This window comes from Lathyrus oleraceus, chromosome 6 (assembly GCF_024323335.1).
Source record: "Lathyrus oleraceus cultivar Zhongwan6 chromosome 6, CAAS_Psat_ZW6_1.0, whole genome shotgun sequence".
In the NCBI taxonomy this organism is placed as follows: domain Eukaryota; kingdom Viridiplantae; phylum Streptophyta; class Magnoliopsida; order Fabales; family Fabaceae; genus Lathyrus; species Lathyrus oleraceus.
In genome coordinates, this window is record NC_066584.1 from 136,936,242 (window position 1) to 137,008,330 (window position 72,089).

A 72,089-nucleotide genomic window follows, 5' to 3' on the forward strand; every position below is an offset into this window, starting at 1 on the left:
CGGGCAAAGGTAATAAAATTTGAAGGTATGATTAACTTTCAACATACCTTTAATATTAGAAAATATCTTGGATTTCCTTTGCTTTCTAGTAGCGTAACATATGCAAATTTCTCCTTTATCATTGATAAAATTAATTCTCATTTAGCTAGATGAAAATGTAGACTTCTTAGTAGGACAGGGACGGCGGTTCTTACTAAATATATGCTTAGTTCTATGCCTATTTATACCATGCATAATTTGTGGCTTTCAGAAGGCATTTGCAGGAAGATTGATTATTGTATAAGACAATTCATTTAGTGAGACAAATCTAGTCATTGGGTTAAATGGGATACCATAACTCAACCTTCTACTAGAGGTGGTCTTGACATTAAAAGAACTAAACATATTAATGTTGCCATGCTGGTAAATATGTTTGGGAGCTTCTTCACAATCTTGACAAGTTGTGTGTTCAGTTATTATAAGCTAGATATAATTTGTAGCCCACATCCTAGAGGCGAATAATTATCATAGAGCATAGTAAACATGACATTCTATTGCTAAAGCGGTTGAGAATCTTAGTCTAGGTTTTTATCACTAGAGTAGAGAGAGGAGAAATTTTCATTTAGTATGATAAATGATCCCCAAATGATAGAATTTGCGACATAATTTCTTTGGTGGATGAGCATAATACACACCTACATATATCATGGATGTCTGTAATTATGATACTTGGAATTTTGACATCATATCTCACCCATCTTCATCAGGATATAAAAATGGAGATGACTAATGTCTTTACTAATGACGACTCAAATGTTATTCTTATTTGGGAACCTTTAGTATCAGGTTCTTATTCTACCAAATCAGATTATTCTTGGTTAACTTTAGTGTCTAATCCACCTGATATTCAAACAATGACTTGGTCTTGGATTTGGAACCTCAAATTACTTGAAAATATTTGTCATTTTGTTTGGGCCATTATGCATGGGAAGTTACCTACCAACTATACACGAGTTACTCATCTCATGTCAACATACACCTCTTGTTATAAAAGCGATGCATCTAATGAAACTATCTTACACACTTTTAGAGATTGCCCTAAGGTCATGCAAGTTTGGAACAATTTTAATTTTCCATCTCACATTCATTTTTATGAGGATGATATATATATATATATATATATATATATATATATATATATATATATATATATATATATATATATATATATAAAATTGAATGAAAATTATTATGGTCTCCAATTATGACCCTTTGTTTCTTATTTATTGTTGGATAATTTGGAAATCTTGTAATGAAGAATCCTTTAAAGACATCAATTGCCCTATCTAAAATACTCTTAGCCAAAATAACTACTCTTTTACACTCTAACAAGCAGGTTTTTGACGGTTCTAATAAGATATCAAACATTAGACTTTTGTTTTGGCACCCCCCCTAAAGAATGTGATAAAGGTCAATGAAGATAGTAGTTCCATTGGTAATCCAAGGCCATCAGCCTTTGGTGGTCTTTTGAGAAACTCTTCTAGAGGTTGAATCACAACTTTTGTAGGAAGTTGTGATTTCACCTCTAATATTAATGCTGAATTTCAAGCAATTTCTCATGGTCTTGATATTTCTTGGAATCATGGTTTCAGAAATGTGATTTTTGAGTTTGATTCTCAAACGACTATGAAGTTTATTCAAGAGGATACATCTTCTATTCATCCTTATAAGTCTCTAGTGGATTATATCAAATCTCTTATTCATAAAGAGTGAAAGTTTGTCCTTGTTCACACCTTACACAAAAGATATGCTAGTGCTGATTGATTTGTTAAATTAAGAGTCTCACTTGTTCAGAAATTGATTTTTTTTCTCTCCATTAGTTAATATATGCTTAATAGACTCATTGAAAATTTCAATTTCTAAGAGTTTAAGTCCACTTGTATTTTTTTTTCATTAATAAAAAAATCGATAAAGGATATTGCTTATTTACTCTAAAAAAAACTTAATATTATATTAAAATTTAAAAACAAATAAATAGAATAAAAATTTCAAAAAAATTGGACCCGGTCGTGTTTAGAAAGCACAAACCACAAAACATCGTATGTCGCCGCAAAAAACACACTAGTTGGTGGTGTTGTATATGATTGATTTGTGAGTTCTCCACGTATATTCAGATAAAGCACCTACCTCATGCTACGTCATCATTTCCTTCCTTAATTCTCTCTTTCGGTGTCTGTTTTACACCACGCAACCACTTCCTCTATTTCACTCTTTTCTTCTTCCATGTTCAATTTCTATCTCTAGTGACGCAAGCTCAATTTTCTCTCCAAATTCTTCCACCGTTACATGGCTGTTAAATCGCATAGCACCAACAATTTTCTTTCGTTAAGGTAATCCATTGGTCCCTCTTCGCTGAATCAGTGATAACCAGAAGGCTAGGTTTTAGTTTCCTGATTGTTTGTTTGTTTGGTTTGTACCTTGCACATGAATTGTTTGACGAAATTCCTAACTGAAACTCTAATCCTTGAACTCTTACGTTTCCGTTTTGTTTACTGATTTTCTATTTTTTGCAATACTCTTGTCTTTTACTGTGGGATTATCTAGGTTTATACTAGACAATTTGTGAAGAATAGTTTATGATAGTTATCATGCATTAACCCCAGGATTAGCCTATTGGTGAAGGCTTGGGTAGTGAGAGTGTGCTCCTATCAGGTCTCACATGTCTCAGGTTCAAATTCTGCTAGGTGTTAACAATTCATGTATTGGGCCAGTCCAGACTTTAAATGGGGCTGTGCAGTTGGACGGTGGAATTGGTCCCCTTGGATTAGTCGGTCGAGCTTTAAAAAAAAGTTATGATGCATTGTTTTCTTGCAAGTACTTCAGGTAGTAACTATATGACTGTGATGTATTGTCGGGTTTATATGTTTGAAAGAAAGTTATTTTTTGAAACTAATTAGATTGCAGAAGCTTTGTTAAAAAAAAGGAAGCTTGTAAAAGTCATTATATAATCTTTACTAATATAGATTCAGTGCTATGTTAAATAGTGGCTATAACAGCACCATAGAGTACCAGAGTTTAAGCAAACCACTGTTGTTATGTGATACGCGATTTATTTAGTACAAAGTGTTGTAAAATAGTGGTTATAACTTATAATTGTGCTTTAGTGTAGTAGAATTTGAACAACCCGCAACTTTCTATAATCTGTGATTAACAACACTGTATAGGTTATAGTATAGCTGTATTTGGTGTATTTATTTTTTCATTGTGACTACTGCATTCCTCTGAGCTAAATTTTTGTGTATGGATCTCTGGGTGTATATGTGTGTGTGCTGTTTCTAACTGCAATTCATTTTTCAGTTCCTCGAATTGCCGGCTTTCAAATGGTTCCTATTGTGTAGGGAGGAAAGTGTCGGACTTGCATTGTCTACTAGTTAGTAAATGGGGCAGGACAAGAAAGGGATGCCTGATACAACATGATTTGCTATCATTGAGCAATGGTCATGGCTCCCTGGGCTGTAAAAAATACTTTTTAACATTTTCTAAGACTGGAAGAAGTTTACACTTGTTCCCATTTGCCACCTCTGATGATGGTATGGCGGTCAATGGGAGTCCACAAGCTGACACCAATGCTAACCTTGAAAAAATGAGGGTCAAACTGGACAGTTCACTTGAAGATGAAAATTTTTATGATGGACTTGTTCAAGCTTTAAATGATGCAGCCAGAGTTTTTGAGCTAGCAATTAAAGAGCATAAGTCGTACTCACGTGTATCCTGGTTTTCAACAGCTTGGCTTGGGTTAGACCAAACTGCATGGGTGAAGGCATTGTCATGTCAGGTATCATCAGGACTTCATTTATTAGACAGTGTTACTACTGTTTGATTCATACCATCTTCAAAGTATGATATGCATTTGTGAATATGAAACTTTGACAGACAGCCATTGTTATGGCATGCTGTTTCCTTTAACCAATTTAAATGTGTACTAATGATATTGCGCTATGGTTCTTCAAAGACCCATTACTATTGACTAGCAGGAAGCTAAATCTCCGGCTTCGGATAAGTTAGTGTATTGCATAATTGTAGATATAGGACTAGGGTCATTTGGCTTCAGCTACTTTGCTAAATTTCTAAATGACTTTTCTTTGTAATTAAAGTGTTGTTAAGAATCAAAAGAGAAGAGAAAAATGAATTGAAAGGTAAGAATCAAAGGAATCAGAGTTTATTGCTTGGCCAAGGGAAGGCTTCGCAATTACAACTGAAGTATAGTTCTCGTACAATGTCCCATGACCCTCACTTGAGTCACTCCCTTGTATAATAGTATGTAAAGGTTCTCACCTAAGAGTCAACGTAGAATGGTATAACTGGTTGCAAAAATCTACCCCAACCCATTAATCCTTCTTCTTGCTAGAATATACTTTCAATATTGAAACCACTTAGCTCCCATAAGATTAATAATATCCAAGGTTGTCAAGCTCAAGAGTCTAAGTAAATTCTTGGAGCTTCCATAAAATCAGCACTTAGAATTGACTGACAAACTTGTAAAAATTTACCTAATAAAAAAATGATATTAAAAAGAACTGTTAAATGTGATGTAAAAATTAATATAATACCATTAGTAGAATAGTAATTCAACATTCCAAGTCCATAATCAAGTAAAGTAGTAAACTAATTGTTGAAATACAAGAGACTAAGAGACATTTGAATAAACCGTGTATTTTGAAAGTACTATGGAAACTTTATTATATATAGAGAGATTACAACTAATTACATGATATAGTCGATCTGGGACTATTCGATATACAAATATTCTTAACACTAGATTTACAAATATCAACACTCCCCCTCAAGCTTGAGCATATAAGTCAAATGCACCAAGCTTGTTACATATATAATTAGTTCTAGGGCTTCGCAGAGATTTTGTAAACACGTCTGCCAATTGATCATTAGAGTTGACAAAGTTTGTGACGATGTCATCTGATTCGATTTTCTCTCTGACAAAGTGACAGTCTATCTCAATGTGTTTAGTCCTCTCATGGAAGACTGGATTTGAAGCAATGTGCAATGCAGCTTGATTATCACAAATAAGTGTCATTGGTCTTGCTTCTTCAATTCGAAGTTCCTTGAGCAACTGTTTTAACCAAATAAGTTCACATGTTGCCATTGCCATGGTCCTATACTCTGCCTCGACGCTTGATCTTGCAACTACGTTTTGTTTCTTACTTTTCCAGGATATAAGGTTTCCTCCAACAAGTACGCAATACCCAGAGGTGGATCGTCTATCAATGGGTGACCCTGTCCAATCAGCATCGGAGTATCCAACTATCTGAGTATGTCCTTTATTTTCATACACTAGACCTTTTCCTGGAGCACATTTGATGTATCTCAGAATCCGGATAACAACATCCATGTGTTCTTGACAAGGGGAGTTAAGAACTGACTTACCACACTAACTGCAAAAGAAATGTCTGGACGAGTGTGTGAGATAATTCAACTTTCCAACCAATCTTCTATACCTTCCTGAGTCAGATAGAGGCTCCCCTTGATTGGATAGTAGTTTGACACTTGGATCCATAGGAGTATCAGCTGGTTTAGCATTTAACAAACCTGTTTCTTCCAAAATATCCATAGCATATTTCCGCTGAGAAATCACCAAACCATCTTTAGATTGGGCTACCTCAATACCCAAGAAATAACGAAGTTTACCAAGATCTTTTGTCTGAAATTGATTCGAGAGACGTTGCTTTATCTGGAGTATACCCTGCTGATCACTACCAGTCATGACAATGTAATCTACATACACAATAAGATAAATACACCCTTGGGCTAAATGACGATAAAAAATAGAATTGCCAGCTTCACTACGGACCATACAAAACTGTTGTACTACAATGCTGAATCTACCGAACCAAGCTCTCGGAGATTGCTCAAGACCATAAAGAGACCTGTGTAACCTACACACCATATTCGATGACTCCCCCTGAACAACAAATCCAGGTGGTTGCTCCATATATACTTCCTCTTCAAGATCACCATGTAAAAAAATATTTTTGATGTCAAGTTGATGAAGAGACCAATGTCGAATGGCTGCAATGGCTAGAAGAAGTCTAACCGACGCCATCTTGGCTACAGGCGAGAAGGTATCACTATAATCCAATCCAAAAATTTGAGTGTATCCTTTGGCCACCAAGCGAGCTTTAAATCAATCAATCTTACCATCTGGACCAACTTTCACTGTATAAAGCCAACGATAACCTACTAAAGATTTTCCATGGGGTAGAGGAACCAGTTCCCAGGTACCACTGCTTTGAAGAGCACACATTTCATCAATCATTGCTTGCCGCCACTCAGGGTGAGATAATGCTTCACCTGGAGTTTTAGGAATAGAAACAGAAGACAAACAAGTATACTGCAAAGGGGAAAGACGATGATAACATAAATCAATATAATGTGGAGAAGGATTTCGTGTTTGATGTATACCTTTTCGAAGAGCAATCGGAAGATCAGACTCAGGTTGCAGGATCAGATCCGGTGATGGCGGAGGCGTCGGAGGAGAGTCTGCAATGACCTCGTGGACAGGTATGACCTCAGGGACAGGAACGACCTCAGGGACAGGGACGACAGGCGTTGGGTGACGACGCTGCTATGTTTGAAGTGGTTGACAAGTTGGGGGGGGGGGGTCAGGAGCCCTAGACTGATGGGAGATAACGGTAGGCGGGACATTAATAACTGCTGGAAAAGGTGTGAGAGTACTTTCTTGAATGGGTTCTAGAGTTACGTGACTGGACTCGAAATATGGAGCCGACTCAAAGAAGGTAACATCGGCTCATACTAAGTATCGTTGTAGAGTATGTGAATAACAACAATAATCTTTTTGGGATCGATGATAACCAAGAAAGACACATTTTAGTGATCGAGTTGATAGTTTATCACGACCAGGAGAGAGATTGTGTACAAAACATGTGGACTCGAAGACTCGGGGAGGAATTGGGTGAAGTGGGGAATTGGGAAAAAGGATTGAATAAGGGATTTTATTGTTAAGGATAGATGAGGACATGCGATTTATAAGGTAACATGCCGTTAGCACAACATCCCCCCAAAATCGAAGTGGAACATTACCATGGAAAAGTAGGGTTCGAGTGGTTTCTACAAGATGCCGATTTTTGCGTTCGGCTACCCGTTTTGTTGAGGTGTGTGAGGGCAAGATGTTTGATGGAGAATACCATTGCGTGACATAAAATTCTGAAATTGTTGGGATAAATATTCACGGGCATTGTCACTTCTTAAGATACGGATAGACACACCGAATTAAGTTCTAATTTCTTGATAGAATTGTTCAAAAATAGAAAATAATTCAGACCTATTCTTCATTAAAAATAACCATGTGCAACGTGAAAAATCATCAATAAAGGTGACAAAATACCTAGACTCAAGAGTAGAGACAGTACGCGAGGGACCACGAACATCGGTGTGAACTAAAACAAAAGGAGGCGAAACTCATTTATTGACTCGATTGGGAAACTGACCACGAGTGTGTTTCCCTAACTGACACGACTCACAATATAAAATAGATACCTTCGATAAATTTGACACCAACTTATGTAGTTTGAAAAGACAGGGATGACCTAACTGAGCATGGCTGAGCATGTCTGAGATGACACTGAGAGGTAATAAAGGCCTTGAGACCCACATCCGACACCAATCGTTCGTCCCGAACTCCGATTCTGCAGGGTAACATTATTGTTAGTGAAGGTGACACTACAATCAAGAGAACGAGTTAAACGACTGACTGAAAGTAAATTAAATGGACAATTAGGTACGTAGAGGACAAAAGTAACAGAGAGAGAAGGTAGAATTTGAACAGTACCAATCCCTTCGGATCGGGTTTGAGAATCATTGACAAAAGTTATAGTCGGTAAGAAACCGAATGTAGAGAGGGAAGAGAAAAGATTTTTACCAGTAACATGATCAGATGCACCAGAATCGAGGACCCAAGGTCCAAGAGAAGATGATTGAGAGAGACAAGCAGATGAATTACCCGTGTGTGCTACCGAAGCAGTAGAATCTAAGTTCTGATAATTCTGATACCACCTGAGGAAATCATCGTAGTTTGATGTAAAATTATGTGGAGTAGCCATGAGTATCGGATCTGAAACAGTTGTCCTATGGAGAGGGGAGCGGTGGGAAAAGTGTCGGGATCGACTGTCGGACGTGCTGTCACGTACGGAGGTTTCTGCCGGTGAAAAGTGGGGAACGGCTGGATCGGAAGAGGCACTTCTGCTGATAGGTTATCAGAGAATTTTGAAAAGTGAGAGGCAAACCGGAGTGATGACACGGTTTGCAAAAAAAAATAAAAAATTCACCGGAAGACAGTGGGTCAACCGGGTAAAGGACGACGAAGAAATAATTGCCTCTTAGCAGGCTCTGATACCATGTTGAAATACAAGAGACTAAGAGACATTTGAATAAACTGTGTATTTTGAAAGCACTACGGAGATTTTATTATATATAGAGAAATTACAACGAATTACATGATATAGTCGATGGGGGACTATTCGATATACAAATATTCTTAACACTATATTTACAAATATCAACATTAATATCAGTATATCAGCTGATAACAAGCAGAACCCTGATGGAAAAAAGTTATGAGTGAAAGGAAGGATTTAAACAGAGGAAGTAAAAACTCAGAGCAACCATCAGAGGAAGCAGAAGCACAGCACAATGGAAGATGACAAAATAATGGCGGAGAACACTGGATGTGCACGTGCAGTGTGCTATGCTGCGTAGCTGTGGACAATGACAGAACTATGATACTTTGTCAAAATCAAGATCTTACATAAGACCGGGAGAGAATAGCAAGATCGTAAAATATAAAATCACAGTTAAGATTGGAAGATCCTACCCAATTATTTTGTAAGATCGAGAGGGGGGGTAACTATTGAATTAGGAGAGACTAAGAGACATTTAGGTTAAACCGTGTGTTTTAAAAGCACTACGGAGACTTTATTATATATAGAGAGATTACAACTAATTACATGATATAGTCGATGTGAGACTATTCTATATACACAAATATTCTAACACTATGTATTTACAAATATCAACACTCCCCCTCAAGCTTGAGCATATAAGTCAAATGCACCAAGCTTGTTACATATATAATTAGTTCGGGGACTTCTCAGAGATTTTGTAAACACGTCTGTCAATTGATCATTAGAATTGACAAAGCTTGTGACGATGTCACCTGACTCGATCTTTTCTCTAACATAGTCACAGTCTATCTCAATATGTTTGGTCCTCTCATGGAAGACTGGATTTGAAGCAATGTGCAATGCAACTTGATTATCACAAATAAGTGTCATTGGTCTTGCTTCTTCAATTTGAAGTTCCTTGAGCAACTGCTTTAACCAAATAAGTTCACATGTTGCCATTGCCATGGCCCTATACTCTGCCTCGGCGCTTGATCTTGCAACTACGTTTTGTTTCTTACTTTTCCAGGATATAAGGTTTCCTCCAACAAGTACACAATACCCAGAGGTGGATCGTCTATCAGTGGGTGACCCTGCCCAATCAACATCAGAGTATCCAATTATCTGAGTATGTCCTTTATCTTCATACACTAAACCTTTTCCTGGAGCACATTTGATGTATCTCAGAATCCGGATAACAACATCCATGTGTTCCTACCAAGGGGAATTTAAGAACTGACTTACCACACTAACCGCAAAAGAAATGTCTGGACGTGTGACTGTGAGATAATTCAACTTTCCAACCAATCTCCTATACCTTCCTGAGTCAGATAGAGGCTCCCCCTGATTGGGTAATAGTTTGACACTTGGATCCATAGGAGTATCAGCTGGTTTGACATTCAACAAACCTGTTTCTTCCAAAATATCCATAGCATATTTCCGCTGAGAAATCACCAAATCATCTTTAGATTGGGCTACCTCAATACCCAAGAAATAGCGGAGTTTACCAAGGTCTTTTGTCTGAAATTGATTCGAGAGATGTTGTTTTAACTGGAGTATACCCTGCTGATTACTACCAGTTATGACAATATCATCTACGTACACAATAAAATAAATACACCCTTGGGCTGAGTGACGATAAAAAACAGAATGGTCAGCTTCACTACGGACCATACCAAACTGTTGGACTACAGCGCTGAATCTGCCGAACCAAGCTCTCGGAGATTGCTTAAGACCATAAAGAGACCTGTGTAACCTACACACCATATTCAATGACTCCTCCTGAGCAACAAATCCAGGTGGTTGCTCCATATATACTTCCTCTTCAAGATCACCATGTAAAAAAACATTTTTGATGTCAAGTTGATGAAGAGGCCAATGCCGAATGGCTGCAATGGCTAGAAGAAGTCTAACAGATGCCATCTTGGCTACAGGCGAGAAGGTATCACTATAATCCAATCTAAAAATCTGAGTGTATCCTTTGGCGACCAAGCGAGCTTTAAATCGATCAATCTTACCATTTGGACCAACCTTCACTGTATAAAGCCAACGACAACCCACTAAAGATTTCCCAGGGGGTAGAGGAACCAGTTCCCAGGTACCACTGCGTTGAAGAGCACACATTTCATCAATCATTGCTTGCCTCCACTCAGGGTGAGATAATGCTTCACCTGGAGTTTTAGGAATAGAAACAGAAGACAAAGAAGACAAACAAGTATACTGCAAAGGGGAAAGACGATGATAACATAAATCAATATAATGTGGAGAAGGATTTCGTGTTTGACGTATACCTTTTCGAAGGGCAATCGGAAGATCGGACTCAGGTTGCAGGATCGGATCCGGTGATGGTGGAGACGTCGGAGGAGAGTCTGCAATGACCTCAGGGACAGGTATGACCTCAGGGACGGGGACGACAGACGTTGGGCGACGACGCTGATATGTTTGAAGTGGTCGAGAAGTAGGGGGGTCAGGAGCCATAGACTGGTGGGGGATAATGGTAGGCGGGACATTAATAACTGTCGGAAAAGGTGTGGAAGTACTTTCTTGAAGAGGTTCCGGAGATACTGGGTTGGACCCGAAATATGGAACAGACTCAAAGAAGGTAACGTCGGCCGATATGAGGTATCGTTGTAGAGTATGAGAATAACAACGATAACCCTTTTGGGAACGATGATAACCAAGAAAGACACACTTTAGTGATCGAGCTGCTAGTTTATCAAGACCAGGGGAGAGATTGTGTACAAAACACGTTGACCCGAATACTCGAGGAGAAATTGGGTGGAGAGGAGAATTTGGAAACAGGATTGAATGAGGGATTTTATTATTAAGGACAGATGAGGGCATGCGATTTATGAGGTAACATGCTGTGAGCACCGCATCCCCCCAAAAACGGAGAGGAACATTACCATGGATTAGTAGGGTCCGAGTGGTTTCTACAAGATGCCGATTTTTGCGTTCGGCTACCCCGTTTTGTTGGGGTGTATGAGGGCAAGATGTTTGGTGCAGAATACCATTGGATGACATAAAAGTTTGAAACTGTTGGGATAAATATTCACGTGCATTATCACTTCTTAAGGTACGAATAGACAAACCAAATTGGGTTCTTATTTCTCGATAAAATTGTTCAAAAATAGAAAACAATTCAGATCTGTTCTTCATTAAAAATAGCCATGTGCAACGTGAAAAATCATCAATAAAAGTTACAAAATATCTAGACTCAAAAGTCGACACGGTACGCGAGTATGTTTCCCTAACTGACAAGACTCACAATGTAAAGTGGACAATTTAGATAGACTAGGCACCAACTTTTGTAGCTTGGGAAGACCTGGATGACCTAACTGTGCATGTATCATGAGTGGAGAATCTGTGGTGGAGCATGTGGTAGATGACATAGAGAAGTAGTAGAGGCCTTGAGACTCACATCCGACGCCAATCGTCTGTCCCGAACTCCGATCCTGCAGAGTAACATTACTATTAGTAAAGGTGATAGAACAATTTAGAGAACGAGTTAAACGACTGACTGACAGTAAATTAAATGGGCAATTAGGTACATATAGGACAGAAGTCACAGAGAGAGATGGTAAAATTGAACAGTACCAATCCCTTGGGATCGGGTTTGAGAACCATTTGCGGAAGTTATACTCGGTAAGAAACCAAAGGTAGAGAGGGAAGAAAAAATACCTTTGTTACCGGTAACATGATCAGACGCACCATAATCGAGGACCCAAGGACCAATAGGAGATGATTGAGAGAAGCAAACAGATGAATTACCAGGGTGTGCAACCGAAGCTGTGGAACCAGAGGTCTGATTATTCTGACACCACTTGAGAAAATCCTCGTAGCTTGGCGTAGGGCTCTGAAGAGAAGGTAAAGTTTGCATAGTATCTGGATTATCAATTTGAGCTGCATTTACCTGGCGTGGAGGTCTGCCATGTAACTTCCAGCAACGGTCGATAGTATGTCCAAGCTGGTTACAATGGTCACACTTGGGACGAGGTTTGGAGTTGGATGACCCTCCTCGAAGGCGATTCTGATTGTTGCCAAGAGATGCAAGGGCAACAGTGTCACCTGGTGTCGGAGCAACAATAGATGGAGGGGAAACCGGACCAAATGCATGAGGTGTAGCCAAGCGCAACAATTGTTCACTAACTGCATCGAGTTCTGGTGGTAGTCCCTTAAGTGCCATGACCATGAAAAATTTACTGTTGTTCGGAATGAGTTGTTGCATCTTTTGCATAAGGCATGAGAGTTTCGAAACTTGCTTTCAAGGCATCAAGCTTACTCAGATAGGCTTGCATATCCATATTTTGCAACTTCAGTGTGTCGAGTTTGAGGATGACGCTGTATAGACAATGAACGTCGTTGGAGAAGACTTTCTTAGCCTTTTCCCAAACCTCATTGCAAGTGGAGAAGGCTTGATACTGCGCTTGGAGGTTGGGTGCGATGGAAAACCATAACACAGTACAGAGAGAGGCATCCGTTTTCTTCCATTTAGCGAGTTTTGCGGCGGCAACATCAACCAATTTTGTGGTTAGGTGATCTTCATATCCCTGACCGTGAAACCACATATCGACAGCACGAGCCCATACGTTGTAGTTGGCTGATCCAGTTAGTTTTTCACATGGGATAAGCAGAACTTTAGTAAACGAGATGGAATCAACATCTCCCATGACTTAAAGAAACAAAATCGGGGCTGTGGAGACCAGACCTGTGAGCGATGGAGGGAGCCGTGTGGGGCGGTTGGGAAAAACGGCCGGATCGGGCGGCAAGGTGGTTGTACCTGAGAATTTTGAGAAGTTAAAGGCAAACCGGAGAAGTTAGAGGCAAACCGGAGTGATGACACGATTTGAGAAAAAGAAAAAAAATTATCACCGGAAGACAGTGGGTCAACCGGGTAAAGCACGGCAAAAAGTTGTCTCTTAGTAGGCTCTAGATACCATATTGAATTAGGAGAGACTAAGAGACATTTAGGTTAAACCGTGTGTTTTAAAAGCACTACAGAGACTTTATTATATATAGAGAGATTACAACTAATTACATGATATAGTCGATGCGGGACTATTCTATATACAAATATTCTAACACTAGTCGATGCGGAACTATTCTATATACAAATATTCTAACACTGTGTATTTACAAATATCAACAGTAACAATATCATAAAACATAAGATCGCAACAAAAATTGTAAGATCCTACTAAAATGAAAAAAATAATTAATAGTATAATTTAAAGTATTTTTACATGATATATGTTAGTAGGCGACTGAATCCGTGAGAAAATGACTCTTTTTCATATTCTTTAGAAATCTATAATTGAGTTTTTATACTTTATTACTACGACATGGAACATTTGTTAGACGTTAGGGACATATTTGGTCAATTACTAGGACTATCAGAAGTTAACTAGTTAAAACAAACTCTACAAGTGAGATGTTTATACTCTAAACCCTAAACTAAAACTTCATCATTTCAAAAAGGCACACATTCATCCTCGCCAAACCGTAATTCTTGTGTCTCTGCATCTTGTCATCCTTCTCACATTTTAAAGGTGGTGGCCGGAAAACGGCCAATCATGGCCGAAAGTGGAAAAAATCGTAAAAAATCAATGAATTTACGATTTTTTTCAAAATTTGCTACAACATGTGGTTCTACTAAGATCGGGATCGTTGGAGGTGAGTGAGATCGTAAAATCTTAAAAATTTAAGATCTAGAACGAGATCTTGACAACCATGGTGATCCTGGTAACTCTTTTAGTGGCTTTTGTTTTGAACGAGGGGAAAATGCATGAAACAGACGGGTGAGGGAGTCTTTAGGGTGTCGAGTGCAAGCAAGTGGCAGGCCAAGTGTGAACGCACCTTTTGGATGTTCAAATGCAGAAGGCCACTGGAGCACTCAGGCAAGTTTCTCCGGCAGGGAACGGCATTGTTTGTTGCAGGTGAGCTATGGTTGTCAAGTGTTCAATTGCAGTTTGAGAGAGCCCATAGGCAAAATTAAGAGATTGAAAGCCGGAAAAAATGAAGTTCAGAGAGTAAATATGGCAATGGCCAGTCTTGAACAAAAATGAAACACAATTAAATCATATGTTTTGAGTCATTTTTAGCTCTTAAGTTGGACTCACCGACTCATTATCTGAATTGTGAGTGTGTTCAAGTCAGATTGAGTCTGACAAAAACGATTCCCAGTGTGAGTTAACCAGATTTGGCTATATAGAATCTAAACTTGATTTACGAGTTAACTAATTTTTTCAAATGAATACTATTTGAAAAGATTGTAGCAAATTATATATTGCCGATTCTTTATCATAAATGAATTTTGGTAGTGTTTACTTTATTGCCTTTGCTACAAGAATTGTTACTATGACGTTGATCATGTCTCACCTTATTTCACTGTTTCAAAATTTGCCAAATTTATGAAGAACTGAGAAACATGTCATATAAATTTTCTCAGGCTGCCGTGTACTCCTTATTGTATGCTGCAAGTGAAATTTCATCCCGAGGTGATAGCAGAGATAGAAATGTCAATGTATTTGTTCAAAGGAGGTAGCGTGTTACTTTGTATTTTGGTTCATTTTATATGTTTCTTTTACATTACACTTATTTATCAGAAGGAATAGAAGTTCTTTGGTTGACCCTATGTGATGAAGTTTTATAATAGACCATGTACCCCAAATTATTCCTTAGATAATTACTTCATTCGTTTGATTTTTTAACCATTAAAATGATTTCTATAGCTATGCACATATTAATGTCAAATTTTGAAATTTAAAATGCACACTTTTTTTTACGAAAAAGTCTGTATTTTATTGAATATTATGTAAATCATTAAGGATTATGATTAATGTAATTAATTAGCTATTATTTCCTTTTCTTTTCTGTAATTAGAATTAGCATTCATGGGAAATTAATTCCCCTGATTCTTAGGTCAGATTTCTCTTTCAAATCCTGCCTTATGCAGTCTATAAATACAGCATATGTAATTCTCATAAAACATAAGGAAATATACAATATATTTCTACATGGTATCAGAGCACGATCTGAACCATCCCTAACCTAGCGCCGCCAAACTATGGAGGATCCCAAATCTGATGAATCGCTCAAAGTGGAGACTGGATCATTTCCGACCAGTTCACACGAAGGGCTCACTCACCTCATCACAGGCCATAAATTAAATGGTCAAAACTATACCCAATGGGTAAGGTCAGTCAAGATCTTCCTCGAAGGAAAAGGAAGGGAAGGCTACACAACGGGGGATTCTAAATGTCCCGAAAAAGGAGACAAAAACTTTCAGAAATGGAAACTTGAGAACAGCCAAGTAATGTCATGGCTGCTCAATACCATGACAAACGAAATTGGTGAAAATTTCATGTTCTATGACACTGCAAAAGAGATATGGGATGCAGTGAAGGAAACATACTCAAATGTTGACAATACATCTGTCATATTTGAGATTAAAAGCATTCTTCATGACCTTCGACAGGGAGAATCTTCTGTTACTGAGTATTTTAATATACTTAACAAACACTGGCAGCAACTCGACATATATGAAGAGGTTACATGGTGTTGTACGGAAGATCAAAAGAAATATAAGGAGCTGGTGGAAAAAGATAGGATTTACAAGTTCCTATTGGGGCTAAACAAGGACCTAGATGAAGTTCGTGGAAGGATCCTTGGAACCAAACCACTTCTCAAAATTCGAGAAGCCTTTTCAGAAGTGAGAAGGGAAGAAAGCAGGAAGAAAATCATGTTGGGAACACCTAGCTCAGTTCCGTACAGCGAGAGCTCTGCAATGGCAGCAAGAGGGAATCAGCCTCGGCCACCACAGAAGAAAACCCGCCCCTGGTGTGAACACTGCAAGAGACCAGGCCACACAAAGGAAACATGTTGGATCATACATGGAAAACCTTCAGAGACCAAAATTTTCAAAGGCAAGGAGGGAAGAGGTAACACAGCATTTAACAATCAAGAAGCTGAGGTATACTCTAACTCATCTCTTTTTAGCAAAGAACAAATGGAGGCTCTTCAAAAACTCCTTCAGCAAACCATGTTAATTGCAGAAAAAGGTGGTACTGCTGTAGTGGCTCAAAGAGGTAATTACTTACATGCTCTAAACACTAGTAAGGAAGAAATAAAATCATGGATTGTTGACTCAGGGGCTTCAGATCACATGACTGGAGATTTTACTTTGTTTAGTAGTTATTCTCCATGTCCCTATAACTATAATGTTCGAATAGCTGATGGTACACATTCTAAGGTCATGGGTAAAGGATCAATTATCATTTCACCAAATATTACACTTGACTCTGTTTTGTATGTGCCTAAACTGGATTGTAACTTGCTGTCTATTAGCAAGATTACAAGAGATTTGAAATGTGTTACTAAATTCTTCCCTAACTTGTGTGAATTTCAGACTTTGGAGTCGGGGAAGACGATTGGCAATGCTGAAGAGTGTGCTGGATTCTACCTCCTTCAAGTGGAAAAATCAGAAGAAAAACTCAAGAATAATTGTCATGTTGCAGCTGCAGTTTCAAGTGATAATAATCCTGTAATGATGTGGCACTATAGATTAGGCCACCCAAATTTCATATACTTGGAAAAAATATTTCCCTCTTTATTCAATAAAAACAAGGAACATTTTCAGTGTGAAATTTGCCAATTGTCTAAACATACTCGAAACCATTACTCACCCCAATCTTATAAACCCTCAAAACCTTTTTCATTAATCCATAGTGATATATGGGGACCATCACGAGTCCACAACATTACAGGCTCGAGATGGTTTGTCACCTTTATTGATGATCACACACGTGTTACCTGGGTGTTTCTAATGAAGGAAAAATCAGAAGTAGGGAGAATATTTGAAATTTATCATAAGATGGTACAAACACAATTCCAAAGCAATATTCAGATACTTAGAACTGACAATGGCCGTGAGTATTACAACCTTGCTCTAAATTCCTATCTTCAAAAGGTTGGAATTGTTCACCAAAGCTCGTGTGTGGACACTCCCCAACAAAATGGAGTCGCGGAAAGGAAGAATAGACACCTTTTGGAAGTGACTAGATCAATCATGTTAGCCACAAATGTCCCACAACACTTTTGGGGAGAAGCTGTCCTTTCAGCAACTCACCTTATAAATCGAACACCCTCCCGTATCCTTAACTTTAAGACCCCACTCTCCACACTTCAAAACCTATTTCCAACCAGCAAAATCTTTTCCTCTATTCCATTAAAAATATTTGGATGCTCAACTTTTGTCCATAACCTCAACCCTCACCGAAGCAAATTAGACCCAAAATCCATCAAATGCATTTTTCTTGGTTACTCTCCTCACCAAAAGGGATATAGGTGTTACTCTCCCCATACCAAAAAATTTTACCACACTATGGATGTAACCTTCTTTGAAAATCAACCCAATTACACCAAAACTGGTATTCAGGGGGAGCATATAGAAAATTTAGAATACCAACTTTTGCCTCTTGAACTAACCGAACATGACAAGATCTTACCAAACCAAACCGGCAACACTCAATCAGCCGAACCTATGCCTAAACCAGCTGAAAAATTACCAGACCAAACCTCAAACATTCAGCCGAGTGAAAGGACAACAAAAGTTGTGACGGAAACAGAACCAATTATAGTTTCAACCACATCTCAACAGGATTGTGATCCAAAAACAGGCAAGTGGAAGGGTTTTTGTTATAAAAGGAAGGAGGTAGAGTCAAGCAAAGCTCCAATGCAAGGCCATGAGTCAAACGAGACTCTAGAAAATGAAGTTCCCACAGGTAATATTCTTCCTAACTCTGAACATGTTGATACAATAGATATTGATATTCCTATTGCTATGAGAAAAGGGGTTAGAACTTGCACTAAACACCCTATTGAAAAATATATCTCCTATGGAAAACTATCACAAAGTTACAGGTCCTTTGTAGCAACTGTTGACAACATAGAAATTCCAAATAATATTCAAGAAGCATTGCAGAAACCTGAATGGGCAGCAGCTGTAACAGAAGAAGTTCAAGCACTCGTAAGAAATGGCACATGGGAGATTACTGCTATACCAGAAGGGAAGAAAGCAGTAGGATGCAAGTGGATATTTTCAATTAAACACAATGCTGATGGGAGTATAAACAGGTACAAAGCTCGGTTGGTTGCAAAGGGGTTCACACAATCATATGGGGTGGATTATGAGGAGACTTTTGCACCTGTTGCGAAGCTCAATTCTGTCCGGGTTCTACTATCTTTGGCAGCAAATCTAGATTGGCCCCTACACCAACTAGACATAAAGAATGCATTTCTAAATGGAGAGTTAGAAGAAGAGGTATATATGCAAATTCCTTCGGGACTTGAATCACCTGGAACCGCCAACATGGTGTGTCGACTTCGCAAATCTCTATATGGCCTCAAACAATCACCAAGGGCATGGTTTGATAGACTAACAAAAGTTGTCAAGCAAGAGGGTTTTGTTCAATGTCAAACAGACCATACCATGTTTGTCAAGCACTCTTTGGATGGGAAGATAGCTTTGTTTATTGTCTATGTTGATGATATCGTAATTACGGGAGACGATGATGAACAAGTCAACCAGTTAAAGAAACTTCTAGCAAAAGAATTTGAAGTCAAAGACTTGGGACAACTCAAGTATTTTCTAGGGATGGAAATTGCACGAACAAAGAATGGTATTTCAGTTTCTCAAAGGAAGTACACTCTGGATTTACTTCAAGAAACAGGTATGCTTGGATGCAAAGCTGCCAATACTCCCTTAGAACAAGTAAAAAGGAGTGAAGATGAGAATGTACCAGCTAATAAAGATAGATATCAAAGTCTAGTCGGAAAACTAATCTATCTAACTCACACCAGACCAGACATTGGTTTTGCTGTAAGCATGGCTAGTCGTTATATGTCAAATCCAACTGAAACTGACATGAGAAATGTGAACAGAATTCTCCAGTACCTGAAAGGTACGCCAGGCCGAGGACTTTATTTTCAAAAGAACTCAAACAGAGGCATTGAAGTCTACACCGATTCTGATTGGGCAGGATGTTTATCTGACAGGAAATCAACTACAGGCTACTGCACATTTGTATGGGGTAATATGGTAACTTGGAGAAGCAAGAAACAATCTGTTGTGGCTAGGAGTAGCGCATAAGCAGAATTCAGAGCTATGTCACAAGGTATTTGTGAAGGAATTTGGCTTAAGCGAATGCTAGATGAGATCAAAATTCCTACCAATCACCCCATGAAGATATTATGTGATAACAAGGCTGCTATTAGCATTGCTAAGAACCCGGTACAGCATGATAGAACAAAGCATGTGGAGATAGACCGACACTTCATCAAGGAGAAAATTGATCATGAAATTATATGTGTTAATCATATTCCATCATGCCAACAAACTGCAGACATTCTAACAAAAGCCCTTCCAAGGAACATATACGAGAATATCAGATCCAATTTGGGTATGATAGACATCTACCACCCAGATTGAGGGGGAGTATGGAATAATCAATACAGAATCAAATGATTCTGTTTGTACAGCTCATTAAGGATTAGGATTAATGTAATTAATTAGCTATTATTTCCTGTTCTTTTCTGTAATTAGAATTAGCATTCATGGGAAATTAATTCCCCTGATTCTTAGGTCAGATTTCTCTTTCAAATCTTGCCTTATGCAGTCTATAAATACAGCATATGTAATTCTCATAAAACATAAGGAAATATACAATATATTTCTACAGTTTTTATCATCACAGTGCTTGTATACTTATAACCTGTTTTGACTGCCTTCCAATATTTGATTTACCCGTACTGCACTGGCTCATGTTTTTCTTTTTGTTCCTTCTTTACAGGTTTAGATTTAATATTTAATAGTGCTCTCTCTTGTAGCTTTGGGCCTAATACTTATTTTAAATGTTGTGTTGGTCCAGTTTGCTAAGGCTATCTGCTCCCTTGGAGAGCTTAATTAGAGAGAACTTATCAGCCAAACAGCCTGAAGTATATGAATGGTTTTGGTCTGAGCAAGTTCCAGCTGTAGTGACATCCTTTGTTAATAAGTTTGAAGGGGACGGACGCTTTACTTCTGCCATTGCTTTGTATGTTCTCTTTTAACATTTCTACATATTGAGATGTTAATTTTTATGGCTCTGTTCTTGCTCCTTCATGTTATATTTATAGACAATGCATAAATGATGTTTTTGACTGAATTCCCAGGTCTGGAAAAACTAAGGGTTTAAGCAGTGCAAGTGATGTATCACTTCTCCTTCTTGCACTTACATGCATTGCTGCAATTGCTAAACTTGGCACGGCAAAAGTTTCTTGCTCACAGTTGTTTTCCATGAGCACAGAGATAACTGGTAGTTTGATGGACATGCTGGTTGGTTTAATTCCTATAAGTCAAGCTTATAATTCTATAACGGATGTTGGTCTACACAGAGAATTTCTTGTACATTTCGGTCCCCGAGCTGCAGCTTTTAGAGAAAAAGATGATTGGGGTTCAGAAGAGGTTGTTTTCTGGGTAAATCTGGTTCAGAGGCAGCTGCAGCAAGCTATTGATAAGGAGAAAATATGGTCAAGACTGACAACATCTGAAAGCATTGAGGTTAGTTGTGTTTAGTTTTGAAGACATAATGGTTTTGACACTACTAGAAAGGTGATGGTGCATTTCATGTCTAGGAATATATATTCAATTGAAATGACTACACTTACAGTTAAATTACCAAAGTGAGACCTAATATTTTGCTTAATTTGTATCATTTTACAAATTATTATTCATTAACAGGTGGACTGGCTTTGAAATTTGACATCTGAAACATACTCCTGCGATTGTATAATTTATTGACATCTGAAACATGTTACTGGATCATGAAATTTGTTTTCTGGTGGACTGGCTTTGAAAAACAAAAGTATTCCACTATGGATAAAAATAATTTCTTATTTTATTTTTCCAGCATAGAGGAGTATGATTAAACATTGAGCTAAGTTCGTTTACTTTCTATTAGAAAGTTTCAAGAGAAAGCACTTTATGTAAATAAAATAAAAAGAAGGGTAATGTTAACTTGTGCCCCAAGGGCACATGTTAAGAAACCCACAAATAGAAAATTTATATTGAAAAAATAAATAAAATTATTAATTATAAGTTTCTAATAAATTCAATACACAATTTCCAAGAATTTGTTTCTATATTGATCTCTTAACTTGTGCCCCAAGGGCACAAGTTAGCATTACCCTAAAAAGAATAATGAGATGAGTTGAGTTGAATAGGGTATAATAGAGGTCAATCCTTTTCCATTCATTTGTGTTTTTTTTTGGTAACAAAAGGCTTCAATTGAAAGAAAGTTAGCATAGTGCAGGTTTTGGAGAAGGATTTGGCTGTATTTGGATTCTTTATTGCTTTAGGCAGAAGTACACGGACATTTCTTTTGGCAAATGGTTTTGATACTCTCGATGATCCAATTGAAGATTTTATCAGGTACTACTTCTGTCACGTATTATTACTATTGTTAGAGTACTAGGTTTCTTATTTTTTTAGTAGTCTTATCATGAATATTATTCGGTTGGGCATGTATTAGTTGTACTTCTAGTATTTGACCAGATGATTCATATAAATAGGTATAATTAGGTTACTAACTCTACATTTATAATATCATCATAATAGTTCCTGCAACTTCAGCCCCTTTCTCTTCAATTCTGGTTTACACACATTTTGTTCATTTATTTATTTATATGACTATTTATTACAGGTATCTTATTGGGGGCAGTGTTTTATACTACCCTCCACTCTCATCCATTAGTTCATATCAAATGTATGTTGAGGTTAGTGTTTATGGTCCTTGCATTTAACATAGATGCTTGATTATTAAGTTAGTTTAACTGGTGAAGTCCTTTAACTGCATAGGTAGTGTGTGAAGAACTAGATTGGCTTCCTTTTTATCCGGGAATCACCAGCATCACAAAACAGTTGCATGGGCATAATAAACCAGAAGGTCCCCCAAATGCCGAAGCAGTGACGCAAGCATTCGATGTTTGCTCTCATTGGATGCAGAGCTTTATCAGATACAGCACATGGCTGGAGAGCCCGTCAAATGTAAAAGCAGCTGAGTTTCTGTCTACAGGGTAACCAGATAAATGTTTATTTATAGTTTAATGAAATACAAGCTTCAAACTTAATAAATTCTTATATGTATCTTATTTTATTTTATGTTAGGCAAAACAAGTTGATGGAGTGCATGGAGGAACTTGGAATGATAAAGTATGTGGCAAAGTCTGCATCTACAGTGTTTTATTTTTTGTCATTCCATTAAGTGCATGTGGATATTCATTGATGCCGTGATTCAGGTTTCAAAACTTTATATTTTTGTGATAAAATATTGATCATAAATTTCTTGTTTCAGCAACATCAAGTTTAGTTATTATTGCTACACAGTAGTCATGTCAAAGTCATTTCTGTGTAGTCAATTGCAGTCATAGCGGCTGGCCCTAAGCGCTATATGAAACCCCGTGTGTTTCTGTTTTAAGTAACGGATGCAGTGCAACCAATAGCAGTTTTCGCAGTGAAATACTGAAAATTTTCTTGACCTTTTGTTCATTTCCCACCAAATATCCGTTTATGGTTGTCAAATGGAATTCCCGATGTTAGAATGGAGTAATTCCATGTAGTAGACAAAATGGAAGACCAAGAGTTGAATCTAGAGGCTAGAATAACAGATGTACTCAGAGCATTATGATATTCTGTATCTATGCACAAATTCGGTAGTAGTTTTCAAATACATCTTGTCAAAGTCCAATACAATCCTTTCAGGAAATGAATTTAAAGATTGATCCAAACAGTGTTAACTTTTTTCTCTCTAATATGTGGCTCTGGCTTTTATATAGCATTGACCTGTTGATAAGATATTTTTGGCAAATGTCCTTTCATTAAAAAAGAAAGAAAAGAGAGCAGATGCCTTATATAATGGAAATGTGTTTAATAGTTGAACCATTTTACAAAAACATGATTCTTCTACCTGAGAGCTAGATGAAGCACGGACACGCCGAAATCGACACTGACACTGACACTGACACGGCGACATCAGTAATAATTTCAAAAAAATGAATAAATTAAACGTAATTACAAGTGTCGGTGCAGGTGTCTGACGCTGACACGGACACGCCTTTTTTCAGAGGTGTCGGTGCTACATTCTGCACCTAAATCCACGTACAAGTAACAGATAAAATGTTTCCAAGCAAACTGTCTGGTACCGTGGTGACTTTTTCTTGAACCAATTTATTTATACACATTTTGTATCTATAGTTTTAGTGGAATCCTGAGGTTGTGAACCTGGTTTTCTACTCCAATAGATTCTTATTCCAAAAGTTGTACTACTACCAGTTATTATCTTCATAAATTTAATGCAGGGATAAGACATCGGAGAGTGATACCAAGAAAATAGTTGACAGACAAAGTTCCACAATTCAGTCAACAATAAAAGGGCCAGGTTCTTTTGATGAGGTTTGGTTCCTGCTTTTTAAAATCTGCATTTAATACAGGTGCTTTTTCCAAGTTTTTAAATTAGATATTATAAACTTAATTTCTATTATTCCGGGGTGCACTAAATGATAGTACAACTCCATCTGGAACCATGGATGCAATTAGACATGACAGGGCTTACCTTTATAGCCTTGTACCATATGTCCTGAATTTATAAAATCGTTATCATATCCCGTCCAGTGTACCAAATGAAATAATATAAAGGTGCATAAGGTAAAAATTGATAAACTCTTGTACCATCTGTTGTTTTGTGAACAATTGTATAAATGGTTGATAGTTGAAACGGACATTTGTTTCAGACATTTTCACCTCTTTCTGAAATCGATACCCAAAGCAAAAGTTGTAGGAGTGGTGCAAAAGGTTGAGACAGTAGTGGTGATATAGTTGGGATCATAGTGTTGTTGGTGGAAAAGGAAATGGTAGCGATGGTTATATTAGGTCAGTTGCATCAGATATATGCAATGGCATGGTGGTGGTCGTAGCAATGTTCTGCTGGTGAAGATGATGGAAGTAGAAATGGGCTCGTGGTGGTTGGATTTGGTGACAGTAAGGTGATGGGAGAAAAATGGGATGCTTTGTCTTTATCCTATCCTGCTAATTCGCCTCAATAGGCTAGATAGTTATATAACAAATATGACATAAAATCTACCTTTGCATAAGCTCATAAACATTGGACAAGGCTGGGCAGAATATCTTATTCTATCCAATGCCGATTTATTTCCCATTTTTACTATTCTGAGTGGCAAGCATAGTTTTGAATAAGATAAAAAATATATTATTTGATTGGGAAATCTTATGGTTTAAGTCGGTAGTTACTTGGAGTGCTACCAAAGTAAAGGCAGAGACGTCATTATGTAGTCAGAGTATTAATTTACTGACAAAACTTGCCTACAGTATTATAAGTGTTGCAGTAGGCACAGTTTTTATTAAAAAGGACTAAATCCACTCTTATCTGGCTTTGAGATCTCAACTTTCATGCTGTTTTTAGTGAGAAACAACATACTGTAGATAAGTTCGATTGCATATTGATAGAAATTCAATTCCGATAAACGGAAAATGTATTATTGATTGAAATTAGAACTATTACAGAGAGGAATCCCTATAATCCCAGAGCCAAGTGCTCCTCAGAGGAGAGATGATTCTCACTCTGCCCAACCCAAAAGGTTTCTATCCGAAAATACTCATAACGAATTCTCCATTGCTATCAGTGTCCTTATATAACTTCCCTTCCCCCTTCTGAGATGAGTAGTTATACTCATAACCAATTCTCTAGCAAGCCTTTCTATTGGGCTAAGGCCCAAATCTAGTATCCTGTCACATATGTATTGAACTATCCTTTAATACTTTACTCCTCTTTTATTTTTTCTCTCCTAAAACTAAAATTATCTTGTTTCTCCACATGGCATTAGAGTGGATGTATAAACAGCAAACAGAAAATGACTTGCAAGAACCGGAAACCTTATATACCAATGACATGTTTGTAACATATAGGGTTGCATATATAAAAATAAAAAATTAATGTGCCTTTCTCATATGCCTAATGGATTTTTATAGAGATTTCCTATGTTGATGTATTTTTTCTGCCTTAATGTGTTTTATTGTTTCTGATTTGTCAAAGTTGGAATTGGATGACATGCTATCCTGTTCTTTTACTTATTTGTCATTGCAAGAGTAGAATTATATATCTTTTGTTTCTGTTTTCAATGGTATGAAATGAATGAAGAGAGGGATTTGTATTTTCTGATTTGATTTATATAAAGGGAGCTAAAGGAATCATGAAAAGTCAATACTAAGGGTTATTGATTGCTGTAACCTCTATATATAGAAGTTATAATTACTTGTAAAACATTACTGGTTGAATAAAAAATACAGAGTTATTGAATGAATATTGTGACCCCCACTTGTTTTTCAGAATGAATATATTATTAGCAAACTACATCTTTTCATTTGGTCGGAAAACCCAATTGTATCTTTTATGTAAGCATCTTAAATTTCGGGATATTAATATCCCTTTTTGTTCCTGAAGTAGAACCTGGAATCTTAGCCATGAAATGTTTGATTACAAATAGTAAGAATAATATCCAGTTAACTGAAGCATTAGTTCTCATATACCAATTTGATTAACAATGTACCCTCATAGTGGATTTTGAAAAGGAAACTACACAGTTGTGGAAATAAGAGAAAAGTTAGGGTAATTAAGTTAAAAGAGCAATTGCTTGAAGAAAGAACTAAGTCTTTTTGCACACCTAGTCATACACTCATAATAGTTAACTAACCTAACAATAAATTGTATTGCAGCTTTTGTTCTCTCCATTTCAGTATTGTATAAATTCCTAATCTAATATCTTCATACCTAAACATAAGAATATTCTTCATACTTTAGATGGATCCAAAACCTTTTGTTTTGATGTATCATATTCTTGTTGATGTCTTTAAACTCAGGCATTGAAAAGTGTTGAAGAAGCTGTGATAAAACTTGAAAAGTTGCTACAAGAATTGCATATGTCAAGCTCTAGTTCTGGAAAAGAGCATTTGAAAGCCGCCTGTTCTGATTTGGAAAAAATAAGGAAACTTAAGAAAGAAGCTGAATTCTTGGAGATATCTTTCAGAGCAAAAGCTGATTCTCTTCAAGAGGTACACAACGTCCTGCACAGCCTCCTTCACCCATTCCATGAATAATGCATCAAAGATTTTTTACCTTGAAAGTACATTAACTCTTTAACGTCTCTCTTTTTTATGTTAACGTCTTCTATTTTTTTTATTGTGAGAAATCTTCATTTTGGGTGTGTTTTAGATATTTTGTATTTGTTATTGATGAAAGTATAGATTGATTGATCAACAGAGAGTTATCAATTGCGTCCGTTCACTGCGCGATCCCGGACGGTCCGGCCGGAGTGGCACCCACCGCGCGAGAAGAGAGGAGCGATTCGCCGTCTGAAATCGCGGCCGATTTTGGCGAGATCGCGGGTCGTGGTTTGCGTCGCGCACCCTGGGCGGAGCGGTTTATGCACTTTTATTTTCTTTCCTCTGTTTGATATACGGAAAATACAGACGAGAATGGAAGAAGATGAAGTCGTGGGGTGGGGAAGAAGATGAAGCGTCCGCCCCTTTTTCTTGGGTTTTTAAAAAAAAAACCCTAATTTTTAAAGTGGATCTGGATCCGGGTTGGGTTGCATTAAAAGTTTTATTTTAAATATTTTTAAATCAGAATTTGGAGAGATGGCTACACCTCTTTCTCTTTTCAAGAAAAAACTGTTCCAATTCCCATGATATTCTGAAAAGATAACTGATCCAATAACCAATTAAAACTCTCTCATTACTTATTCCTGGGCTTATGTGAGACATTAGATGTGCCAAAATTTTATTTTACTTTATTCTTCTTAATTATTATTATCATGATCCAATTCCTCATTCTCTATAATAATAATAATTATTTTATACATATAAAATTATGCATATGTATGTAATTTTTTAATTCATATAATTAATCTAAAAAATTATCCCGCTATCCTCCGCTCCGCTGTCCGGGATTAATATCTCAGGATCAACATGATAAAGATGGGTCCTGATAATGAAGTAGGAGTGAACGTGTACCGTAGTATTGAAAAGACATAATTGCCATTACATTTGTCTTTTTTATGCAGGAATCAATTGGCTTTGAAATGGCAATTGATGTTATAATTTTTGTCCCCTGAAAGATTATTTGTCCCCTTTGGTGGCCTTCATTGATTTTGAGGTACCATTTTGGTACTAATAAATAGAAAACCAATACAATGCCGAATACATATGTTGATATTTGTAAATATAGTATTAAGAGTATTTATATGTCGAATAGTCCCACATCGACTATATCATGTAATTAGTTATAATCTCTCTATATATAATAAAGTCTTCGTAGTGTTTTTCAAAACACACGATTTATTCAAATGTCTGTTAGTCTCTTGTATTACGACATGGTATCTAGAGTCTGGAAGAGACAATTCTTTCTTTGGCGTGCTTTACCCGGTTGACCCACTGTCTTCCGGTGAATTTTTTTTTTTGCAAATCGTGTCATCACTCCGGTTTGCCTCTCACTTTTCAAAATTCTCCCGGTTGATCCACTGTCTTCCGGTGAATTTTTTTTTTTGCAAATCGTGTCATCACTCCGGTTTGCCTCTCACTTTTCAAAATTCTCTGGTAACCTACCAGCAAAAGCGCCTCTTCCGATCTAGCCGCTCCCCACTTTTCATCGGTAGAAACCTCCGCACATGACAGCACCTCCGACGGTCGATCCCGACAATTTTCCCACCGCTCCACTCTCCATAGGGCAATTGTTTTAGATCCGATACTCATGGCTACTCCTCATAACTTTACGCCAAACAACGATGATTTCCTAATGTGGTATCAGAGTTATCAGAACTTAGATTCTACTGCTTCGGTAGCACACACTGGTAATTCATCTGCTTGTCTCTCTCAATCATCTTCTCTTGGATCTTGGGTCCTTGATTTGGTGCGTCTGATCATGTTACCGGTAATAAAAATCTTTTCTCTTCCCTCTCTACATCCGGTTTCTTACCTACTATAACTTCTGCCAATGGTTCTCACACCCGATCTGAAGGGATTGGTGCTGTTCAAATTCTACCTTCTCTCTCGGTTACTTCTGTCCTCTATGTACCTAATTGTCCATTTAATTTACTTTCAATCAGTCGTTTAACTCGTTCTCTTGATTGTAGTGTCACCTTCACTAACAATAATGTTACCCTGCAGATCGGAGTTCGGGACGGACGATTGGTGTCGGATGTGAGTCTCAAGGCCTTTATTACCTCTCAGTGTCATCTCAGACATGCTCAGCCAAAGATTCTCCACTCACTATCCATGCTCAGTTAGGTCATCCCAGTCTTTCTAAACTACATAAGTTGGTGCCAAATTTATCGAAGGTATCTAATTTACATTGTGAGTCGTGTCAGCTAGGGAAACACACTCGTGGTCAGTTTCCCAATCGAGTCAATAAACGAGTTTCGTCCCTTTTTGCTTTAGTTCACACCGATGTTTGGGGTCCCTCGCGTACTATCTCTACTCTTGAGTCTAGCTATTTTGTCATCTTTATTGATAAATTTTCATGTTGCACGTGGTTATTTTTAATGAAGAATAGGTCTGAATTATTTTCTATTTTTGAACAATTCTATCGAGAAATAAGAACTCAATTCGGTGTGTCTATCCGTACCTTAAGAAGTGACAATGCCCGTGAATATTTATCCCAACAATTTCAGAATTTTATGTCACGCAGTGGTATTCTCCATCAAACATCTTGCCCTCACACACCTCAACAAAACGGGGTAGCCGAACGCAAAAATCGGCATCTTGTAGAAACCACTCGGACCCTACTTCTCCATGGTAATGTTCCACTTTGGTTTTGGGGGGATGCTGTGCTAACGACATGTTACCTTATAAATCACATGCCCTCATCTGTCCTTAAAAATAAAATCCCTCATTCAATCCTTTTTCCCAATTCCCCACTTTACCCAATTCCTCCTCGAGTCTTCGAGTCCACATGTTTTGTACACAATCTCTCTCCTGGTCTTGATAAACTCTCAGCTCAATCACTAAAGTGTGTCTTTCTTGGTTATCATCGATCCCAAAAAGGTTATCGTTGTTATTCACATACTTTACAACGATACCTAGTATCGGCCGATGTTACCTTCTTCGAGTCGGTTCCATATTTCGAGTCCAGTCACGTAACTCCAGAACCCATTCAAGAAAGTACTCCCACACCTTTTCCGGCAGTTATTAATGTCCCACCTACCATTATCCCCCATCAGTCTAGGGCTCCTGGCCCACCCACTTCTCGACCACTTCAAACATATCAGCGTCGTCACCCAACGCCTGTCGTCCCTGTCCCTGAAGTCATACCTGTCCCTGAGATCATTGAAAACTCTCCTCCGACGCCTCCGTCATCACCGGATCTGATCCTGCAACCTGAGCCCGATCTTCCGATTGCCCTTCGAAAAGGTATACGTCAAACACGAAATCCTTCTCAACATTATATTGATTTATGTTATCATCGTCTTTCCCCTTTGCAGTATACTTGTTTGTCTTCTTTGTCTTCTGTTTCTATTCCTAAAACTTCAGGTGAAGCATTATCTCACCCTGAGTGGAGGCAAGCAATGATTGATGAAATGTGTGCTCTTCAAAGCAGTGGTACCTGGGAACTGGTTCCTCTACCCCATGGGAAATCTTTAGTAGGTTGTCGTTGGCCTTATACAGTGAAGGTTGGTTCAGATGGTAATATTGATCGATTTAAAGCTCGTTTGGTAGCCAAAGGATACACTCAGAATTTTGGATTGGATTATAGTGATACCTTCTCGCCTGTAGCCAAGATGTCATCTGTTAGACTTCTTCTAGCTATTGCAGCCATTCGACATTGGCCTCTTCATCAACTTGACATCAAAAATGCTTTTTTACATGGTGATCTTGAAGAGGAAGTATATATGGAGCAACCACCTGGATTTGTTGCTCAGGAGGAGTCATCAAATATGATGTGTAGGTTACACAAGTCTCTTTATGTACCTAATTGTCCATTTAATTTACTTTCAGTTAGTCGTTTAACTCCTATGGATCCAAGTGTCAAACTACTATCCAATCAGGGGGAGCCTTTATCTGACTCAGGAAGGTATAGAAGATTGGTTGGAAAGTTGAATTATCTCACAGTCACTCGTCCAGACATTTTTTTGCAGTTAGTGTTGTAAGTCAGTTCTTAAACTCCCCTTGTTAGGAACACATGGATGCTGTTATCCGGATTCTGAGATACATCAAATGTGCTCCAGGAAAAGGTCTAGTGTATGAAAATAAAGGACATACTCAGATAGTTGGATACTCCGATACTGATTGGGCAGGGTCACCATTGATAGACGATCCACCTCTGGACAATGACAACATGTGAACTTATTTGGTTAAAACAGTTGCTCAAGGAACCTCAAATTGAAGAAGCAAGACCAACGACACTTATTTGTGATAATCAAGCCGCATTGCACATTGCTTCAAATCCAGTCTTCCATGAGAGGACCAAACATATTGAGATAGACTGTCACTTTATCAGAGAGAAAATTAAATCAGGTGACATCGTCACAAACTTTGTCAACTCTAATGATCAATTGGCAGACGTGTTTACAAAATCTCTGCGAAGTCCCAAAACTAATTATATATGTAACAAGCTTGGTGCATTTGACTTATATGCTCAAGCTTGAGGAGGAGTGTTGATATTTGTAAATATAATATTAAGAATATTTGTATATCGAATAGTCCCACATCGACTATATCATGTAATTAGTTATAATCTCTATATATAATAAAGTCTCCGTAGTGCTTTTCAAAACACACGGTTTATTCAAATGTCTCTTAGTCTCTTGTATTTCAACAACATGTTTGGAAGGTCTAAGAGCACGAGTCTCTTTCGATAAACCGTGACTTTATTTTTAATGGACATTGTTACCGAAATAACCTATAATATAATAGAGTACATACTTATTAACTTAATGGCTACTTTAGTTTTTCAAATACAACAAGTTATGGACAAAAAAATTATATGAAGAATACCCATATACAGTAATTAGGAGACAAATATGTGGATTAGGTAGGTGCCCTTCATCCTCTTTGCTCAAAAATCGTGAAGATTGGATCCAGGTTTAGTAGTATTTTGGATAGTGTTGCTCTACTTTTTCCATGGCATTTAAGCTGTACTCATGATTTTCTTTTTCAAAATAGTGGAGTAGTGTGGGTTGTACTAACTGTTATCCTTTCTTTGCACTGTGATTCATTGTCATTTTGCTTGACTCATGCATACTAGTCGCATGTTTGCTTTTTGAGAAATCATTATTTGCTTGCCAATGGTACTTCTTGTACACTCATCCAGGGAGTTAGTAGTGCTCAAACCATCACACCGGTTGGTGAAGAGGACAGGCTAATAAAAGGGAAAAGCAGAAAGAATGACAATGTAAGGGTGTATAGGAACAAAAGGTATGAAGGATTGGCTTACATTTTTTCATATCTAGTGACTTGTTTCTGATAAAAAAATTTCAATGCCAGATAGCCAGATATTACTCTCTTTTGTTTGTTATATTCTGTTTAGCTTTATGTAAAAGTTACATGTGTCTCTTTCAGGCAAATTGGAAAATCTCGTGGATTCTGGAGCATCTTTGTACCTCCCGTCACCAGAAAACCTGACCTGGAAGCAGATGCGGATGCATATGTACGCATTATCATCCTTATACTTTGACGCTGTTGACTTACTTTTTGTATATTTGTCAAAATGCAACTGTCTATTTGGGTCTCTTTTATTTAATTAAATATACTATGTTTGTCAAAATCCTGTTTTACATTAGCTGTATAGACAATTAATTATTTATTCTAATTGGTTGGCAGATACATGGTTGCGTTTTGAGTAATATGAAATTTCTATCTTGTTTTTAGGAAAATTTTATTGAACCGCCTGCACCAAATGTAGGGATTGTGGACCAAGAATCCAATGAAATCCACCGCTTTGAGCTTCTAAGAGACGAGCTGATGGAACTTGAGAAAAGGGTTCAAAGAAGCGCCTATCAATCAGAAAATAATGAGGCATGTCGTAAACATTTGAATTTGATGTCTCCCAACTTGAAATTATAGTCTTGTGGAATAATTTATATTACTTAGATATTGCATTATTACTGATGTATTATGCTGCCCAATCTTAATGTCGACTTACTTGAAAGGTCTGAATTATTTGAATATTGAAGACTGTAAGTTACAAACTAGAGGTTCTAATAATAAAGTCTAAGAGATGGCCTAAAGTCTTCTAAGATAATATTACTTGAAGGCCTGTGCCATACTTCTGTATTCAACTTCAGTGCTGGATCTGGCTACAACTGTTTGTTTCTTAGACCACCAGAGAAGTTTGCTGCACCTGAGGTGCCTCTTCTATCATCCGGGTCTGAAGCCCAATCTGCATCACAAAAAACCTATAGAGAGGGAGAGACAGTTGAGGACAGAGGAGAAAGCAGGAGACCATGGTGGAGAGTACCCTTAAGGTACCTTAAAATCCTCCTGACAGCAATCCAATGAACTTCAAGTGGATGTGCCATGTATTGACACACTTTGTTGACAACAAAGGTAATATCAGGTCTAGTGATGGTGGCATATTGGAGTGCCCCAACCACTGACCTGTACATGTAGGGATCAGAGAGAGCAGGAGAGCCTGTCTTAGTGAGCTTACATGTTGACTGCATAGGGGTGTTTACAGGAGCAACCTCAATCATATTGGTTCTTTGAAGCAGATCCCATAGGTACTTGGATTGAGTAAGTAAGAGAGACCCAGGAGCAGTGTGCTTGACTTTAATTCCAAGAAAGTAATCTTATTGAGTTTGGTGATTATGTCTTGCAGAAGAGACGTAGAACTCCATGTGATGATAATGTCATCAACATAGACAAGAAGATAGTGTGACCTTGAGATACTAGAGTGAACAGAGAGGTCACACTTGCTAGTTTGAAACTGTAGTTTGGACAGAGTGGTCTGAAGTTTATCAAACCATTGTCTAGGAGCCTGCTTGAGGCCATATAAGGCCTTGTTGAGTTTACACACAGGAGAAGAATTAGTGTGAACAAACCCTTGAGGTTGTTCCATGAAAACTTCTTCATCAAGTAATCCATTTAAAAATGCATTATTGACATCAAGTTGCTGAATAGGCCAATTATGGGTGATGGCTATGGTAAGAATAATTCTGATGGTGATTGGTTTCACAACTGGAGAGAATGTTTCATTGAAGTCAAAACCACTAACTTGGCCTTAAACCTGTTAACAGTGCCATTAGGGTTTTCTTTAATTCTAAAGACCCACTTGCAACCAATGGCCTGTTTATGAGGTGGTAAGGGTACCAGAGACCATGTTTGATTCTTTATCAAAGCATCATACTCACTTTGCATGGCAACTTTCCATTGTGGATCAGCAAGAGCTTGTTTGGGACTTTTTGGTTCAACATGGGTGAGCAACAGTTTGGGTTGCAGTCTTGGTTGAGCAAAACCAGACTTAGCTCTGGTTTGCATGGGGTGCAAGTTGTCAGGTTTAGAAAGGACAGGAATAGCTAACGGGGGATGGTTGTAGGGGATTCTATGGAAGGACTATGAGAAGGTGTGGAGGAATTGGAATAGGTTTGAGAGGGAGACATGGAGTTTGAGCAAGAAGTTGCAGGAGCAACATCAGATGAAGTCGGAGAATTAGCCTTAGAAGAAGCTCTAGATGGAGTAGCTTCAAAGTTTGGGAAAGATGAGTTTTCATATGTGGAAGTGGAAGCGTTTTGGGAAGGGAGAGTAGAAGAACTTGAGGGGAGAAGTGGAGGTCCAAAACTCAGAGGTGCAACAAAAATATCGTTTGCAGGTGAGAAGATTGGAGTTGAAGTGGGGAATAAGTTAGGATAAGGAAACCCCCCTTCATTGAATAACACATCTTTGGAAATGTACAGTGTACCAGTAGGGGCAAGACATCTGTACCCTTTATGTGAAGTGGAGTAGCCCAGAAACATACACTCCTGAGATCTGAAATCAAATTTGTGAGTGTTATAAAGACAAAGTAAAGGGAAACAAGCACATCCAAACACTTGAGAAAATTGTAGTCAGGTGGTTGGTTGAACAGAAGGGTGTAGGGGACCTGAAAGTTGCTAGATGAGGTAGGCAACCTATTGATGAGGAATGCTGCAGTTGAAAAAGCATAGTCCCAATAGGTCAATGAAAGATGCCTGACTAAGGAGGGTTAGACCAAGATCCACAATATGCCTATGCTTCCTCTCAACTACCCCATTTTGATGATAAGTATGAGGAAAAATGAGCCTATGAACAATGCCAAGCTCATTAAGAAACTTAGTGAAGGGTCTGAATTCCCCACCCCAATCAGATTGAACCACTTTGATGGGAAGATCATGTTGAAGTTCAACCATTGTTTTGAACTGCTTGAAGACATTAAGAGCTTCAGATTTGGCCTTTAGGAGGTAAATCCAAGTAAATTTTGTATAAACATCAACAAATGACATGTAATAATGATACTCTGATGCAGATGCCCTTGGAGAGGGTTCCCACAAATCAGTATACACAAGTTGTAATGGTTTTGTGTAAGATGTGTGTGAGGTGGAAGAAGGAAGCCTATGAGCTTTTTCCATACAGGCATAAAACAATTCATTGTATTTATTAGTAAGAGGAACATTACAATTTTGTAAGACAAGTGTGAACATTGGGATGACCCAACCTTAAGTGCCAAACATAGGGCAAACTAGTTTGTACACCAGCAGAATTAACACTAGGTACACAATTATTTGCAGAAGGTAAATGTTAAGAATGTGTGATTGGGCCTAACTCAACCCTACAAAACCGGTTGGTAGAGTGAGGATTGCCCCCACTTATAAACATATGTTCAAGTCAGATATTGTTCGATGTGGGACTGTTAACACACCCCTCACGCCCAGGGCTGGACATCTGGAGCGTGGAAATAAATGATGGGTGACCCGATAGCAGAAAGCATAATAGATGGCCCATCGGATCTTAAACGAGGCTCTGATACCATGTTAAGAATGTGTGATTGGGCCTAACTCAACCCTACAAAACCGGTTGGTAGAGTGAGGATTGCCCCCACTTATAAACATATGTTCAGGTCATATATATTGTCCGATGTGGGACTGTTAACAATTATTCTCCTTATAACCTATAAATGCTAATAAAGTCATAATGAGCTGTACAGGACAACAGCTCATAATGAGCCGTATGATATTCAACCTATTCTAAAAATAATAATAATAATACTAATATTCAACAGTAAACAAGACAACTGGATGGTTGAGTAGACTTGGACACATCCAGAGTAGGAAACACATAGAGTCCATCCAGTCCTACATGCCCTTCATGTAGAATAGCATCAGAAAGCTGGGATTTGACAAGGCATTTATTAGCAGAAAAAATGAAGTACACATTGTATCCTTAGAAAACTATGCACTACACATTGTTATCCTTAGAAAACTGACTGACACTAAGTAAATTTTTGGTGATTTTGGGCACAAGAAGTAAATTATTGAGACTAAGGTGTGTGTGTGAGTCACAGGGTGCAGAAAAGATGTTGACTTCAGTAGAGGGAATGTTCAAACCTTGACCATTGCCTACAAAGATTTGATCACGACCTTCAAATGGAGTAGGTTGCTGAATATTTTTAGCATCATTTGTAACATGAAATGAAGTTCCTGAATCAGGGAACCAGGAGGTTGAAGTGGAGGATCGAGGTAGAGTGTTGGCAACGAAGGTGCTTGGTGGTGGAATAAGATCTCCAATTGACGCCAATGCATCTACAATCGTACGAATCTTGTGAAGATAATCCTGAACTAAAAGCGAATCAAGAGTAATGGCGTGAAGCTCAACATGAAGGTGATGAGCACAAGCACATGTTTGCTTCTGGAAATAGGAGAAGAGACGATCCCATAGCTGATGATCTTTCTGAATCCAGGTGGAGTACATCGGATTTACTGTGCCGTTGCGGCGAGCTTCATCATCAAGAAATTTTGGTGGAACGCGAGTGCATACCAAGAGATCGGTGAGATCGTGTGCGTTGATGTATGGTTCCACTTGCTGGCGCCATAGATGGAAGTTCTTTTCATCGAGCTTGTGCGCGATCTTGAGAAAGAACTGAAGACGACGCGATTCCTCAAAGTGAGACGAAATCGCCGGCGTCAGAGAGGTGGTGAGGTTCGCAGATGAGGCCGCCGGTGTGGGCGAATCCGGTGGAGAAGTTTCCGCCATGGATCGGCCTAGCTAACTGATGCCATATTAGAAATCTATGAGAGAATTAAGTTTCCTCATAACTGTTTTTTCTTTAGTGCAAAAGTTAGTTACAATGTTTGTTACAACTTAAATTTATATTCTACACTAGATGACCTGCAGTAGCAGGTAATCCTATACAAAATTGACACCTGTCACTTTTGAGCTACAACACTAGCTCAACTCTAGTTTACTGTTAAGAGTCCCACATTGGACAATATATGGCCTGAACATGTGTTTATAAATGGGGGCAGTCCTCACTCTACCAACCGGTTTTGTAAGGTTGAGTTAGGCCCAATCACACATTCTTAACATGGTGTCAGAGCCTGATTCAAGATCCGGTGGGCCACCTACTATGGTTTCCACTATCGGACCACCCACCATTTATTTCCATGCTCCAGATGTCCAGTCCTGGGCGTGAGGGGGTGTGTTAAGAGTCCCACATCGGATAATATATGGCTTGAACATGTGTTTATAAGTGGGGGCAATCCTCACTCTATCAACCGGTTTTGTAGGGTTGAGTTAGGCCCAACCACACTTCTTAACATGGTATCAGAGCCTTGTTTAAGATCCGGTGGACCACCCACATTTCTTTCCACGCTTCAGATGTCCAGTCCTGAATGTGAGGGGGTGTGTTAAGAGTCCCACATTGGACAATATATGGCCTGAACATGTGTTTATAAATGGGGGCAGTCCTCACTCTACCAACCAGTTTTGTAGGGTTGAATTAGGCCCAATCACACATTCTTAACATTTACATTCAATACTTAACACTCATCTTCCGCTACTATTAATTTTTAACTAAATCTGCATGCTATTTTTATTGACCGTTTATTGGGCCGGTTTGTTTTAGCTTTAAAAAAATAGATTTTTTCTTTGTATTTTTAAAAATGGATTTTATAAAATCGTTTTTCAAAATATTACAAGTATTTTTATATTCGTCTTTTGTAAATTGAAAAACTAATTTTTACATCCTATAACATAAACATACATTATTGAAGATCAACATATAGTCGAAATCGCAATTTTTTCAAAAAGTTGTATCTCAAAAATGATTTTTATGAAAAACTATTTGAAGTAGCTTCAAAATTAAGTGATTTTTTGAAATTTTGATATCCAATTATTTTTTAATAAAATGATGAAATATCTAAAATAGCATTTTAAGAATAACTCTTTAAATCAAAATTTCATTTGAAGTTTTTATGAGAAGTTTTTTAAAATTTTTTTTTTTTACAGAAAATTATGTTTTACTATAAAAATCATTTTAGGAAAGAAGTCAAAACAAATGGGTCCATTATCTTGTGTCCATCCTTTTCATTTAGTTTATTTTTCCGCGAAGGCTTTTAAGACGAGTTTATATATTGTTTTGGCAGGATTTGATGATCATTGACAATGGTGCTCGTTATAGTGGTGATGCTAGAGGTGGTCAGATAGCCAGAGTTCAGAAGAAAGAGAATATCATACAAAAATCTTTTGACAAACTAAAAGAAACAGGAAAGGTGTGATACAGATTTATGTTTTTCTTTCTTGGAAATATTCTGTTTGTTTATGAACTTATCTGCTTCATTGCATTAGTCAGATGAATCTGGCTGATTTTTTATTTTCTTAGAATGTGGGTTGGGTTTAGCGCAACTCTCATAACATCCTTCATCCCGTGGTTTTGGAAACTCAAAAAGGAAAATTGTAAAATATGTGTGTAGCAGCATCTCTGATACTTTTGACAATGTCCACTGCTTAAAAAAATATCATAGTAGTGGAAATTTAAAGTTAAGTCATAGATTATTTCTTGTATCCAATAACTGAGATCTAAAGTCTGCTGTTTAATAAACAGGATGTTTGGCAAGGAACTCAACTTCTTGCTATTGATGTTGGTGCTGCCACGGGTTTCGTCAGAAGGACCATAATAGGTGATGAATTGACTGAGAAGGAGAAGAAAGCACTTAAAAGAACCTTAACTGACATGGCCTCAGTTGTTCCTATCGGCGTTTTAATGCTTATTCCGGTGAGTTGACCTTTATGATTGTTCTTATTAACTATATCTGAATAACATGTCCTGCTTCTTGATAGAGAAGCATACTGTTCATTCATAATAAAAAGATCCTAATCAAAGTAGGCTAGGTTTCTAAATCACGTCTTGTTAAAACTAAGAGATATGAAAACTAATCCTTCAGAGATAATATAAGATATTCACACAATAAATCATTTCTAAGAGATGGCCTAAGATAAAACCACAATACAAAATATTGTTTATATAGTCTAATTTAGGTAAATTGTACCTATAATATAACCTTCGTGCAAGGGCACATATTTTTTTTTATATGTAGAAGAATAGCGATAACAAGAATTTAAGTCTTTACCGTTTTGTCAAGGGCTCTAATAGTAATACCATTTCAAGAACCAACTCTCTCAAAGGGTTCATTAATGGTTTATTCTGTCTCTAACACACCGTCTCTAACACACCCTTTGACTCAGTAAATATGAACAATGCGCAAAACCATTTTCACCATATGTTGAAAATCTTTTTTTTTTTATTATTCATATCAATGTGAGCAGCAAAGATTGAGTTGTTCACCATTTAATCAAGAAAATATAACACCATATTAAGGACCTGATCCTGTAAAAGCTTCTGTTTATGTTATTAGGTGAAGGGTTATGATTGACTTTATTTTTGTTAGAATAGCAACTAGTATAGGATTAAAAAACCGAAGTAAAAGACAATGAACACCATCTATCTTTGTTAACGCAATTCGGCCAATAGTGCCTACCTCTGTGGCTATAGAATAACTATAGTTCCGTTTTATTTCTGTGATAAATTAGGATATATAATACTACGGCTCCTCGCCCCTGCCTCCCTTTAGTGTCTACATTTATATAAGGCATACTCAACGATAACATACGAAATCAATAGTCAATTCAATTAATTATTGGTCCTACTACATAAGAGAGTTTTACTTCCTTTATTTTTTTTCCCTTGTGAATTTGTCGAATTCATTTTCACCTTAAATATTTCTCCTCCTTATAAATATTGTTAAAGTGGAAGAAAAAGTGCTTATAGAAAATGTAAAAGAGATAAGATAGAAGGAAATGAACTTGTTTGCTATTTCATATTACCATTACCATTTTCCAATATTAAATGTTGCCTACTAATTAGGACAATGTTTACTTTACACAGGTTACTGCCGTTGGGCATGCAGCCATGTTGGCTGCTATTCAGAGATATGTACCAGCTCTGGTATACACATTATGACTGGCCGCTGCTGCTTCTTTTTCCATCTCCTATTCAAATTTTAAATCTGACGTCATAAGAATTCAATAAATCTTCTTCCTTGCAGATTCCATCCACTTACGCACCAGAGAGGTTGGATCTCTTGAGGCAACTTGAGAAGATGAAGCAAATGACAATCAATGATGTGGATTCAGATGAGGAAGTGGATGAAGTTAAATGATCAGGAGCAATGCAAATTTATGTATAGCTAGCATATCTTTACATTCTTCCTGATCTGATGAAAATTGGATCAGCTTCCTTCTTTGCTTCTGGAAAATTAAATTTGATTCCAAATTTCTTAGAGAGGAGTTGGGCATAGATATGTTCGTTCCACGTGTCAGGCACTCCGGGTAAACACCAGTGGCTACAATCCTGAGGAGCATCAGGCGGAGTGCCTGGTTCCCGATATTTGGAAGGGTGGCCATCTTTCCTCACTTCTGAAAGATATGTGATGTTCAAAAAGTTGACTTTCCAGCTTCCATATTGCATCTCTTTAACAGCATGAGATATAAATAAGTTGTAATACGGTTCACTTTCGAGTTTTGTTGGGTTGTTTTCTGGTTCCGAGTCCTTGTCACAGTTCCCTCCTTCATTCCATGTGCCATTCCTGCAATTTCACTATACAGACTCTTATCCAATGTACTCAGAAGGGATAACTTAAATAGGATGAATAGATTTGATCCAAAAAAATAAATTATGAAGTGAGTTATTATGCTTTTAGTTAAGGCATGTTTGGATTGGCCAATTTGAACCCCAACTATTTGAAAGAGCTTTTAAAAGCACTTTTATTTATATTTTTGTTATATATACTCTCATATGATAAATGTATGTTATAAATATCTAATTAGTTTGTTTGTCTAAACATGAGATTAGCTCAAGTTTGAGCTTGATCACAATAAATTTGGTCTGCTTCTTTTTAGATGTTTTTAACCAGAGTTTGTCAGAGTGTCAATACCACATTAATGTGTTAATATACTTGCCTGTAATGAACAGGGGAATAGCTTCGGAAGAAGACGAAACTCTTGGTAGGTTTTAGATTACCCAATGCCCATATTTTCCATGCCTGTAAGGATCTCCTAAAAGCTTCTTTCACAGTCATAGTCATATTTACTTTCCCTCCTTCCTGGAAGTAGATACCCCTGCAAAAACATATATAGAGCTTGTTTACATGTGTTATTTGCATTTAAAAAAAACTAGAGATTTAATATACTTACGCCTTGATAGTTTTGTCTGGGTTCCACCAGTGACCAGAATTGAAAATTAGAACATCTGCTTCTTTCCAGTTATTGGAATACCAATGCAACTCATCAAGTCTGATAGTCATTTTGATGTCTTTAGTTGAATTGGGTGGTGGACGACCAATAATGGACAAGAAGGGTGCCCTGTAATACTCTACTGTCATGTTGTATTCTTCAAATTTCATGATTAAGTACCCTTTGTGTTTGCTTATGGGACTTCCATTCACTTCATATATTTTTGACATGTTAGATACCCCTTTTGTTAGCATGCACAGTAAAGACTCCCATTGGTTTCTGCCCACAGAATCACCTGCAAACACAATGCGTCTATTTCGGCTTCTTTCAAGGAGGTCACTGGCATTGAATCTGAGAGTAACACAAGACATATATTACATCGGAGTCTATCTCATTGGAGACTTAGTAGGTTAGTTGCAATTTAACCGTAACAATAAATAGAGATTCTATTTAAGTCTTATAATAATTTTTGAAATCCTATTTAATTACGATTTAGTTTAGACAAATTTTAGATCCTATTTAAATCTGATAATAATTTATGAGATTCTATTTAATCACAACACTCTAAAATACCACGGTATGACTTTATATTCTTTGAAAGAACAATATAATGGATCATAGAATAGTGAGAATAATTATTCACTTAGTAATTCATTATAAATATTAAATATGAACTATATATTTATCAATTCAGCATTTGAATATAGATAAACTCTACAAAATTTGATAAAATTTTAAAACTATTCTATACTTTATTAAATAATTTTCAAAAGAATATATAATAAAGTTAAAAAAAGTATAAGTAAGTTTTCCTAAAAGACAGTAAATATTAAGTTACTATATTTATATTAAAAAGCTATAAGTTTTGGATTTGTCTAAGACTTGATAGGTTTGATCACTAATATAATAATATCACATTAATTAAATTTAAATTGTTGAAATACAATTTTTATAATTCATATAGTATTTTAAATCTACACATAAAAGAAAAACTACTAAAAATTCATTATTGATTCATTTTACTTATTAATCTGGAAAATAAGACCTAATAATAGTCCATGAGTGTTTCTATAAACAAGGCCTCATATTCTCCTCTTTCACTGCCATTATTGACTCTTTCAAATTGAACCTTTCTCAAGAAAAAAAAAGATAGAAATCCATATTTAACTTTATATCTCAAAATTACAAAACTAGTAACAAAAAATAAATCAAGAAACAAGAATACGTAACCATATGCATGCATCCATGCAACGTAGACGAAAAAATTAACATGAACATGCAACTCACGTACCGTGGAAGATCACAATCATCAGGTTGCCATCTCCATTTCTGATAACCTTCATCGTTCCGACCGTTTTGTCGACACCGGAATCCGGGATCAAGAAACGGACATTTTTCATCGTACAATTGATGAGAGTTGTAAGTTTCATCCCAAACCCATTGGCCTTTGGAAAAATCACAAGCTTCAATAGGCAGCAATGTTTTAGAGTTATTGGGAGCAATATGTGACAAGAAATCAAATCGAAAAAATGATTGTTGATTGAAGGTAATGAGGTTGGAATAGAATAGAGAAGATAGTAAGAAGAAGAGAAAAGAGAGTGCATATGCTAATTCTCTATTCATTGTTAGTGTTCGTTAAAAGTTATGTGAAGGAGAGATACTAATAGGTGTTAATAGTGTGATATGGGTTGATGTTTTATAAATTCTATTTAAGTAAATAAATAAAATCATTAATATCTCAATATTTTATTTACAACTCTATCATTTCTACTTTATTAAGTAATACATTTTATAGTAATTTGTATTCTCAATATTTTATTTACAATTCTATCATTTCTACTTTATTAAATTAAGTAATACATTTTATAGTAATTTTCATTAAATTACATAGGATTTTATTATTACTTTTTAATAAGGTAAGTTATTGAAAAAAAAGGAAAAAACAAAATGGGTGTGGATACAAAATCTAATAAAAATGATAGTTGATGGTGTTCAACTTATAAAATAAAAAGAATATAAATAAGAACTGAGTTCCACCAAGTGTCATAATAAAGAAAAACTTGCATTGGTTAACCTATCTGCATATATATTTGTCTTTTGAAAATGTGAAATATCTTAAATCTAAATGAACATATAATACGTAAAATATTATTTTATTTAATAAAAAGACACTAATGGACAATATTCGTGTTAGAAAATGCACAAATAATCAATATTGGATTAGTTTTAAACTAAAGATTTTTTTTATTTCTCTTGTTATCATATTCAATAGTAAGCATGATTTTATGCAATTCAATTTTAAATGATGCGCAAATTCCAATCTTAGTTGAGAAAGCTTCCAAGAATGTTTCTGTTATAGACCGAGTAAAAGCTCAATGAAGTTAAGGGCCAGATTAATGTTACTCCACTCCACATGATCCAAAGTATAAAAATTATCTCGTGTGAAATGTAAGGTACACTTTATGATCTCCATTTTGATTACACTTACATTGAATCTTGAACTGACTTGGGTGTTGGAGTGTTAACCTTGCAAATCCACCCCGTGCCACTGTATCAGATATTATCACCACTGAATCTGGATTTCTCATCACCAGCTTATGCATAACTTTGGTTCCATAACGGAATAATGATTCCATCTGTGGGAATCGACTTATGGTTTCCTCGAGACTCCGCGAGTAGATCATCTTCGATAAAAAAAAAATCAGATCTCTATTGGAAACATTGGAAGTAGAAACAATCATTCCATTAACCATGTCGAGGAAATCTGTCCAATCCTTCGATTCAGTCATCCACTAATCATCACTGTCGCACCTCGAAAAATGGGGATACGACTTCAAAGCGAAACGCGATCGCACGCTCGTAATGATGGACTGAACAGAGTCGCCACCGAACTTTATTTATTCCTAAAAAGGAAAGGGGAAATATCGATAAAACCCAAGACAAATGAAAGGATAAGATATGGTCATCGCAACCAATATCAGGGTTCGGGAGTCATTTACGCAAGGGGAAGGTATTAACACCCCTCACGTCCGTTGTACTCAACGGGAACCATTAGGTCAGTTGTGTGCGTTAATGTTAGTTTGAAATGTTAGGCTTTTCAGTTATTAGGTGGGAAAGAAAGAATAGAAGAGAGAAGAAATGAGAAGATGTCGACGAAGGACTAAACCTAAGTTTTTTATTAGTGGGCCTGACAAGATTTAAAAATCCTGCTCCTACGTATCTCAAAAGAGAAATCAAGGCTTACGTAGTTCTGGGTAGAAAAATGTTTGTTTGTTGGTCGATTTTAGCGAAAGCTATATTGTATTAATCGACGAAAACATTGTTTTACCCAAAACAGATGAGGAGTGGACGCATACCACACATCGAACAGATTTATAGATCTACATTCGGAAAAGCGTCATTTATCTCTACTCAACAATCGTGGCCGAAACATTGTTTTGTATCACTTAAGATAATATATCTTTCATTTATGAAAAAGGTTTTTGATTAATCGCACGGCGGCGAGAAAAGAGTTTGATCAGTTGGAGGTATTTTGAGTGATGGCGAGAACTTGGATGAGCGAGATATACATCTCGAATCCTAGCCTCAGGAGTGCATGGTATACACCATGTTCCATTTCCATCTTTATTGAAAAAGTATTAAGGTAGGAATTAGGTATTTTGAAGTTTGAAAGACGAGTACTTGTGACCTACAAGCTCTTACAACTTGGGTCTAATACTCGGGACTACGTCTGGACATTCCACCCAGGCAGTCTGTTTCTTTCCAATATTGCTAAGAAAATGATTCGAATATTTATGAATGTTTTGGAGGGAAGACGAATATTTATGGCTTGCAAGCTCTTACAGCTTGAGCCTAATATTCGGGATTACAACTGGATATTCCCTCCAGGTAATCTTTTTCTTCCAACTTTATTAAGAAGATGGTTTGAGATATTTATAGGTGTTTTGGAGAGAAGACGAATATTTATGGCTTGCAAGCTCTTACAGCTTGAGCCTAATATTCGGGATTACAACTGGATATTCCCTTCAGGTAATCTTTTTCTTCCGACTTTATTAAGAAAATGATTTTGAATATCGGAGTGTTAAAGAGAAGACAAATATTTATGGCTTGCAAGCTCTTACAGCTTGAGCCTAATATTCGGGATTACGACTGGACATTCCATCCAGGTAACCTTTTTCTTCCAACTTTCATTTAGAAAATGATTTTGAATATTGGAGTATTAAAGAGAAGACGAATATTAACGGCTTGCAAGCTCTTACAGCTTGAGCCTAATATTCGGGATTACGACTGGACATTCCATCCAGGTAATCTTTTTCTTCACGTTTTATTTAGAAAACGATTTGAATATTAAATTAAAACAATTAAAGTATCGAGGTTTGAAATTATTGAAAGTTTAGTTGATGTTGCTTAAGAGCTCATTGTAAGAAGGCCCAAGAGTAAGCCATGTGAGGTTGATGGCGATGCTTAAAAGCAATCGACTTACAAGGGTATGGAAATGGGCTCGATATTGAATCGAGAAAAATGTGATTTTAATAGTTTAAAATGATTTTGAATGGATGATGAAATTAAAAGAAATCAAATTTGTGCTATTAAACAATAATACAACTACGAGTACGGGTGAAATTATAATAAAACACAAACATAAAAAAAAAAATGAATGCTAAAAGAAATAAAGAAAATGCAATATATGGGTATTGAACCCACTCCACTAAAGACTTAGAATCTACACTCTCTCCACTAGACTGCTTATAATTAGTTGTTATTTTAATACTAACTTAAATATATAAACCAAGATAAATAAAAAAAGAATTAAAATAATAAAAAAAACTAATAAAAAGGAAACTGTTGGACTACCAGTAACTAAACCCAGCCGCTTGGCTGTTGGGTTTTTCAAGGGAATATGAATTGAAAATATGGAAACATTTATTACCTATTTAGAAAGTTTATACAAAATTTTAATGGTTTAAAAAAAAACTCTGTTTAAAACAAATTAAAGAAAAATAAATGGGAATAGTAACAGAGGCCTTCCTCCTCGTCCTCTCCATCTCACGAATCTCTCTTTCCCAAACTCACTCCTTCGCTCTCTCTTCTCTCGGTATCGCCCTCACGCTCTTTCTTCTCTCCCAACCTTACACTTCTCTCTCAAGCGCGCTCTCAACTCACAATCTCACATCCAAAGGCGAGCTACAATCAAAGGTAAAAAGGAAAATCCCCAAATGAAAACTTACTTCCGGCGACGATAATGACTCAGGTAAATCTCGAATCTTCTTCCCTCGCCTCTTTTATCCCGATTCGGCTTTGATTTTGGAATTAGCTTTTATTCCCTTGAGATCGCGGCCGCCTCCAAATTTTAGGGTTTTAGTTTTCAAATTCTCTTTTCCTCCCCTTTTTCGTTGTTCTCACTCACTATTTATCCCTCAAGAATTAGGGTTTTCAGGTTTAGTCTGGTGTAATTCAAAAGGGGAAAATTCCAGAAGCGCTTTTTTGGTGCTCAGAATTGGAGTGCCTTCTTTGATGATTGGACTCGGAAAGGTAATCTGAACCACACTTTCTCCAATTGTTTTGTCTGGATGCCAAATTGGGAATTCTTTGAAATTTTACTGCTTGGTAATTAATTGCGTTTTACTACGGTGAAATTGGTGAGCATTGGTTTGATTTTGCCTTGATTTCAATGTTTTTTCTAGGTTTGATTGAGAAATTCTTGGATTCGCATCTAGTTTGTCTTCTGTAGGCCTATCATTCACCAAAAGACGCTCTGAAGTTTCACCTCCAGCTTTTGAACCAGGGTGCTATTGCTGCTTTTCACTGTGACTTCCATTAGAACCAGGACCACTCATTGCAGTTGTCATTAAGGCAAAATTTGGTGTCTGCATTGGCATTGCAAAAACTCTGAGCGTAAATATTCCTTGTGGGGCGATTGACTTGTGGAAGTGCAGGTTATGGTCACGGTTGTTCTTCCGGCAGGGTCATGGCAGGTTGTACAACGCTAACCAACAGTATCGACGGCTGCAAAGAAAACAGAGCGCACAACCAATGTGATATCGGCATCATCGGTAAAGATTGCTCCGGGTAAATTAGTCCTCTCAAAAACTTCAGCAATCAGGTTTGTAATTATCAATGGAGTAGTTGGCGCACCCTTCCAGACAACCAAGTTACTGCCGACTAGTGCAATGTAAGCATTCCATCCTGATGTATGCCAATTTCATGAGCAAAATCATTAGCCCCCACAAGAGCCTGGTGCGGTTGTAACTGCAAACCAGAGTACTTTTCAACCATTTTGCTTGTTGTAACACCCTTCTAAAATACCCCAATAATTAATTAATTCAACAAAATATAAATCAGAGTAGATATGCAATATCAGGGTGTCACACTTGACACTTCACACCATTCACCAAAATATCTTGTCATGCTCATTTATTAATCAAAATAAAACATTGCACAATACGCAGCGGATAGAGATCTAATCAATCATGCAAACCATGTAACGCATTACATGTAAAGTTGTTCAACAACCAAAATGAAAACAAAGTAAAACATCCCGTCCCGATGTTACATAGACCAGAGCATGACCCACTAAGGACTATACTAGACTCCAAGCACTAGCTTCTACTCAATCACTGCTCGTTACCTGAAACATAGTTGTAAGGGTGAGTTCCTCAATCGATATAATAAGCATTATAAAATATCATGTAATGCTAAGTAATTTAACACATTTCATCACCCAAATCAGATCACACATTCAGCAACGGCAACGTCAACTCAAAATCATAATCATACTCAACCCAACACAAAACACACGTATAATATTGGAATACATCCATTCATATTATACGCCATACATACATTATGCAATGAGACTCCATGCATGCGGTACCGACTATTCGTGAACACATAGTTCAACCTCACCGATCAAATCCAGATACGGCTACCAAGCTCACTAGTCCCACTCATTTGAGACCTAGTGACTCACTCACTAATTCCTCACCATGGGAATTAGCTACCACCCCAAGGGCTATGCTATGCACGCTAAATCACCTAGCATGCAAACATCAACAACAATCCACAATAACTCACTCACTAATTCCTCACCATGGGAATTAGCTACCACCATAAAGGCCATATTATACACGCTAAATCACCTAGCATGCAACCATCAACAACAATCCACAATGGACATATGCTCACACTCTAAGCCATAAACAGTCCATTCACAATTGCATACATAACAGATACATTCACAGTATTATGCATACCATCATACATCATCAGCATATTTATCACAGAATCATATTCATATCATGCCAAATAATAAATCACAGTATTAGCACACTCTACTAATACCTATACTGCTCAAAACAACGGGAAATGATCCCTACTATATCGTACACCAATATAGGCCAAACGTCAAATATGTACACAATATTTGAATATCAATTTTCCACTTTCCAAACAGTGTTAACCGGTTAACGCCCTGGGTTAACCGGTTAACGCAACAGAGAACACGCTTCCTGGCACATTTTAACAGTGTTAACCGGTTAACGCCCTGGGTTAACCGGTTAACGCAACACAGACAGCAATTTCTCATAATTCATAACAGTGTTAACCGGTTAACACCCTGGGTTAACCGGTTAACGCAAGACAGAAAGCTGTTCCTGCGCTAACACGAACAGAATGCAGAATTACCCGCATTTCTCGCCGTCGGAGGACTTCCGGACCTCCGATTTCAATTCCGTAAAAAGCTACACGTCCAGAAATTTACGATTCACCCACATATAGATTCAATTACAGTTTTAACATAACTTATTCATCATCATTTACAGCATTCCTCATCCCAATTAGGGTCAATTCAATGGCTTATTACTACCCATTACATGTTAATCCATAATACCCATTAAACGACGATAAACCCCCCTTACCTGAGTTAATCCGGCAATCCTTTAGCTTCAAGCTTTTCCTTTTCTTCAACCTTTGTTCTCTTGCTCTTCTTCTTTGTCCTTTTCTCACTTTCTGTCGCTTCTCTGGTTTTCACGTGAAAAAACCCTTTTTACCAAATGGAACTCTTTATATATATTCCAACTTTATATTCCAATAATAATAATTCCAATAATAATCCAATTATTTAATTAAATTAATAAATATACTATTAACTTAAATTAAATAATTATCATATTTTTATCGGGGTGTTACAACTCTCCCCCACTAAAAGAGTTTTCGTCCTCGAAAACATACCTCAAGCGAATAACTCCGGATAAGACTCCTTCATCTGACTCTCAAGTTCCCAAGTCACATTGCCACCTGCTGGTCATCCCCAAGCTACCTTTACCAAAGCAATCTCTTTACCCCGCAACTACTTCAACTCTCGATCCTCGATCCTCATAGGTGATGTTTCAACAGTCAGGTTATCTCTCACCTGTACATCATCTACTTGGACCACATGCGACGGATCAGGAATGTACCTCCTCAACTGAGACACATGAAAAACCTCATGCAAATTCACAAGTGACGGCGGTAAAGCGATACGATAGGCTACCTCCCCTATCCTCTCCAAAATCTGATAAGGACCAATAAATCGAGGTGTCAACTTCTTCGACTTCAAAGCTCTACCAACCCCAGTTATCGGAGTAACACGAAGAAACACATGATCTCCCTCTTGGAACTCAAGTGACTTCCTTCTCTTGTCGTGATAACTCTTCTGACGACTCTGAGCAATCCTCATCTTCTCCTGAATCATCTTAATCTTTTCCGTAGTTTGTTGAACAATCTCCGGTCCAACCACAACACTCTCACCGGTCTCATACCAACATAAAGGTGTCCGACATCTCCTACCATACAAAGCTTCAAACGGTGCCATACCAATGCTCGAATGAAAACTATTGTTGTAGGTAAACTCAATCAAAGGTAAATAGCAATCCCAAGCACCTCCCTTTTCCAAAACACAAGCCCTCAAAAGATCCTCCAGTGACTGAATTGTCCTCTCAGTCTGACCATCAGTCTGCGGATGATATGCAGAACTCAATCTCAACTTAGTTCCCAAAGCCCTCTGCAAGCCTTCCCAGAACTTCGATGTAAATCTAGGATCTCTGTCCGAAACAATACTCGACGGAATACCATGCAAACTTACAATTTTCTCAACATACAACTCAGCTAATCTCTCTAACGGATAATCCATTCTGATCGGAATGAAATGAGCCGATTTTGTCAATCTGTCAACAATCACCCAAATAGCTTCAAAATTCTTAATTGTCCTCGGTAAACCAGAAACAAAATCCATACTGATACTATCCCACTTCCACTCTGGAATAGCCAACGGTTGCATTAGCCCAGACGGCTTCTGATGCTCAATCTTTGACTTCTGACAAGTCAAACAGGAATAAACAAAACTCGCAATTTCTCTTTTCATTCCCGGCCACCAAAATAACTTTTTCAAATCATGATACATCTTCGTAGCCCCAAGATGAATACTCAGGCCACTACGATGTCCTTCCTCAAGAATACTCTTCTTAAGTTCGGTAACATCCGGAATACACACCCGATTACCAAATTTCAAAACACCATTCTCATCAACTCTGAATTCACCACCTTGACCTTGATTCACTAGAGTCAACTTATCAACCAAAAGCACATCGGATTTTTGACCCTCTCTAATCTCATCCAGAATACCACTCGTTAACTTCAACATTCCCAGTTTAACACTATTGTGAGTACTCTCACACACCAAACTCAAGTCTCTAAACTGCTCAATTAAATCCAATTCCTTAACCATTAACATAGACATATGCAATGATTTCCGACTCAATGCATCAGCCACTACGTTTGCTTTACCCGGATGGTAATTCAAACCAAAGTCATAATCCTTCAGAAACTCTAACCATCTCCTCTGTCTCATATTCAGCTCTTTCTGATCAAACAAATACTTTAAACTTTTATGGTCACTGAAAACCTCAAATCTTGACCCGTACAAGTAATGCCTCCATAACTTCAGAACAAATACCACAGCCGCCAACTCTAAATCGTGCGTCGGATAGTTCCTCTCATGAACCTTCAGTTGTCTCGAAGCATAAGCTACAACCTGCTTATTCTGCATCAAAACACCACCCAAACCCAACAATGAAGCATCACAGTAAACCTCAAATGGTTCCGATGGACTTGGTAATATCAGAATAGGAGCAGTAGTTAACCTTCTCTTTAACTCTTGGAAACCTTCTTCACATTTTGAGTCCCAAACAAACGCTTGCCCCTTTCTAGTCAACATCGTCAACGGTAACGCCAACTTAGAAAATCCCTCAATGAATTTCCTATAATAACCTGCAAGTCCAAGAAAACTCCTTATCTCAGGAACCGACTTCGGAGCTTCCCACTTAGATACCGCTTCTATCTTAGAAGGATCAACAACAATACCACCTCTTGAAACCACATGACCAAGAAAACTAACCTCTTCTAACCAAAATTCATACTTAGACAGTTTAGCAAATAACTTCTTTTCTCGTAGAACTCCTAAAACCACTCTCAAATGTTCAACATGCTCTTCTTCAGATTTCGAATACACCAAAATATCGTCAATAAACACCACAACAAACTTGTCTAGGTACGGATGGAAAATCCTATTCATATACTCCATAAATACCCCAGGCGCATTAGTCACACCAAAAGGCATTACAGAATACTCATAATGTCCATACCTTGTTCTGAAAGCAGTCTTCTGAATATCCTCAGTTTTCACACGTATCTGATGATACCCCGATCTCAAATCTATTTTGCTGAACACACTCGCACCAACCAGCGGATCCATCAAATCATCAATCCTCGGCAAAGGATACCGATTCTTGATCGTCACTTTATTCAGTTTCCTGTAGTCCACACACAACCTCATAGTACCTTCTTTCTTCTTAACCAATAACACTGGTGGGCCCCACGGCGACACACTCGGACGAATAAATTTCTTATCCAACAGATCTTCCAACTGACTTTTCAATTCAGTTAACTCAACAGCAGACATACGGTACGGAGCCATCGATATCGGCCTAGTACCAGGTACCAAATCAATCGAGAACTCAACTTCACGCTCTGGCGGTAATTCATTCACTTCTTCGGGAAACACATCAGGAAAATCACACACCATGGCTAGATCGCAAATCACCAGTTTATCTTTAGCCTCCAAAGTCGCTAACAGCATAAACAACTCTGCCCCATCTGCTACTGCCTCATTCACCTGCCTTGCTGATAGAAACAAACTCTTTCCTTCCTCAATCTCAGGAAAGATCACAGTCTTATCAAAACAGTTGATATAAACTCGGTTAAACACCAACCAGTTCATACCCAGGATAACATCAATCTGCACTAGTGGAAGACACACGAGGTCCATCCCAAAGTCTCTACCAAAAATACTCAAAGGACAATTTAAACAAACTGAAGTAGTAGTCACTGAACCCTTCGCAGGAGTATCAATCACCATACTCCCATCCATCTCAGATATCTCTAAATTAAGTTTCACAGCACAATCCAAAGATATAAAGGAATGAGTCGCACCTGTGTCAATAATAGCTACAAGAGGAAAGCCATTAATATAACACGTACCTCGGATCAAACGATCATCTGCAGAAGTCTCAGAACCCGATAAAGCAAAGACCTTGCCTCCCGACTGGTTCTCTTTCTTCGGCTTAGGACACTGTGGACTGATATGACCCACCTCTCCACAGTTGAAACAAGTCATAGTCTTCAACCGGCACTCTGCAGCCAAGTGACCACCTTTGCCACACTTGAAACACTTCTTCTCAGCACTGGTACACTCATGGATACGATGTCCAGCCTGACCACATCTGTAACACTTAGCAGGGGCATTGGAGTCTCCCCCACCAGGTCTCCTCATCCCACTCTATCTCTGGAAACCTTTGCCAGCTGCATACGGTTTCCCACGATCATTCTGATTCTTGCCTTTCCTATCAACCCTCTGTTGATAGCTCTCCGCTCTGGCCTTGGTATCCTGTTCAAAGATCCTGCAACAGTCAACCAGGTCAGAAAATACTCTGATCCGCTGATACCCAATAGCCTGCTTGATCTCGGGACGCAACCCACTCTCAAACTTCACACATTTTGAAAATTCCCCAGTAGCCTCATCATAGGGAGTGTAATACTTCGACAGCTCTGTGAACTTAGCAGCATACTCAGTAACAGACCGGTTGCCCTGCTTCAATTCTAAGAACTCTATCTCTTTCTTTCCTCTGACATCCTCTGGAAAGTACTTCCTCAGGAATCTCTCTCTGAACACCGCCCAAGTGATCTCAACACTCCCAGCAGCTTCCAACTCAGTGCGGGCAGCAACCCACCAATCATCTGCTTCCTCTGACAGCATATGCGTACCGAACATGACCTTCTGGTTATCGGCACACTCAGTCACTCGGAAGATCCTCTCGATCTCCTTCAACCACTTCTGAGCACCATCTGGATCGTATGCTCCCTTGAACATTGGAGGATTGTTCTTCTGGAACTCACTCAGTTGACGAGCAGCTCCCAGTCCCACAACATTCGGATTTCCTCCAAGTACTCCAGCTAGCATACCCAGAGCCTCAGCAATCGCAGCATCATCTCTACCTCTTCCAGCCATCTCTATTCTGAAAACCCAACAAGCTAAAACAATAAGTACTGATAGGGTTACACAACACCTATCACGTACAGGGAAACAGAATAATTACGACTCGACTCGACCGACTATGCTCTGATACCACTAATGTAACACCCTTCTAAAATACCCCAATAATTAATTAATTCAACAAAATATAAATCAGAGTAGATATGCAATATCAGGGTGTCACACTTGACACTTCACACCAGTCACCAAAATATCTTGTCATGCTCATTTATTAATCAAAATAAAACATTGCACAATACGCAGCGGATAGAGATCTAATCAATCATGCAAACCATGTAACGCATTACATGTAAAGTTGTTCAACAACCAAAATGAAAACAAAGTAAAACATCCCGTCCCGATGTTACATAGACCAGAGCATGACCCACTAAGGACTATACTAGACTCCAAGCACTAGCTTCTACTCAATCACTGCTCGTTACCTGAAACATAGTTGTAAGGGTGAGTTCCTCAATCGATATAATAAGCATTATAAAATATCATGTAATGCTAAGTAATTTAACACATTTCATCACCCAAATCAGATCACACATTCAGCAACGACAACGTCAACTCAAAATCATAATCATACTCAACCCAACACAAAACACACGTATGATATTGGAATACATCCATTCATATTATACGCCATACATACATTATGCAATGAGACTCCATGCATGCGGTACCGACTATTCGTGAACACATAGTTCAACCTCACCGATCAAATCCAGATACGGCTACCAAGCTCACTAGTCCCACTCATTTGAGACCTAGTGACTCACTCACTAATTTCTCACCATGGGAATTAGCTACCACCCCAAGGGCTATGCTATGCACGCTAAATCACCTAGCATGCAAACATCAACAACAATCCACAATAACTCACTCACTAATTCCTCACCATGGGAATTAGCTACCACCATAAAGGCCATACTATACACGCTAAATCACCTAGCATGCAACCATCAACAACAATCCACAATGGACATATGCTCACACTCTAAGCCATAAACAGTCCATTCACAATTGCATACATAACAGATACATTCACAGTATTATGCATACCATCATACATCATCAGCATATTTATCACAGAATCATATTCATATCATGCCAAATAATAAATCACAGTATTAGCACACTCTACTAATACCTATACTGCTCAAAACAACGGGAAATGATCCCTACTATATCGTACACCAATATAGGCCAAACGTCAAATATGTACACAATATTTGAATATCAATTTTCCACTTTCCAAATAGTGTTAACCGGTTAACGCCCTGGGTTAACCGGTTAACGCAACACAGAACACGCTTCCTGGCACATTTTAACAGTGTTAACCGGTTAACGCCCTGGGTTAACCGGTTAACGCAACACAGACAACAATTTCTCATAATTCATAACAGTGTTAACCGGTTAACACCCTGGGTTAACCGGTTAACGCAAGACAGAAAGCTGTTCCTGCGCTAACACGAACAGAATGCAGAATTACCCGCATTTCTCGCTGTCGGAGGACTTCCGGACCTCCGATTTCAATTCCGTAAAAAGCTACACGTCCAGAAATTTACGATTCACCCACATATAGATTCAATTACAGTTTTAACATAACTTATTCATCATCATTTACAGCATTCCTCATCCCAATTAGGGTCAATTCAATGGCTTATTACTATCCATTACATGTTAATCCATAATACCCATTAAACGACGATAAACCCCCTTACCTGAGTTAATCCGGCAATCCTTTAGCTTCAAGCTTTTCCTTTTCTTCAACCTTTGTTCTCTTGCTCTTCCTCTTTGTCCTTTTCTCACTTTCTGTCGCTTCTCTGGTTTTCACGTGAAAAAACCCTTTTTACCAAATGGAACTCTTTATATATATTCCAACTTTATATTCCAATAATAATAATTCCAATAATAATCCAATTATTTAATTAAATTAATAAATATACTATTAACTTAAATTAAATAATTATCATATTTTTATCGGGGTGTTACACTTGTCATATAAATGTGCCTTGTATTGATTTCAGTGTGGAGATTGTTGAAGATATATCCTCCGTATTTCAAGGCCATCACAACTTCTTCCAAGGAGGCATTTCCATCTCTAAGCCTCTTTATAGCGACAAGCGTACCGTCCGAAAGAATTCCTTTGTAGACAATGCCGAAGCCGCCTTTTCCTAATATGTTTTTGTTGCTGAAGTTGTGAGTAGCAATTTGGAGTTCTCTTAATTGGAACCTCTTCAAGTTTCCTAGGTAGACTTCTTCGTGATGTCGGTCTTTAACATCAAAGAATGTTTGTTGATTATGTTTGTGTCTCCTCCATAGTAAAAATCCGAAACCAAGGACTAATAAGCAAAGGCATCCAAGACTTAAACCAAACGCAATGACCCTTTTGTGAGCTTTTGTTCTTCTTGATGGTAATGCATCATTAGTATTGTTTAAGTTCATTGACATAGGCGTGAATTTCATCCCATGACAGTTTGTTTCTTTTGCTGTAGCACAGACCAGAGGGTTTCCAACAATACTGAATGATTTGGCCAAGATTCTAGGCACACTGCCACTAAGATTGTTGAATGACAAATCAAGAAAAGTAAGTTGCGCCATGTTCGCCAATGACTCGGGACATTCACCAGAAAAACTGTTATTATTAAGCCTCAAGTATTGAAGCTTTCTCAGATGACCAAGAGAAGTAGGAATCTTTCCATTGAAGAAGTTATCAGAAAGATCAAGTGTTTGAAGCATGGAAAGTTTTCCTAGCTCTGAACTGATTGGTCCAGTTATGTTGTTATTCTGTAACATAATAGTTTGAAGATTTGTTAACCTTCCAATACTTGGTGATAATGTACCAGATAAATTCTGACTAGGAATTCCCAAACTAATAACAAGATTCTCAGTAGAACAAGTAATCATATTCCAACTACATGGATCAACAGCATCACCATCCAATTCACTAGAACTCCATGAGGATCCATTAATGAAGCTTTTATACTCATCAAAGCTTGAACTTCAAAGTTAATTCCTTTAGGAGAAAGCAAAGCATTAGTAGAACACAAAAACAAGAACAATGTCACAAAACATAGAAAACCTTCTCCTCTTGAAATTTTCATTAGGATTTTTCTAAGGGTAGATGTTTTTTTGTTATTATGTTCTTTTCAATTTTTCTGTTATGGCTTTTTAATTGAAACATGGACTGCTGTGACGTTGCAGGTTGGATAGAATTGACCGCATCGCCGAAGGCTGCATAGCAGATGACGTTTGCATAACTGATTTGAGAGGTATTCGACTGGTTTGGTTGCAGAAGGCTCCGCTGTTGTTGTTGCTGCATCTGAGATAGCATATGCTTCATAACCGGTTGCTGCTGCTGGGACTGCTAAAGATATGGATGGAATTCAATGGAGATGCCGGATTTGAAGACTGTTACCGCTCAAGCTTCGCAAAAAAATCTGATTGTGATCCATGACCACTACATTGTGCAACCAAATGGCATAAGAATAGCTTCCGCCACAAAATGTAATTGCCCATGGCTCGGAAACTGACTCTGAAGTTGCTCAGAATCTAAAATGAATTGCTCATTCGGCGGCGGAAACTCTCTGTTAATAGCACGTACCCGTTTTGGACGAAACAACAACCTCTCTAAAGTAAGTAGTGCAAATGCAGTTGTCTTTTCTACTGCCTTCTTTGGAGATTTCCTTGGCCTTTGAAGGAGACTCGGGAGTACTGGCAGCAGCGTTTTCATTCCTCTTTGGCAAAAGCAACGAGGTTGATGTTAGGTAGAACACCACCACGAGCTATGGTAACACCAGCAAGCAATTTTCCAAGCTCTTCATCATTCCTTATAGCCAAACAAATGCCTTGGACTGATTGGAATATGAATGATTGTTTACTAAATTGTATTGAATGGAAATTGATGTATTCTCATCCGTTAGCTTGTTAGGATTGAATGGATTTGGATGTGAAATGGTTTAAATTGGTTCCAAATGAATAATGAAAATGGATATGGATTTCAGATATGGAATTAAAAATAGAGTTGGGTTGTTGGATTGGAAAAAATGGATTTAATTGTGGGTTCAAGGAATTTGGATATTTGATTATAAAAATGGATATGGATTTTTAGGAATGATCCAAGACTAATCTAAATATCAATTTAGATAATAATAACAAATCAGCAAAAACCAAATTAAAATCAAATTAATCTATAATTCGTTAAAATTACTTTGATATCAACTCTAACATTCATTTGGAAATTAAAATCAATTAGAGTTTGAATCATTAGTAAAATAAACAATTAAGATTAAATTGAAATTTGGAATTAAACTTAATTCGAAATTAAAATCAAATTGAAAATTAAAAAAAAGTCAAATAATTAAAATCCATTTTATAATCAAAAACATCATGATCAAGAAGCTAGATAATGACCAACGTCTATCAATAAACAAAATGGATTTGGGAATGAATGTATGCAAATGAATTTTAGGCCAAGTGCCAAATAAAAATAAAAAATTCAGGACCAAAATCGGGGTATGATAGTTGCCCCTATTTAAGCGTCTTCAAATAGAGAATATGAAGCATGACGTTCTTCATATGATCATAGTGGGAGATGGTTAAATACTAAGAAGACTCAGATTTTGATCCTGAATCCCTATGACATGGTGTGATATGATATGATATGCATGACATGATATGTGTGGATGCATGATTCTTTTTTTTTAATTTTCTTCCCTGCTAGGGATATGGTGGACCCTTGACAGGGGATGCTACTAGATAGACCAAGTTGTGGGAAATGCTGATGGTCCACAGGAAGACAGACAAGTGGTAAGAAACAAACTCGCTGGGGAAAACAAATCCTGCTGGAGAGTCAAACACACACTGGGGAGTAATCTAAGTGGAATTTGATAAGCAGCATTCGGAGTACAAGAGATTTAGTGAGTAAGTTCACATATGACTTACCAGACCTGAATAACGAAGAAAAGGCATAACAGGTTCAGACACAACAAAACAGGTTCATATATGACCTGACAATGCTGGGGAATAATCATGGAGAATAACTCTTCAGAACAGGTTCATGTATGACCTGACACCGGAATAAAGCTCAACAACAGATTCATACATGACCTGAATAGTATTGAACAAATAGAGAAAAAATCTTCAGAGCAGGTTCAAGTATGACCTGACCCCGGAATAAAAGCTCAACAACAGGTTCATACATGACCTGAATAGTATTGAACAAAAAATTGGAAAAACTCTTCAGAGCAGGTTCAAGTATGACCTGACCTGACACCGGAATAAAGCTCAACAACAGGTTCATACATGACCTGAATAGTATTGAACAGAAAATTAGAAAAACTCTTCAGAGCAGGTTCAAGTATGACCTGACCTGACACCGGAATAAAGCTCAACAACAGGTTCATACATGACCTGAATAGTATTGAACAAACAGAGAAAAAATCTTCAGAGCAGGTTCAAGTATGACCTGACACCGGAATAAAGCTCAACAACAGGTTCATACATGACCTGAATAGTATTGAACAAACAGAGGAAAAATCTTTAGGGCAGGTTCAAGTATGACCTGACACCGGAATGAAGCTCAACAACAGGTTCATGCATGACCTGAATAGTATTGAACAATCAGAGGAAAAATCTTCAGAGCAGGTTCAAGTATGACCTGACCTGACACCGGAATAAAGCTCAACAACAGGTTCATACATGACCTGAATAGTATTGAACAAACAGAGAAAAAATCTTCAGAGCAGGTTCAAGTATGACCTGACACCGGAATAAAGCTCAACAACAGGTTCATACATGACCTGAATAGTATTGAACAAAAATTGGAAAAACTCTTCAGAGCAGGTTCAAGTATGACCTGACACCGGAATAAAGCTCAACAACAGGTTCATACATGACCTGCATAGTATTGAACAAAAATTGGAAAAACTCTTCAGAGCAGGTTCAAGTATGACCTGACCCCGGAATAAAAGCTCAACAACAGGTTCATACATGACCTGAATAGTATTGAACAAAAGTTGGAAAAACCCTTCAGAGCAGGTTCAAGTATGACCTGACCCCGGAATAAAAGCTCAACAACAGGTTCATACATGACCTGAATAGTATTGAACAAAAGTTGGAAAAACCCTTCAGAGCAGGTTCAAGTATGACCTGACCTCGGAATGAAAGCTCAACAACAGGTTCATACATGACCTGAATGGTATTGAACAAAAATTGGAGAAACTCTTCAGAGCAGGTTCAAGTATGACCTGACCCCGGAATAAAAGGTTCAACAACAGATTCACATATGACCTGAATAGTATTGAACAAAACTGGAAAAAACTCTTCAGAGCAGGTTCAAGTATGACCTGACCCCGGAATAAAAGGTTCAACAACAGGTTCACATATGACCTGAATAGTATTGAACAAAACTGGAAAAAACTCTTCAGAGCAGGTTCAAGTATGACCTGACCCCGGAATAAAAGGTTCAACAACAGGTTCACATATGACCTGAATAGTATTGAACAAAAATTGGAAAAACTCTTCAGAGCAAGTTCAAGTATGACCTGACCCCGGAATAAGGGTTCAACAACAGGTTCATACATGACCTGAATGGTATTGAACAAAAAATTGGATTTGAAAATGACTGCGAAAACCGGATGTGGGTTTAAGGGCACCAAATACAAACTGGAATTAGAGGTCAAAAGACATAGGATCAACAATAAGACCTAGGTCAATGCATAATGAGCACGAAGTACATTTCGGCTATGCATGATTTGAATTTCCTTTTATGCATGATATATGAATGATCATGATTATGAGAATGATGACACTGGGCAGACTGGGAGTTTGTAAAGGCTTTTTATGGAAGCTCATGATTCCTCAACACCGAGAACTCAACCAAATATTTTATGATAGATGTTATCAAAGGAGAATTTTATCCAGCTTGACAGCCACAACTTAGCCAATGGGATCCTTTTGGAGGATTAATGAATCGTGCTAGCATAATTTTCGGGCACTCGTCTTAAACTCAAAAGTTGTTGACGTATGGCAGAATTTGTTTGAGCAGTTTGAAAGCACGAAGAAAGAGGTTCTGCCCCTCTGTGGCTCATCTTGCCCCAGTTTGTTGGGTCTTTGAAAATGTTCACTTTGAAAGTGAGTTTGGAAACAACTTGCCATGAGACTACCTCGAGATGGCTTGCCCCAAGTGTTTGAAACTTGTAATGGTCTTGACTAACCAAATGTTGGAATGGTAGACTCTTGATTGATTGTCCTTTGGATAGCTGGACTCATTGAGCTCTGAGGTGGTTTGCCCCGGACTAAGTCTTGAAGCAAATTACTCTTGGCTAACTGAACCATGGAGTGATTGGACTTACTGAGCTCTGAGGTGGCTTGCCCCGGTCTGATTCTTGAAGCAGATTACTCTTGGCTAGATGACCCTTAGGGTGACTAGCTCGAATTAACTGATGCTCAAAGTGACTTGCCCTGACTAGACTTCTTTCACTCCATCAATTTCCTCAACTGCATATTGTTGGAATTTCTTTGATGCTAAGTGTTGACTCCCAAATAAGACTGTGCATTCAAAAAATGGTAATTTTAATGCAATGTTTATGCAAAAATTTGAACTCAAAGTTTATTGATATGAATGGGTGAAATACAGTGAACGAGTCGTTGATAAGAACACAATGGTGATCAAGTCATTCACTGTATGCAAGTTGGTGCCATCAAATGATTAACAAAAATCGTTTGGAGTCAAGTTAACACAACCTTGTTATAGTATGCTTTCAAAATAAACCCTGTCTCAATTAGGTCTTTTAAGGGTTGTAACGTGGTCTGGTTCGCGGTTTCTTGAAACAAAAGGATATAAGGCTCAAAATTTGTTTTTACCCACCCCTTCTTCTTGATGATCTCCAGTTCCTACGTTCAGTTAATTCAATACACGCATCCGACTTCCAAGATGGTTCGAAGGTGTGATGAGGGTTAAAGACGAATTTTCTTGAAATCGCAGTCACCTTATTATTTTTTGTTGAGGATTTTGGTGACCTCTTTTGATTGATTTTCTTTATCCCTAATTTTGCCTGGACCGTTTTTTTTTAAGCTTTCGGTCCATCGGGATGCCCTAACTTTTGCCTAAGTCATTTTGTGGTTTTTGACTTAGCGGGCTTTTTTTATTTTATTTTTTTAAGGTATTGACTGCCACATTATTGGTGGATAAGGATCAACCAACACTAATTTTAGCTTTTCTCAACTTCTTCGACATTTCAACATGTACGCGAAGGATAACATGTGGTTGAACCTAATTGGAGGATGTATATATGGACGATTTTTGAAGGATCGAATGCATGATCAAACTATCTGAACATAACTACCCTGCCCCAGGTTAAGATTAAGGGTTTTAGATCCGAAATAAACACCAACTTCTAGGCTCAAAGTGGTTGTCTAGGGATTAACTCCTTATAACTTCAGTGTTTGGGGATTTGAAACAATGCCTTACATCATCGACAAGGTTTTACTCAAAAGCATAACAATTTCAGGTGTTTCGTTTTCATCATCCTCCCTCCAATCTTTGTTAACACAACAGTCTGATAAGCAAAAGTGAAATGAGAGGAGTATTTTTGTTTTTTTAACATAAATGAAAAACGAGTGAATACGAATGGATTAATTCAAAAGATGCATAAACATTTCATTAATCCTACGAATTCGAAGAAAACAACAATGCTTAAAAGCAAATAACAGTCAACATGCAAGGAAACTACAAAAGAAATGCTGAAACAGCCAAATGATTGCCAGCTTTAGGGAAATGACTTCTTCAAACTTGAAGGTTTGGATCAACAAGCTTTTTGACATTGACACGATGATCTTTAAATTCTTTTCCTTCATTCTCATTGTTGAACGCAACCCTCTTGAATCCACTACTCACTTCTCCTTTTCTTTCATTGGTATAGGTCGTGACATTGGAAATCCAAGACGGTATCTCAATGCTCTTACCAGGAAACAATGATAGCTCATTAGCCACATCCCTGACATCTTCCTTGTGGTACAAAACCTTGAGGGGTTTCAAGGGTCCTTTCCCTTTCTCATTACCTGGCTCAGAAATCAAGGTATATGTACCTGAGCCTTCCTCCTTGAGTGTTAGTGACCCTATGTCAATCAATCCTTGCAGCTTGAGCTTAAAGCTCTTGCATTCCTCGATGGGGTGCCCCATTGTCCCAGTATGGTATTCGTACTTGACCTTCGGATGATCTTCTTCAAAGATTAAGCTCTTTTTGTTAATCAACCCTCGCACCAAGGCTTTCAGCGCTAAGCAAGAATCCAAGTCATGTCCTATTGCTCCTTTATGGAATTCACATGTTGCATTTGGATTGTACCATGGCAGGTACAGTGACACAGGTGTGAGAGCTCGAGGGGTCACCAAAGCATTTTGGATCAGTTGCGGGTAGAGCTTGCTATATGGCACCGGAATCGAGTCATTGTGATCCTTGTTCCCCTTGTTCTGATTCTGATTTTTGTTCTGAACCTGGCTTTGGTGACTTTGAGGAGCAATAGCCAGAGGATGTTGATGATGAGGTCTTGAGGGAGGTCCATATATTGGTAAATGAGGAGTTGCCACATAGAACTTCCCTTGACTTGGGGTAACACCAGATGGGTGTGGGGTAGTAGCTCTCTTTGTTGCAGCAGTGTATATTGGGTGACCCTCTTTTCTCAACAAGACTTGCAGGGTTTCCAAGACCCATCTCATTTGGCTCTTCAAAAGATTAAGTTCCTCCTTCAGTACTTCTTGGCTATTTCTTAGCTCGTCCATCATCTCCTGAGACATGGTTCTTTGTTCTAAACGCGTGTTGAGAATCACTTTGCTTCACGGACAAAAGATGGATGAGTTTTTTTTGGTATTTTGTCTGGAAAATGACATGCATTATGATGCGATGCAAATGCAATGGAATGCGAATGAATGCAATGCAAGCCATGCACATTTGTTTTTTTCATACACGGGTTCAAAAGTCTGAGGTACTGACGAATCTGATTGTTTTCCAAGAATAGGTTCTCACCAGGTATGGTCTAAGGTTTTTGAAAAAGTTCCTAGAGTCATGGATCCATTAGACTGTTTGCTACCTGCGGCAACTTACTTGTCGGGCATCAACTCCATCTAAAGAATCTACTCTAAGTGAGGTTCTCGCATCGACCCAACGAGAAATACATCTCGCAGACCCACACTACACAACCATCTTTCCTAGTTGGGCAAAGAACTAAGGTTCTACAAATGGTTCTCAGAGTCATGGATCCTAAAGAAAATATCGAAGCTTACGGCAACTTACTTGCCGAGCGACAACATCCTCTCAAGAATCTACTCTAAGTGAGGTTCTCGTACCGACCCAACGAGAAATACATCTCGCGGACCCGCACTACTCAACCTCGTCCTATCTTATGTTTTTACTCGAGACTCGGGTAAAAAGTCTTTCCCACATGGTTTGCAATCAGAGTATCCAAGTACCAAACCATAATCGAATCAATACAACAGATATATCAATATAATAATAAAGATAATAAAAAGCAACAAATAAGGGAAAAGCCACAAAAATTAAACAAACAAAGGCACACAAACGTCCTAACTAGGCTTGACTCACTTAGGGATTTGCCATCTCCCCAGCAGAGTCGCCATCTGTCGCACCTCGAAAAATGGGGATACGACTTCAAAGCGAAACGCGATCGCACGCTCGCAATGATGGACTGAACAGAGTTGCCATCGAACTTTATTTATTCCTAAAAAGGAAAGGGGAAATATCGATAAAACCCAAGACAAATGAAAGGATAAGATATGGTCATCGCAACCAATATCAGGGTTCGGGAGTCATTTACGCAAGGGGAAGGTATTAGCACCCCTCACGTCCGTTGTACTCAACGGGAACCATTAGGTCAGTTGTGTGCGTTAATGTTAGTTTGAAATGTTAGGCTTTTCAGTTATTAGGTGGGAAAGAAAGAATAGAAGAGAGAAGAAATGAGAAGATGTCGACGAAGGACTAAACCTAAGTTTTTTATTAGTGGGCCTGACAAGATTTAAAAATCCTGCTCCTACGTATCTCAAAAGAGAAATCAAGGCTTACGTAGTTCTGGGTAGAAAAATGTTTGTTTGTTGGTCGATTTTAGCGAAAGCTATATTGTATTAATCGACGAAAACATTGTTTTACCCAAAACAGATGAGGAGTGGACGCATACCACACATCGAACGGATTTATAGATCTACATTCGGAAAAGCGTCATTTATCACTACTCAACAATCGTGGCCGAAACATTGTTTTGTATCACTTAAGACAATATATCTTTCATTTATGAAAAAGGTTTTTGATTAATCGCACGGCGGCGAGAAAAGAGTTTGATCAGTTGGAGGTATTTTGAGTGATGACGAGAACTTGGATGAGCGAGATATACATCTCGAATCCTAGCCTCAGGAGTGCATGGTATACACCATGTTCCATTTCCATCTTTATTGAAAAAGTATTAAGGTAGGAATTAGGTATTTTGAAGTTTGAAAGACGAGTACTTGTGACCTACAAGCTCTTACAGCTTGGGTCTAATACTCGGGACTACGTCTGGACATTCCACCCAGGCAATCTGTTTCTTTCCAATATTGCTAAGAAAATGATTCGAATATTTATGAATGTTTTGGAGGGAAGACGAATATTTATGGCTTGCAAGCTCTTACAGCTTGAGCCTAATATTCGGGATTACAACTGGATATTCCCTCCAGGTAATCTTTTTCTTCCAACTTTATTAAGAAGATGGTTTGAGATATTTATAGGTGTTTTGGAGAGAAGACGAATATTTATGGCTTGCAAGCTCTTACAGCTTGAGCCTAATATTCGGGATTACAACTGGATATTCCCTCCAGGTAATCTTTTTCTTCCAACTTTATTAAGAAAATGATTTTGAATATCGGAGTGTTAAAGAGAAGACGAATATTTATGGCTTGCAAGCTCTTACAGCTTGAGCCTAATATTCGGGATTACGACTGGACATTCCATCCAGGTAACCTTTTTCTTCCAACTTTCATTTAGAAAATGATTTTGAATATTGGAGTATTAAAGAGAAGACGAATATTAACGGCTTGCAAGCTCTTACAGCTTGAGCCTAATATTCGGGATTACGACTGGACATTCTATCCAGGTAATCTTTTTCTTCACGTTTTATTTAGAAAACAATTTGAATATTAAATTAAAACAATTAAAGTATCGAGGTTTGAAATTATTGAAAGTTTAGTTGATGTTGCTTAAGAGCTCATTGTAAGAAGGCCCAAGAGTAAGCCATGTGAGGTTGATGGCGATGCTTAAAAGCAATCGACTTACAAGGGTATGGAAATGGGCTCGATATTGAATCGAGAAAAATGTGATTTTAATAGTTTAAAATGATTTTGAATGGATGATGAAATTAAAAGAAATCAAATTTGTGCTATTAAACAATAATACAACTACGAGTACGGGTGAAATTATAATAAAACACAAACATAAAAAAAATAAAAATGAATGCTAAAAGAAATAAAGAAAATGCAATATGTGGGTATTGAACCCACTCCACTAAAGACTTAGAATCTACACTCTCTCCACTAGACTGCTTATAATTAGTTGTTATTTTAATACTAACTTAAATATATAAACCAAGATAAATAAAAAAATAATTAAAATAATAAAAAAATCTAATAAAAAGGAAACTGTTGGACTACCAGTAACTAAACCCAGCCGCTTGGCTGTTGGGTTTTTCAAGGGAATATGAATTGAAAATATGGAAACATTTATTACCTATTTAGAAAGTTTAAACAAAATTTTAATGGTTTAAAAAAAAACTCTGTTTAAAACAAATTAAAGAAAAATAAATGGGAATAGTAACAGAGGCCTTCCTCCTCGTCCTCTCCATCTCACGAATCTCTCTTTCCCAAACTCACTCCTTCGCTCTCTCTTCTCTCGGTATCGCCCTCACGCTCTTTCTTCTCTCCCAACCTTACACTTCTCTCTCAAGCGCGCTCTCAACTCACAATCTCACATCCAAAGGCGAGCTACAATCAAAGGTAAAAAGGAAAATCCCCAAATGAAAACTTACTTCCGGCGACGATAATGTCTCAGGTAAATCTCGAATCTTCTTCCCTCGCCTCTTTTATCCCGATTCGGCTTTGATTTTGGAATTAGCTTTTATTCCCTTGAGATCGCGGCCGCCTCCAAATTTTAGGGTTTTAGTTTTCAAATTCTCTTTTCCTCCCCTTTTTCGTTGTTCTCACTCAACATTTTTGTCAAACGCTCCAGCCTTTCTTGCATGAAGATGCTGTTGAAGTTTCACCTCCAGCTTTTGAACCAGGGTGCTATTGCTGCTTTTCACTGTGACTTCCATTAGAACCAGGACCACTCATTGCAGTTGTCATTAAGGCAAAATTTGGTGTCTGCATTGGCATTGCAAAAATTCTGAGCGTAAATATTCCTTGTGGGGCGATTGACTTGTGGAAGTGCAGGTTATGGTCACGGTTGTTCTTCCGGCAGGGTCATGGCAGGTTGTACAACGCTAACCAACAGTACCGGAGGCTGCAAAGAAAACAGAGCGCACAACTAATGTGATATCGGCATCATCGGTAAAGATTGCTCCGGGTAAATTGTTCCTCTCAAAAACTTCAGCAATCAGCTTTGTAATTATCAATGGAGTAGTTGGCGCACCCTTCCAGACAACCAAGTTACCGCCGACTAGTGCAATGTAAGCATTCCATCCTGATGTATGCCAATTTCATGAGCAAAATCATTAGCCCCCACAAGAGCCTTGTGTGGTTGTAACTGCAAACCAGAGTACTTTTCAACCATTTTGCTTGTCATATAAATGTGCCTTGTATTGATTTCAGTGTGGAGATTGTTGAAGATATATCCTCCGTATTTCAAGGCCATCACAACTTCTTCCAAGGAGGCATTTCCATCTTTAAGCCTCTTTACAGTGACAAGCGTACCGTCCGAAATAATTCCTTTGTAGACAATGCCGAAGCCGCCTTTTCCTAATATGTTTTTGTTGCTGAAGTTGTGACTAGTAATTTGGAGTTCTCTTAATTGGAACCTCTTCAAGTTTCCTAGGTAGACTTCTTCGTGATGTCGGTCTTTAACATCAAAGAATGTTTGTTGATTATGTTTGTGTCTCCTCCATAGTAAAAATCCGAAACCAAGGACTAATAAGCAAAGGCATCCAAGACTTAAACCAAACGCAATGACCCTTTTGTGAGCTTTTGTTCTTCTTGATGGTAATGCATCGTTAGTATTGTTTAAGTTCATTGACATAGGCGTGAATTTCATCCCATGACAGTTTGTTTCTTTTGCTGTAGCACAGACCAGAGGGTTTCCAACAATACTGAATGATTTGGCCAAGATTCTAGGCACACTGCCACTAAGATTGTTGAATGACAAATCAAGAAAAGTAAGTTGCGCCATGTTCGCCAACGACTCGGGACATTCACCAGAAAAACTGTTATTATTAAGCCTCAAGTATTGAAGCTTTCTCAGATGACCAAGAGAAGTAGGAATCTTTCCATTGAAGAAGTTATCAGAAAGATCAAGTGTTTGAAGCATGGAAAGTTTTCCTAGCTCTGAACTGATTGGTCCAGTTATGTTGTTATTCTGTAACATAATAGTTTGAAGATTTGTTAACCTTCCAATACTTGGTGATAATGTACCAGATAAATTCTGACTAGGAATTCCCAAACTAATAACAAGATTCTCAGTAGAACAAGTAATCATATTCCAACTACATGGATCAACAACATCACCATCCAATTCACTAGAACTCCATGAGGATCCATTAATGAAGCTTTTATACTCATCAAAGCTTGAACTTCAAAGTTAATTCCTTTAGGAGAAAGCAAAGCATTAGTAGAACACAAAAACAAGAACAATGTCACAAAACATAGAAAACCTTCTCCTCTTGAAATTTTCATTAGGATTTTTCTAAGGGTAGATGTTTTTTTGTTATTATGTTCTTTTCAATTTTTCTGTTATGGCTTTGTAATTGAAACATGGACTGCTGTGACGTTGCAGGTTGGATAGAATTGACCGCATCGCCGAAGGCTGCATAGCAGATGACGTTTGCATAACTGATTTGAGAGGTATTCGACTGGTTTGGTTGCAGAAGGCTCCGCTGTTGTTGTTGCTGCATCTGAGATAGCATATGCTTCATAACCGGTTGCTGCTGCTGGGACTGCTAAAGATATGGATGGAATTCAATGGAGATGCCGAATTTGAAGACTGTTACCGCTCAAGCTTCGCAAAAAAATCTGATTGTGATCCATGACCACTACATTGTGCAACCAAATGGCATAAGAATAGCTTCCGCCACAAAATGTAATTGCCCATGGCTCGGAAACTGACTCTGAAGTTGCTCAGAATCTAAAATGAATTGCTCATTCGGCGACGGAAACTCGCTGTTAATAGCACGTACCCGTTTTGGACGAAACAACAACCTCTCTAAAGTAAGTAGTGCAAATGCAGTTGTCTTTTCTACTGCCTTCTTTGGAGATTTCCTTGGCCTTTGAAGGAGACTCGGGAGTATTGGCAGCAGCGTTTTCATTCCTCTTTGGCAAAAGCAACGGGGTTGATGTTAGGTAGAACACCACCACGAGCTATGGTAACACCAGCAAGCAATTTTCCAAGCTCTTCATCATTCCTTATAGCCAAACAAATGCCTTGGACTGATTGGAATATGAATGATTGTTTACTAAATTGTATTGAATGGAATTTGATGTATTCTCATCCGTTAGCTTGTTAAGATTGAATGGATTTGGATGTGAAATGGTTTAAATTGGTTCCAAATGAATAATGAAAATGGATATGGATTTCGGATATGGAATTAAAAATAGAGTTGGGTTATTGGATTGGAAAAAATGGATTTAATTGTGGGTTCAAGGAATTTGGATATTTGATTATAAAAATGGATATGGATTTTTAGGAATGATCTAAGACTAATCTAAATATCAATTTAGATAATAATAACAAATCAGCAAAAACCAAATTAAAATCAAATTAATCTATAATTCGTTAAAATTACTTTGATATCAACTCTAACATTCATTTGGAAATTAAAATCAATTAGAGTTTGAATCATTAGTAAAATAAACAATTAAGGTTAAATTGAAATTTGGAATTAAACTTAATTCGAAATTAAAATCAAATTGAAAATTAAAAAAAAGTCAAATAATTAAAATCCATTTTATAATCAAAAACATCATGATCAAGAAGCTAGATAATGACCAACGTCTATCAATAAACAAAATGGATTTGGGAATGAATGTATGCAAATGAATTTTAGGCCAAGTGCCAAATAAAAATAAAAAATTTAGGACCAAAATCGGGGTATGATAATCACCGATCAAAGTGCATATCACTAATAGCAGGTATTGTCAATCAATAGAGCAAAGATCGATTGGAGTTAGGATTCCAAGATCACGAAAAGATAAACGAAATTTCAAACTTTGACCTGCCTCTGGTTTTAGCTGTCACCTTCGCTGATCGACATATGAAAGGATTCCTCGTAGACGATGGAAATTCTGTAACGACCTCTACACTGATGTGTTAGAGCATCTACGCATCCATCAACCATATCTGAATCAGTATTGCGGTTGATGTTGGGATAAGAAGTGCATGGGAGAAAGGTTGTCTTCAGCTTCCTTGTAGTTCCGTGTAGAAGTGCCTTCAAAGGAATCATAGAGAGGTCCTTCTTGGAAAAGCTAGATGCAATAGCATCCTAAGTCCACCTGAAGGTAGCATATCATGATAGAGAAGGAAAGCTGACAGCTTTTAGTGCCGACCTATATGAAGCGAAACGAATCAAAAGGCTCATTCTTAAAGACATTCTCACGTAGGTGGAATGAGTAAAATAAGTGTCCAAGAATGGAAATACATTCCAGACAGTGAGTTTGAGTCTATCCAGCTCAACGATAGCCCTGCCCAGTCAGTAAAGATAGTAATCAGGTTCCCTTTAAGGTAAGATCCACCCTAATCGAGTGTCTCTTATCTAACACAGACCTTTTCAGCATCTCACCGCATGAAATGCCTAGATCGACCCTAGCGTGGCATGCCACCAATTGGACATGGATTCCAGTGTACATTATGTCTCCCCTTGACAAAGGAGGAAGTCCCTAGAAAAAGCTGAAGCTACCACGAGCACGATGAAAGGCCCATTGGATGCCATATTTATTTACGAGGCGAATTATACAAAATGGTTGCCCAACTTCGTTCTAGTAATGAAAGCCTCGAGAAAGTGGGGGATGTATGTTGATTACATAGATCTTAATAGAGCATGCCCGAAGTATTATTACCCGTTCCCGGACATTGACAATCTTGCAAATGATTCATCCGTATACAATTTTATATCATTCATGAACGCCTACTCCAGGTATAATTAGATACCTATGTTCGGGCCCAAACGGATACAAACAACATTCATGACCGAGAATGAAAATTACCAATACAACGTCATGCCTTTTGGGTTGAAAAATGCTGGCGCGGCCTATCAGAAGATGATAAACAAGATCTTTCAAGAAGAGATATGGGTGACGCTGGAGTTTTGGATGACATGATTGTAAAATCTAGTCAAGAGGAACCCCATGCTCAACACCTCAAACGGGTATTCAAAATGGTCCGAAAGTATAATATGATACTCAATCCAGTGAAGTGAACCTTTGGGGTAAGAAACAATAAGTTATTAGGGTTCTACCTAACTAAGCGACGAATTCAAGCAAACCCCGACAAGTGCAATGCATTAATCCAAAAGAACGCTACAACCTCAAAGTAGGAGGTCAAAAAGTTGAGTGGTATATTGACTACTTTGAACAGGTTCAGTTCAAAATCCTCCCAACATGTTTTTCCTTTCTATAGGTTGTTGAGAAAGAAGGAAAAATTCAAATGGGCAGCTGACTACAAAAAGGAATTTGAGTGTTTAAAGAAAACCTGGCCACAACACTCATTTTCACTCGGCCACTCCTTGAAAAAATATTGTACCTATACCTAGCAGTAGCGGAGGATGCAGTGAGTACCATCCTGATTACAGAACCTGAATTTAACCAAAATTTGGTGTACTTCATATTGAAGGCCCTAGCTGGGGAAATATACGATACTAGAAGATTGAAATGGCATCCTTGGAGTTGATGACAACATCATGCAAGCTCAAAAGGTACTTCCTT

At 37.8% G+C, this 72,089-nt stretch overlaps 3 protein-coding genes and 1 pseudogene across 3 annotated transcripts; 1 reads left to right on the plus strand and 3 right to left on the minus strand.

Annotated features, from left to right (window-relative positions):
* Positions 1–2,066: 2,066 nt before the first annotated feature.
* Positions 2,067–40,958, plus strand: LOC127097619 (uncharacterized). The gene is made up of 18 exons (XM_051036120.1): positions 2,067–2,369; positions 3,337–3,814; positions 14,899–14,990; positions 20,378–20,542; positions 20,661–21,048; positions 21,800–21,918; positions 22,190–22,262; positions 22,345–22,562; positions 22,654–22,698; positions 23,844–23,937; positions 26,419–26,610; positions 31,865–31,968; positions 32,113–32,200; positions 32,422–32,568; positions 38,148–38,273; positions 38,606–38,776; positions 39,947–40,006; positions 40,107–40,958. The coding sequence occupies exons 1-18, from the start codon at positions 2,326–2,328 to the stop codon at positions 40,218–40,220; spliced, it is 2,718 nt and encodes a 905-aa protein (XP_050892077.1). The 5' UTR covers positions 2,067–2,325; the 3' UTR covers positions 40,221–40,958.
* Positions 40,236–42,928, minus strand: LOC127097620 (protein trichome birefringence-like 9). The gene is made up of 4 exons (XM_051036121.1): positions 42,584–42,928; positions 41,254–41,643; positions 41,020–41,178; positions 40,236–40,646 (listed from the first exon to the last, which is right to left on the minus strand). Exons 1-4 carry the CDS (start codon positions 42,913–42,915, stop codon positions 40,259–40,261), a joined length of 1,269 nt encoding a protein of 422 aa, XP_050892078.1. The 5' UTR covers positions 42,916–42,928; the 3' UTR covers positions 40,236–40,258.
* A 12,975-nt stretch (positions 42,929–55,903) lies between these two features.
* LOC127094417 (protein NSP-INTERACTING KINASE 1-like) lies at positions 55,904–57,049 on the minus strand (annotated as a pseudogene).
* Positions 57,050–67,247: 10,198 nt separating this feature from the next.
* Positions 67,248–68,652, minus strand: LOC127094418 (protein NSP-INTERACTING KINASE 1). Its single transcript, XM_051033256.1, has 3 exons — positions 67,716–68,652; positions 67,454–67,644; positions 67,248–67,325 (listed from the first exon to the last, which is right to left on the minus strand). The coding sequence occupies exons 1-3, from the start codon at positions 68,650–68,652 to the stop codon at positions 67,248–67,250; spliced, it is 1,206 nt and encodes a 401-aa protein (XP_050889213.1).
* Positions 68,653–72,089: the final 3,437 nt, after the last annotated feature.

Bases quoted from the DNA above. Each gene is read 5' to 3' on its own strand.
- LOC127097619 (XM_051036120.1), top strand. From the start codon at position 2,326: ATGGCTGTTAAATCGCATAGCACCAACAATTTTCTTTCGTTAAG. The intron at 21,919-22,189 runs GTACTACTTCTG...TATTTATTACAG, and splicing joins CCAATTGAAGATTTTATCAG to GTATCTTATTGGGGGCAGTG. The intron at 22,563-22,653 runs GTAACCAGATAA...ATTTTATGTTAG, and splicing joins GCTGAGTTTCTGTCTACAGG to GCAAAACAAGTTGATGGAGT.
- LOC127097620 (XM_051036121.1), bottom strand. From the start codon at position 42,915: ATGAATAGAGAATTAGCATATGCACTCTCTTTTCTCTTCTTCTTACTA. The intron at 41,179-41,253 runs GTAAGTATATTA...ATGTTTTTGCAG, and splicing joins CCAGACAAAACTATCAAGGC to GGGTATCTACTTCCAGGAAG. The intron at 40,647-41,019 runs GCAAGTATATTA...GTGAAATTGCAG, and splicing joins TATTCCCCTGTTCATTACAG to GAATGGCACATGGAATGAAG.
- LOC127094418 (XM_051033256.1), bottom strand. From the start codon at position 68,652: ATGATTACTTGTTCTACTGAGAATCTTGTTATTAGTTTGGGAATTCCT. The intron at 67,645-67,715 runs GTTTGCAGTTAC...GGCATACATCAG, and splicing joins AATGGTTGAAAAGTACTCTG to GATGGAATGCTTACATTGCA. The intron at 67,326-67,453 runs GTTGGTTAGCGT...ATGCCAATGCAG, and splicing joins TCTTTGCAGCCTCCGGTACT to ACACCAAATTTTGCCTTAAT.